The following is a 72,089-nucleotide window of genomic DNA, read 5'->3' on the forward strand; positions in this document are numbered from 1 at the left end:
GACATGAGCAGTCATTCTTCGACTCTACTCTGCGCTGGTTAGGCCTCAGTTGGAGTACTGTGGCCAGTTCTGGGCACTGCATTTCAAGAAAGATGTGGAGAAATTGGAGAAGGTCCAGAGAAGAGCAACAAGAATGATTAAAGGTCTAGAGAAGGAAGGCTGAAAGAATTGGGTTTGCTTAGTTTAGAGAAGAGAAGATTGAGGGTGGACATGATAGCAGTTTACAGATATCTAAAATCAACACAAAGGCTAAAAGGGTGTCATAATGAGGAGGGAGAAAACTTGTTCATCTTGGCCCTTGAGGATAGAACAAGAAGCAATGGGCTTAAACTGCAGCAAGGGAGGTTTCGGTTGGACATTAGGAAAAAGTTCCTATCTGTCAGAGTGGTCAAACACTGGAATAAATTGCCCAGGGAGGTTGTGGAATCTCCACCTGTGAAGATATTTAAGAGTAGGTTAGATAAATGTCCATCAGGGATTGTCTAGACAGTATTTGGTAGTACCATGAGGGCAGGGGATTGGACACGATGACCTCTCGAGGTCCCTTCCAGTCCTAGTATTCTATGATTCTGTGATTCTGCGAAAACATAATCTCTGGGCTAAGAAGTTTAATGCTGATTAAATGTAGTGTTTGTGAAAAAAGGGCAAAATTCTGATTTGTTGCGCTCCAGTATAAATCTGGAGCAACCCATTGACTTTGATGGAGTTACACCAAATGTATTTTTGAGCAGTGTCTGACACAGCATAGTGCTCAATTTATCTCTGCCCTGCACCTTACATCCAGTGAAAAGAGATTGCAAAACCATGTCCTACCCCTCTGATTTGGAATTAGGTCCAATGATGGGATAATATCAACATCAAAGACAAGGCTGGAAGGCTAAGTTGAAGAAGTACCAGATGGCTGTAATGGAAGAAAAGGAGAAAGTGACTGCTGGACAGGAATTGAGAGGCTGTAGAAAGAAGGCACAAAAACTAGAATTGGAGACAAAGGAAGAAATCTGGGTGGAACGCAGATTATAAAAGGGTGAATAGGATGGAATCAGAGCAGACATTGTGGTGCTACACACTTTTGACCACACAGGGTACCATTACACTTTTTCGTATAGATGTAGTAAGGGGATGAGAAAAGAGATGCTTAGAACTACAACTGATGACTTGCTTCAATATTTGTCCAAAGCTCAATCCGAAATCTACTTTTTTTTAAAGTTGAGTAAGTTCAGTGAATTCTCCCACCACACCCAATATGTTCATGCTTGTCACCCCCTTTATAAGGCCATTAGCAGCTACTGCGACTTTGCACTCTAATCAAATTTATGATCTTTCACTAAAAAATCCTCAGTGTTTACCCGTTGGGCTAGAAGAGCTACTCGTTATTGTGCAGCAGAGGGCATTGATCTAACCCAGGAGTGTATCTTCTTTACTATACCCAGTAAAGGGCAGTGGTTCGCATGAATCCATCCATCACAGTGTGTGTGATGATACTAACTGATATAGAAAAGGTACTTAAGAGGTAGCTGAATAAAGATGACTAATAGAACAGAATCTGTCTGTGTTCATGATGAATATTTTCTAGCAGTTCTAGTTAGATTTTTTAACCATCACCTTTTTCATCATAAAGGAAGGACTATTTTTAAAGAGTGCACAGTGTTAACAGCTGGAGAGTCAAACACTGATTAGTGTGGCTTGAACTGAAGTACAATGTAAATCCTGCTGCCAGATTTAATTTCTGACATGCAATTCTGAGCTATGTCTAGACATGGATTTAAGAAATGGCCTCTTATATTTGTCTCAGATAGGCCACTTTTGAAATTGTGACCCGCGATCCCTCCCAAATTCTAGCTCTTCTGGATACCCATATGTACCCATTACCACAGTATCTGATTTACAATCAATGTTTTTACCCTTACAACATTCCTAAGAGGTAAAGAAGTGCCATTATCCCAATTTTACAGCTGGAGAATTAAGGCAAAAGAAACTCAGGCCAAGTCTACACTGGCACTTTACAGTGCTGTAACATTCTGGGTCAGGGGTGTGAAAAAACACTGCCCTGAGTGTAGCAAATTACAGCACTGTAAAGCGCCAGCATGAACCAGGCTACAGTGCTGGAGTCGCTGGGAGCTGCTAGCAGAGGTTGCTTCCATAGCATGCTGGGAGAACTCTCTCACAACGCTCGTGCTGTGGCCATATTTTCAGTTTAATACATCGTCTTGGCTGCATTTTAAACTGTTAAGCGTAGACCAAGCCTTAGTTGCTTGCTCAAGGTAGCACAAAGTCTATGAGGGAGCAAACAATTGAACTAGGGTCATTTCCAGTTTATGACTAAAGAAGAGAACAAATGAAAATCTCTCTTATTGTCCAGATGTCTATGGAAATCTTTGCACTGAGTCTATTGAACCTTGGGTCAGGCCTTAATTTGAGAGAAATAAAGTCTATCAAATATGAAAAAGCAATAAAATGCCCCCTTTTGAAATGCAGGACTGGTATACAGATTTAATCCATTTAAAATGTACACCTTTGGGAAACGAGGTCTGGTTTGTTAGAATGTGACGTTTTAGCCACAAAAATGATAAGCAAGGTGTTTCTGTATCTGCTAGTTAACACTAACAAAAGCAATCATTTTTGTTAATTCAGTGGCTGGAATATTTCCTGGGGCAGTAGAAGAAAAGATGCCAAATGAATGAAAATTAATCCATTCAACAAATGGAAATCAAAAAATAATGTTCCACTTGAAAGAGATTGTTCCTCTCTTGCTTCTCTTTTGGTTGCTGAACTGCAGGATGGTGTATACACACTAATTTAATCAATGAAAATTACAGAAGGGCAGCTGTGCTGTATTCTTTATTGGCAGCAAAAGACTCTGCTCATATTTGTGTTATCATTAAAGAATCTTGGATTGTTATTCAAAATTGGAAATGGTAATACTTTGGTTTAATCTGCTTTCCGAGTAAATTGATTTTTTTTTTTTAAATCTCAAACCTTCAGATCTTTTGGACTAAACCCCTTTTCTTCTACTTATATATTCTTATTTCAGATACATTAACTGCGAGTCTTCAGTGAAACCCTCTGAGCTGTATAGACGTACAAGACAAGTTGGTATCCTACTGTTATTGTCTATAAATGTCAGATAAATTACTCTTACTGAAAAAATGGATTATGTAAATACCAATGACTTGTGCTGACCCATCTTTTCTTTGGCATTATAGTATTGTAGCTGCCTACATTTGCCTCAGTAAAGATAGTTGATTAGTTTGGTGTGAATCATGGAACTTTCAGTTGAGCAGCTTCATCAGATGAAAAGCCTGTTGACTTAGTTACAAGCTTTGCTCCATGGTATCAAGAGAGTTGTGCAAAATGTGATGTGGGAGAAGGGTCCACTCATGCAACCTTTGCAAATCCAAAACCCTCTTTGTCTTTTGTTTACCCCATGTACTTCCATTGCTATTCAGACAAAGCATTGTTTTAATGATTTTTAAAACTCCACAAATTTAGATATCGCTTATTAAAGGGATAATCCTGCTCCCATTGGAGTCATAGTAGTTTTTGCTATTGAAGTCCAAAGGAACAGATTAAGGTCCTAAATAAAATACGCTAACTCCTTGAATTTACTTTTGAATGATCTGGGGGAAATATGTTCATAGAACAGGAAGGGATCTCAAGAGATTATTTAGTCCAGTCCCCTGTACTCATGGCAGGACTAAATATTATATTATCTGTGATGGATAGGATTGCTGTCCTTTTCTGGGTATCCCAGCACTCAGTGACTAAAGGGTTAATCCCAGGTAGCTGGGAGCCAGGAGAGCCAATGGGAGAAAGTGATAAGACTTGAATTGAAAAGAACCCTGCTTAGTTTTTTTCTTTGTGTGAGTTTAAGCCAGGAGCTAGGGGAACAAGATGAACTGAACCATGCAGGACTACCGTGCCTACAAGGAATACTGAGCATGGAAATGGATTGGACCTTGAAGCCTGGATATCTGAGAAGATAGGTAAATGTCTGTTTAGACATGATCAGGTTATTTTCTTTGTTTTATTGTTTGGTTAAACTTCTCTGTGCTAAATCCATTTGCTTCCCCATATTCTGTAACTTTAAACTGAATCTCAGGGATGAAATTATCTGTTTTTTAATTTGTTCTTTTCTCAGTTGCTTTAAAACACCTAGCAACCAAGTATGCTTTACCAAGTATATCTTTTTGTTTTCTTAATAAAATCCCATTTTTAAGGCTATGATTTGATTCTTGTGTCCTGGAAGGTAATAGGAGGTCTGTGTATGCACACCTAAAACATTGTGTTAATGACGCTTTTTAAAACTCCATGAATTTAGATATCACTCATTAAAGGAATAATTCTGCTCCATTGGCATTACAGTAGCTTTTGCTATTGAGAAGTCAGCTCTCAGAGATTACCATTTGGATCCCTTATGGTAGAAGAGCTTGGGGTACCCCTCTGGAAGAAGTTCCCAAGTGTTTTTCTTCTGGGTTCAAGAAGAAAGGGTTTTTTTCTCAATTGGTGGTGGCAGCTATCTCCCAAGGTCAGGAAATCGGTGAGCTTTGAAGCAGAAGGCTGTAGAGACAAAATATTTTTAAGGTCTCTTGTGGGTCCCCACCTTCTGCATTCAAAGTGCCAAAGTGGGGAACAGCTTTGATACCCTCCCTGACAGACGTTTGTCTAACCTGCTCTTAAAAATCTCCACTGCAGGAGATTTCACAGCCTCCCTGGGTAATTTAGACCAGCGCTTAACCATCCTGACAGTTAAGAAGTTTTTCCTGATGTCCAATTTAAACCACCCTTGCTGCAATTTAAGCCCATTGCTTAAATTGTTCTTCAATTTGTATTGTTAAGTTATTTTAAAGGTCAGTCACAAGACAATAATGTGAAATGGGGACACATGCAGCTTAAATATTACTCTGGTAGCGTCTCTAGAGCAACCACAACTAGATAATGTTTGTTAGAGGATTGGATATCTATGAACTAACCGCAGTCTATATGTGTCTGTTTGGGCTTAATACTTTCTTATGGTAAGTTACTTATTTACTCTTAGTTTCTATCACACACTGTAGCTCAGACTTCAGAAATAGTTTTGGCATGTAACAGTGCATAGCAATCCCAGACTGGAGTAGTCAGTTATGCTTTTAGAAACATCTACGTTATGTCTAGACTGGCAAGATTTTGTGCAAAAGCAATCGCTTTTGCGCAAAATCTTGCCACCTGTCTATACTGGCTGTGAGTATTTGCGCAAGAACACTGACTTTGTACTGTACAAAATCAGCGGTTCTTGCGCAAATAGTCCGACGCTCCCACTCGGGGATAAGCCCTCTTGGCAAGAGAGTGTCTACACTGGCATGAATGCTTTTCACAAAAGCAAATTTTCTGCACAAAGGCACATGCCAGTATAGACGCTCTCTTGCGCAAATACTGTTAACAGAAAAACTTTTCTGTTAAAAGTATTTGCACAAAATCATGCCAGTTTAGACGCAGCCCTAGACTATATAGCCTTGAGAAGGTAATCATTTAGGTCCTGATTCAGGAAAACACTTAGGCATATATTTAAAACCGACTGACTTGAGTGGGACTTTCCTGAATTGGGATCATAGTCCTGCACTGTTGCCTCTGAGGTGATTTTAAAGGACTAAATGAAGAGTAAGGGACATAAGCACAAATAGTCTGCAGAGGAATAGCCCAACGTGATACTTTATGCTTTCAGATATATTATGGAAGTTCTAGTATTCTACTAGATATACTGCTTGGCATATGTTACCAAGAGGTAGATTTCACTGAGGTTCTGGAGTGATAAGTCCTCATAGCCCTTAGCGTACACATTTCTTTACAAAAATCACATACTAATAAATGGAAAATGTCTAACACAGCTGCATCTTTGTTATATTCACTTTTTTGATAGGCAAAGTTATATTCAGTGCAAATGAGAGAGATAAATCCATATTACTACTCTTTCCAAAATGATTTTGACACATCATCAGTAATGAGAGAAGTGTCTACTTAGCTTAAAGGGACATTTGAAATGTACATGGTTTGACACTTTAAAAATTCAAAGAAATACCCATAGTAACATGAAAATAACAGCTCTGGAGATTAAAAGAAAGGCATTACAATCCACCATGTAAATCTCAGTCAACCAAGATTTATTTTTAAAGGAAAATTTCAAATAAAGTGCCAGTTTAAAATACTCGATAGTACTTTTTAGAATATTAAAAAAGCCTCCAAAATAATTTGTGCTAGTCAGTATTACAATGTCTACATCCCTTGAGCATCTTGAAAATAGTTCAAGATCCAATATATGAGATACAGGGAAAGCTAACTGTACAATCTGCTATTGCTAAGAGCTTTATTATATGCTGTGTGTGTAAAGGCTATAATAATTTAATTAGCATTCAATTCCAAAGAGCCATTTCCTTTCCACTTTACAGCTCTCTTATTTAATACCTTCTCTATACATCTACTAATTTTAGTACAAGTTGAACCTTCCTGGTCTAGCACCGGGAGGACCATAGTGGAAGTGAAATTTGGACTATTTAACCCTAAGTGCTAAAACCAGTTAGCAGAGCTACCCTACATTGGCCTGGGAAAATGGCCATGTTTAAGTCAGGCTCAGATAGTTTGTACTAGCCACTCTATCTAAACTAAAGTCAAAGTCTAAACTAACTTCTCCTACTCAGATGTGGTCAGTTTAAATCAGGCTGTTTGTCAGGGTGGTGTGAGAAAGCTTGTACAGGTTGAAACTCTCTGGTCAGGCACTATCTCTAGTTCGGCATGATTTTAGTTAGCTGGATGCCTGCTTATCATGGGTATGGCCAACTTTCCCGCAGTCCCATAATGTTTTTTTACAGTCACCAGTTCTGGCTCTCAGTGTTCTGTGCAGTTAGTTAGCTCTAATGTACACCAAATGTTTTCTAAGAGCCCAGTAAGCAGTGGAAGTGTTGGTAATGGTGCTAGACAATATTGACCTCCCCTGGTATGGCAAATTCTCTGGTTTGGCACCGGTCAGGTCCTGAGGGTGCTAGACTAGAGAAGTTCGATCTGTACTGCTCCTATATATGGTATACCTGTAATGTAGATAACCAGAGCAGTGCATTTTCCAGTGCTATCCAGTGTTGGGGTGTGTCTAGACTACATGCCTCCTTCGACGGAGGCATGTAGATTAGCCAGATCGGAAGAGGGAAATGAAGCCGCGATTAAAATAATCGCGGCTTCATTTAAATTTAAATGGCTGCCCCGATCTGCCGATCAGCTGTTTGTCGGCAGATCGGGGGAGTCTGGACGCGATGCCCCGACAAAGAAGCCTTTCTTCATCGACACAGGTAAGCCTGGTTTCACGAGGCTTACCTGTGTCGATGAAGAAAGGCTTCTTTGTCGGGGCATCGCGTCCAGACTCCCCCGATCTGCCGACAAACAGCTGATCGGCAGATCGGGGCAGCCATTTAAATTTAAATGAAGCCGCGATTATTTTAATCGCGGCTTCATTTCCCTCTTCCGATCTGGCTAATCTACATGCCTCCGTCGAAGGAGGCATGTAGTCTAGACACACCCTTTGATTTAAAAATGATCTCTCTGTCTAACTACATTGTATTTTTCAGGGTTATATTCTTATCAGGAGATAGAGAAAAAGACACGTTCACATGAAATACACAATACAGACTTTAGTCACACAACTGAATTGAATTCTAGTAATACTTGTCTCTTTTAAATGAAACAGTAAAACTGAGGCTTTTGCACAGTAGCAAAATCACCTAATACTTGTAATCGCCACAGGTTTTCCAATAAGCAAGAGTTGCTTTTATTTTCATTTTCCTTCTCTGCTGTTCACAATGTTTGCTTTTTCTTTTGATACATTTTGATTCTTGAGTTAGGCTCAATTGTGGACAGTAAACAATGATTGTTAGAGGCAACTGTCTCCAATGTTCAGGGACAGCATCTCACAATCATCTATTTCTAGTTTTCTTCTATACCTTCTTTGAATTAGAAATTGCAAGTATAGAGATGAAGCAGTACAATGTTGCTTCTGTATAAAGTTTCAGTATTTTAGAAATGAACCACAGACTTTTCATAAAAACAACATGTTATATAAAGTGCAATAAATAAATGCTGCTTTGTTATTATTTTCTGAGTACTGGAACATACTTATTCCTGCAGAGAAGATGAAGGAAGGTAAGGTGCTCTGCTATAAAGAAATAAGACTCTAAGAGCCTATTCTTCATTTTCATCCTCCATCACGAAATAGCTGTATTTAGTGCCACTGATCATGCTTTTCTTCTTAAAATCTCATCTTCCCATAGCTTTTGGGATACCATCCTCTATTTTTCCATTTACTCTCTAATTGTACCCTTGGTAATCAACTTTCCTCATTCCGTTTTTAGCTCTCTCAGCATGGTCTGCTTCTACCAATTGTATGCAGATGACTCATACATTTCTATTTCCACTTTCAGCCATCTCTCTCTATTCAAACCCAAGTCTGTCTGTCATTCATAATTTGGGTGTCATGATGATTTGACCCCTACTCTAGATCTCTACATCCAGGCAGCATCTAAATCTTGCTACTTTTTACATAGTAAAAATCATAGCTATATAATTAAGCTCCAGCCAGGGCAGTCTGACAGCTTTTGCAGGCCCACTACCAGGCTGGGGGGAGACTCCGTGTGGGACTCGGGCAGAAGGGGTGGGGCCATGGGCAGCCAATGCCCTATGCTGTGGGGAGCATGGCACTGGGCACTTCCCAATGCCTTCATGGCCATGTGGAGCAGTGCTCCAGGGATCCAGCGGTGGATAGGAACTCTGGGCCCCTTTTTAATTTCTGGGCCCTGGGATAACTTCCCCCTTTAGGCCTCCCCAGCCTCCATAAATGGGCCTGGACCTTCCTTTCTGTCCTCATAATCAGAGGCCCTTCATCAATCCGCATCTTGACTCCTGCAAGCTCCTTTCTACTCTGGCCTTACCTACAAAAACCTTGACTCCCTCCTGTCCATTCAAAATGATGACAGGAAGCTCATATTCCTACCTCAGCATTCCTAGTAGAGCTTCTCTGTCTTACAAGCTCTTCAGAAGGCTCCTGCTGACTGTACGTAGGTGATGAGCTATGACTATCCCTCTTCTCTCCCCCTCATTTAACTTCTCCTTTACATACCCATCTACACCTATTACACGTCTCTCCACTGTCATTTAAACATAAAATAAAAACAAACAATAAGTATTCCAACTACAACAAAACAAACCACCAACAAAAATGTACCAATTGCCAACTTGGGCTATGTCTAGATTACAGGCTTCTTTCAGAAGAAGCTTTTCCGGAAGAGATCTTCTGAAAAACTTCTTCCGAAAGAGAGTATCCACACTGCCAAAGCACACTGAAAAAGCAATCTACTTTTTCAAAAGAGAGCGTCCACACTGAATGGTTGCTATTTTGCATTTAAGCTGTGATTACTATGGACGGAGTGGCCACCAGGGCGTCTGTGCTTTTTCTTCTTTCCTCTTCTTTCGAAAGAACTCCCTCTTCTTCCCTGTTCACACATGCCTTTTTCCAAAAGAGCTCTTTCAGAAAAAGGCTTCTTCCTCTTAGAAAGAGGTCTACCAATGTTGGTAAAAACCCCTCTATTCTTTCAATTTTTTTTCGAGAGAACGTGTTTCCAGTGTGGACGTAAGTGAGGGTTTTTTTTTGGAAAAATGGCCATTCTTCTGAAAAAACTCTGTAATGTAGACATAGCTTTGGTCACCTTTTCCATTTTATATCCATGTCGTCAGTTCTTTATGCATTGCTTTCTTTCATATTCACACTGTAAGCTCTCTGGGGCAGAGTCTATATCCACCTGGGTTTGCATTATACCTACCGAAATGGGATTCCACCGCTGAGCTTTGAGAAATTACTTGTAAGAGTAATGGAAAATAATGATTTCTGCTCACCTCTACTTCTCTGCTCTTTGTTCAAGCTTCCTACCTCTTTGTCCCCTCTGTCTCCTCACATGCTTATGTTCATGCTTTCTTCCCTGCTTAGAATGAGCTCCCAAAGTAGATAAACAGAGGAGAGGTAAACACTCACTCTCTCTTCCATACACATGAAGGCTTTATGAAATAGATCATTGTAAAATGAAGCTAGCGCAAATTATGATTATCTTTTCATTCACAGATCAAGGACTTTACAGAATATTTATTTTCAAGCACTATTATTCAGTTGTACAGATGGAGGAAACTGGTTTCACAGAAAGGAGATGAAGGCTCAAATTTTCAGAGGGGGCAAATGTTTTTGTTGTTGTTGTTTTTTTTGTTTTTGTTTTGCTTCCTAAGCTTTTGCATGCCTAAGCTGGGATACTGTGGGGCTGGTTTCCAGAGGTGCTGAACGCAGAACAGTTCAAGTTGTGGCATGAGAGAAGAAGCATTGCCTAGTGGACACAGCAATGGGCAAGACTCAGGGCATGTCACACTGTATGCTTATTTCCAAATAAGCAATTTTGGAGGAAATACTCCGAAATAGCTTATTTCAAAGTAGCGCGTCTACACAGCAAAAGCCCATCAAAGTGGTGCTGAGTTATTTTGAAATAGAGTGTCCACACTTATTGAGCACTGAATTGCATTTAATGGCACCTGGAAGCACTTCAGGTGGAGCATCAGGGCAGCATTGACTTCCTGGAGCTATTGCTTAAGGTTATCTGAGGCTTGTGCTTTAAGGGATCCCCCCTCCCGTACAGTCGTGTCTCAGGCTCTTCTCCTTTGCCTACCTCCTTGTGGGACAGTAAAGCCTTTTCTTTACCTGATGTGGTTGCCCTTGCAGACGCCTCAGCTCTCTAGCCATGGACTCCTGCCTCCGAGCAGTTGATGGCCCTTATATGTGGTGCACCTCCTGCTGCAGTTTCTGTGGGCTGCCTTCCTGGCCTGCAGGAACAGTACCCCAGCTCCTTCAGGGCAATTCCTCACCTCCCTCCAAGTGTTCCTCCTGCAGCTCGGCCCCACCTACTCTCCCCTGTACATCATGCACAGCTGCTTCTGGCTCTGACTAGTGGGACCAGATCATCCTGGACTGGTGGGACAACAAGCAGTGGCTCCAGATTTTCTGTATGTGGAAGGACACCTGCAGCTGTGTGAGTGACTCGCTCCTGCTCTCTGGACACTTTTATCCCCCACTTTCCCCCTCCAGAAGCAGGTGGGCATCCCTGTTTTTGGTCCAAGTGTCCTGCCAGTCTGACTGGATTGGCAGGGCCTTTGAGCAGCTGCACATGGCTGCTATCTGGCAAGCCCATCAGGGGGCTGGGCATATTTGTGAGGCCTTGAGGGAGACTTTCACACAAGGACCCCAGAGTTTCAAAGTGACACTCCCCCCTGGGCCTTCCCACTAGGGGCCTGTGCATTACTCCCTTTGCCTTTGCTCCCACACGCTTTCCTTTCCTTCTCTCCGCCCCTTCCCTCCCTTACAGAGACAATAAACAACACTTTTTGTTTTGGAACAAGAAACTTTGTTTTTATTGGGGTGAATGTAACTGGGGAGGGACTGAGAGAAGAACCTGGGAAGGGGGGAAAAGGGAGGTAGAAGGGGGAGGAGGAGGGAGGAGAGGCTCAGGGCTGAGATTGGGAGTGGTGCCTGCATAAGGTGGTCCCACTGGCTCTAGTGCGGGAGCCCTTCTGAATGACATTAGGCAAATAACGTCTCTGCCCTAGCCCTCAGTTTCCCCATCTATAAAATGAGGATAATGATATTGACCTCCTTTGTATAAATTGTTTAGAACTGTACTGCTGAAAAATGCTATAGAAGAGCAAGGTGTCTAGGTATTATATTATGAAAGCCAGATTCTGATAGTTTCAAGTTCATATCCTTCAAATCGTGGCCATTACTGAAAATTTGTGAGACTATGACTTGTCATAGACAAACGCACACAGGAAGTGGGGGTCAGGCCAGTCCAAAATGCAGGTCCTAGGACAACCACATCTGTGCTCTAATCCTTACTCTATATTGCCCACACTACAGCATACATACCTGTTTTAGTCTTTCTTAGACTAAGTAGTATGGAAGAATGTCATGGTTTGTTTTTTTTATTCTGACAAATTTCCAGCACTTAGAGAAAGCTCCAGGAAATGCTTTTTGCACAAAACCATGCATATTCAGTACTACGCACATTCATGAAGAGAATAGATTGAATAATGAAATGCTTGAGGAACCAGAGAGATTTTTCATATTATACATATAAAAACACACTGTTTATGTCTCAGGAATGCTGACCTGTGGTGAATGAATATGCAACAGCATCTTTTTGCAGACATGTACCTGTCAGAAGAGGAGGACAAATGCTTTCATATCTGCCAGTTAAAGAGACACTTCATGAGGCTTCATTGAAGATTCTGGATGGAGAAGGGCAAGCTATTGTGTCTTGTCTGTCATGCTCAATCAATAAAGACAGTTAGTGACATGAAGCAGAAGTTCAACCTGTACAGAAAAGTATTGGGCGCCAAGTGAGGTTGTTTGAAACAAATGCTGATAGCTGGATAATTCCAAAATGATGATGAAAAGCTTATGACACGCCTGAAGAGTGAATAAATCAGACATGAAGCCTGGAAAAGACCCACTTGTCATCTTGTCCATCCTGCTGTCAGGGGAGTATTGTTCCCTGCAGGAGCATAATCAAAGCAGATTTGAGATTTACAGCTTAAATAAGAAGAGAGGCTTCCACAGGAGCGCATTGGTGGGTCACACTTGCAAAACTGAAACCGGCCACAGCCCTTTACTTCAATGTATGGCAACATGATCACTGGAAATGAAAACTGACCTCCCTGCTCCTATGTTTTTTTTGCATGTCTTAGACAATTTTTGAAACATGACCCTACCTCTCACCTCTTTCCCCCATTTGGCTTCACGATTTCTTTAATCATTTTCTAAGACTGTCTTTGTCACAGGCTTTTTCAAAATCAAAATGTTTGTATTACTCTATTATGGTGGCACCTAGGAACTCCAGTCCAGAATCAGGTCTCTGTTTAGCTAGACATGGCACAGACAAGTAACAAGAGAAAAATCCCTGCCCTGGAGGTTTTACCATCTAGGCAGGACATACCAGGTGAATGAAAAAGACACAGTGTTAGAGGTGACACAGGGAAGTAACAATGAAAATAACTGCAGCTTAGCAGAAAAACAGAGCGCTTTGCTATAATACATATTTACTGATTCTCCTCCAGCCACAATTATGCTGACACACACAAAGAAATGCTGTAACTGGAGATGCACTATTTCCCTTACAGAAGCTATGCTGGCTAGTCTTGTTCATCCAGATGTACTATATTTCTATTTGCCCACTTAAATGAGGATGGAAGGAGCTGTCAATGTGAGCTACAGTCACTCACTAGCTTGTACACATAATCTGGATTCAGCCTTCAGGATGAAAGTTTAACAAAGGACTTTTGTGCTGGGGAAGGGAGATAATGTTCAAATGAATCAGATTTAACAGAAATCCACTTTGAAACTCCGATCCGGCAAAGCCCTTAACAGTCTCTTAACTTGGAGCATGGGAGCAGTCTTGCTGAAGTTGATGGGACTTATGGGCTTTAATCTGTATCATCCAATGCACATTTGTTTCCAGGTATCACAGCTCCAGAAAGATGCTGGAGAATTGAAAGTTCAGAGAAGATAAATGAAAATGAACAAGGACATCTGGAAGGGTTGACATATTTGGAAAGATTAAAATAACTAACTGAATAGAGCTTGCCAAGGTAATGATGAAGAGATGACAGGATAACAGTCAACGAGTGTCTAAACGGTTTTGACTCCAACTTGTGCGAGAGAGATTATTTAGTTCAGCAGACAGGGTTAAAACTAGGAGTTATGGGATGGAATTGGGAGAGTAAATTTTACATTGAACCCTGGGAAAAATTTTCCTGACTGTAAGATGTATTAGGCAGTGGAGAAATGTCCCAAGAGAAGTGATTAAAGTCTTATGGTTGGGACATTTAAAACTAGACTAGAAAAAACATTAGCAAAGAGATAGCAATTTCTTAATTTCATGTTTCTGTAATATAATACAGCGAAACCTTTGTAATCCGGCACTCTGTTTACCAGAAAACTTTGTTAATTGGCATTGCCCCCAGCCACAATACTGTCACATCTTCAGGCGCACAGGCCTGGCTTGGTTTACCATGATTGGCTTAACAATTTTTTATTTAAGAAGTACTAATCATCTTTAACTCAAAATAGAAATGTGAGACCAACTGCCTCACACTACAAATCTACCAATATTAAAAACTTGACTTTTACTATTATTGTCCATTGGTTTTTCCTAGATTGATGGGAACCTCAGATTAGCAGAATTTTTAGATAACCAGAACGCCCTAATCCTCGAGCGTGCCGGATAACACAGGTTTTACTGTATTATGAATTCACTGCACAGGAAACTGTGTTCACAGGAAGAAAGACAAATATATTCATTCGTAGCCAAAAGAAAAACAAAAAGATACCATGTGAATAAATTACATCTTAGAAGTGTTCTGATTTCCTACTCTATGTGGAACTCGAGCTTTTAAATGCCAAAATTGCAACATATAAGCATGATTGAAAGCCATGACAAGGCAGTATCAGAGCAGCAGGAGAGAAAATCTAGACATTTTAAAAACAAAAGAGATATAAAAGATTAAAGAGAAGGGAAGAATGGATTTCATAAGATAAAGGAAACAGGACATGGCTGTAAATGCAAAGGATCTGCTCCTGCTCTGGATCTGCTCCTGCCTCCTGAAATCAATAGAGCTACAGTTATTTACACCAGCGGAAGATCTGCATGAGTTTCATAGTCATAGAACCACAGATCTCTTCAATGTATTCACTGCTTGATGATCCGCAGTGCGTTGTCATTTCACTCATATATTACTGCAGACCCCTTCAATGTATTCACAGCTTGATAACTCACAGTGCCTTGTCAATTGCTCTGTTACCTCTCTGCAGATTAAAAGTCCACAAAGCAATGCAAGTTATTAACTTTTGAGATCTGCCTGCCTTGCATTTTTTTTGGGGGGGGGGAGGTCGTTTAGGGAAAGATGATCTTCATGTGATAAATTGCAGAGTCATGCAATAAAATAAATGGCCAAGTATCTGTTTCTCTCACATGCACTCTGCCAACTAACCTTGCTACCCCAGACTATATAATAACTTTCGAATACCCAGATCAGTTTTAAACAGTTGACAATTTGTATTCAACGGGAGCTTCTGGAAGTTCAGCAGTACTTTAGAAAGTCAGCTTAGATATTTGGGTCTGGATTCACTAGGGAACCTAGGCATTGTGATGCTGAGCATTATAATGTCCAACTTCTAGTGCCTAGAAAACTTCAGGAACAACACTGCAATCCACAAGGCCTGAGTTAGGTACCTAGGCTCCTTATGATTTGAATAGGAGAGAAAGATGATTTAGTACAACAATCCCCCATGCCAAGTGCCTCCCCACTTAAGCTAGTCAACAGATGATACCAAGGAGAGGGACGTGTCCTGGAATCAGGTACATTAGCACCTAAATTATTTCTTCTGAGAATTAATCCGGTGCTTGTGTCATTGTGTTAGTGCACTTTCTCTTGCCCTCTCACGGTAAGTGCCACTACATGGGACAATGAACCACACTAGGTGTTTGGGTTATATGTACACCTAGATTCTGGACTAAATTAAAAAAAAAATCTCTAAAGGACAAATGAGAGTAGGCTGTGTATTACTAAAAGCCACATTTGGAAATTAGCAAATAAATAGGTAGCCATATTGGTATGTGTTAAATAACAGCTGAAATGGTGGTTGACAATTACTTCATTCTATTATCAGAGGGGTAGCCGTGTTAGTCTGAATCTGCAAAAGTGACAAAGAGTCCGGTGGCACCTTATAGACTAATAGATGTGTTGGAGCATAAGCTTTCATGGGCAAAGACCCATTTCATCAGATGCATGTAGTGGAAATTTCCAGAGCCAGGTATAACTATTCAGGTCAGACTAAGGCTAGAGATAACGAGGTTAATTCAGTCAGGGAGGGTGAGGCCCACTTCTAGCAGCTGATGTGGAGGTGTGAACAGCAAGAGAGGAGAAGCTGCTTTTGTAGTTGGCTAGCCATTCACAGTCTTTGTTTAATCCTAAAATGATGGTGTCAAAATTTGCAGATGAACTATAGCTCAGCAGTTTCTCTTTGAAGTGTGGTCTTGAAGCTTTTTTGCTGCAGGATGGCTACCTTTAAATCTGCTACTGTGTGTCCAGGGAGATTGAAATGTTCTCTTAGTATATTGCCATTCCTAATATCTGATTTGTGTCCATTTATTCTTTTACATAGGGACTGTCCAGTTTGGCCGATGTACATAGCAGAGTGGCATTGCTGGGACATGATGGCATATATTAGATTGGTAGATGTGCAGGTGAAACATCTACCAATATAATATAATATACACCATCATCTGAATGAGTCTAACCCTACCCCTTCTCTGATTTTGTACACAAACTCTGCACCGTGTATGGCAAGAGATGTCTGCTAGATAGCACCTCAAATAGCGTTCTCACCTCTATGAGTCCCACAAGCTCCCCACCTGCATTCAGATCTTTGCTGGAAACTCCCTTTTTCTCTCTCCCATCTCTTTCTCTCCCCATTTACGTTCCGTTTTTAACTGCATTATTTTACCCTATAAAACATTTTGGGATATAACATATATGAATGACTCTAGATAAATTTGTATTATCTAGACAAAATTCTAATCTCCTCTGAATGGAATTGGGAGAGTTAGCAATGGAAAAACACCCAATCTTTTAACGGCAATACCTTCTTTTCACCTGCTGTGGTTATTTATCAGAAAAGAGGCTATCTTGGATTAGCAGCAGTAGCAACAAAAGTCATTGTAATAGAGAAAGGTAGACCTCCCCCCCCCCCCCCGCCTCTCCCTCTCTCAGTATTTCACAGAGATCATAAGCATACCAAGTGCACCATTTTGAGAAGGCAGAGTGGGGCTTTAGCTACACATATCATGATGCTGTTTGTTCTTCTTCCCCTTTCCCTCATGATCCAAGAGCAAGAAGAAAGTACACAGCATGCGTCACATACTTCTCTGCCCCCTCCCCAGCTTGGAGTGAAAGGAATGCACACAAGCTGTGAACTTTCCCCTCATGCCCTGACCATGATGGGAAGGGGAAGCAGCAGCAGCAGCAGCAGCATCCCTCCATATATGTGGCGGCAGCCTGCCCCCGCCTGCCAAAGTTGGCATATCTCAACCCCTTGTTTAGATACCAGACTCTGCAAGGCACCAAGACATACCATTTAGATCCTGAACATCTTTAATTCCCCTTGAAGATTTTCCATGTCCCTCCCTGCCCTAAGCTAACGTTAGTGGGATAAATGCTAAACACCTTACGCATGTTTATATATACCAGGAGCTGCATATTGATATTCCAGCTCTAAGCTCAGTTCTTGTGGCTATTTTGTCCAGGATTATACCTGCAAGTTGGAGTCTCAGCTGGTGAAATCAGTGGAGCTGCACCAATTTATAAGATCTGAGGATCCGATACTATATGTTTCATTCTCTGCTTACATCCTGGTACTGGATACCTTGATATAAATAAGAGTGAAAGGAGTAGGTTAAGTCTTCTATAAAAAATACTTCAGATGACTTTTCTATACTTGATGTTGTGTGACTTGGGTAAGTAATGCCACTCTATTACTTTCTGCAAGTTTTCCTCGCACTAATTTCTCTGTAAATTAACCAAGAATCGTTTAAAATGAAAGTTTTCTTCCCTTCAAGCTGTTAAAAAGCAGTGTGGGAATACAATAATGTTAGAATTTTCACACTGTCATGGACGCTTTGAGTTTTCATTAAAAAGTTGATGTTCTCGATGCCTCCAGCCAAAATTCTAAACAACATTAAAGCAGCACCATTGGTATATGAAAGGCTGCCTCTGTATTTCCCTTATATACCTTATTTCCAGGAATTCATAAGTTAGCAGTAAATATGTACTTTGAAACTTGGTATTTCATTGCAAAATTTTAGCTTGGGACCGAGCATCTAAAGCTGTGAAAAACAATAGGTTTATGCTAAATACAGCCTCTCATACAGAAATTCTCACTCACTTCCACCTGTGCCTCCCAAAGGCAAGCCACGAAATGAGACAAACATGGGCAAAAGGGCGCCTGAGCATTTACTTTATATATTTGTAAGAGGCCACAGGTTCTCCTCCCCCCACCTCCCGCCATGTCTCTTTTTCCTAGGGTGGACACTTGTTCCAGCTAAGGCAACACTAAGACTGCTGGGTGGGTGATTCCCTCAGACAGGTCTACACCACAGCAACATCTTGCAGTCAAAAAGGCAAGTCATCTTATTAATGTCTCTGGAATTTGACTGAGCCCTGGAGATCTCCAGGGAGCAAGAGGAAAAGGCTACAAATAGCCTTTAGCAGTCATCAAACTTTAGCAAACCAAGGACCGCCAATTTGATTTACAAATGTTGGGGACCCCCTATCTCCCTGCTTCACCAAGGCCTCACCTGTGCAACACCCCTCCTCTGAGGACCTACCACCCACATGCCTCATCCCCTCTTTCTCTGTGGCATGTTCTTCCCCACCCTCACTCACTTTCACCAAACTGGAGTAGGGTTTTGAGGTAAGGGAGGGGTATAAGGGCTTCAGTTAGAAGTGTGAGCTGTAGGGTAGAACCAGGAATGAGAGGATTAAGATGCATAAGGGAGCACTGGAATGGGGAAGTGGGTTGGGGTATAGGAGTGTGTGCACTGCTGGCTCCAGAACGCAGCTTGGGTGTGGAGGGGATTCTGGGATGGAGTGAAGGGAGTGAAGGATCTGTCTGGGGATGAAGGCTATAGGACTGGGCTGGGGATGAAGGACTTGTGGGTTCAGGGCTGGGAAAGAGGGTTGGGTATCAGGGAGGAGTATGGACTCTGGGAGGGAATTTGGGTGTGGGAAAGGAGTCCACATGAGGGCAAGGTGTTGGGTGGTTGGAGAAGAGTTGGGGTGCGGGATCATGGCCTTACTGTGGCTCCTGGAAGCAGCTGCCAAGTTCATGCAGTTCCTATGTGAATGGGTGAACAGGGAGGCTCTGTGCTCTGTCCTCGTGCCCACAAACGCTGTCCCCCACAGCTCCTCTTGGTCATGGTTCCTGGCCAATAGGATCTTTGAAGCCAACTTTTATGAGGAGGCAGCTCACAGAGTTTCCCTGATCAACCCTGTATCTAGAAGCCACCACAAGGACCTGTTGGCTATTGCCAGGAGCCATATGGAAGAAGGGCAGATAGGCATCCTGCCTTAGCCCTGGTCACAGGCCTTAGGAGGCCGTGGGAGGAACAGGAGGAGATGAGGGAGGGAGGAGGTGTTAATCAGTGGTGCCTATGGACAACCTGGAGTTCCCTCACTGACCTGCAGGGATCCATGGACCCCAGTTTGAGAAACCCTTCTTCATGTGATTAAGCCTCCCCTTCCCAAGGTCACTGGCACAGCTACAATACAATAATTAGATATTTCAACTTTAGTGCCTCCCACCCACCAAGGAAGAATGACCAGACAAACTGAGAAGTGATGTACCATTGAACCTTGCCTCTTCCCTGCTCCGCTAGACTCACTATTTTTGCTTATAAATGGTTATGCAGAGAGCTGCCATTATAATAATCTATACCCCACCCTTTTTACAAGGCTAAACACATTTTGTACAAAATATGCCTTGTGATGAATCACTTGAACACTTACAATCTACTAGACATTATTGTCCTGGTGAAATATGTATAGCAACATTGTATGTGGAGTTATGCAATTCTGTGTATAAGACATGTTCCAAGTCTTGGGAAACAGCTTCACACCCGTTTCCTAGAAACAAAAGACTAGTGAGAACCTCAGTGAAGTGTCAGCATAATCAAATGGTTTTTCTCCTCATTAAACAGCCATTCTTTGATAGGAAAAACGGTGTGCTTCTCATCTCCCAGACTTCTTGTCTCCTGAACCCCTGCTAGAACTTATTCCCAAAGAGATGGAAAAGATATAAAAATGAGGAATAGAGAACACAAATCCTTTCTCTTTCTTCATCTCCATTCACAACATGTGAAAGACAAAGGAAACATCGGGGATTATGGAGTGATCCTGGCTGAAAGATTCAGCTAGTAAGATTGCTAGAACATGTGGTGAGAGAGATTCTTTGCTTTGAATTTACTTTATCTTGTTAAATAAGCTATTAGTCACATTGTACCTTTTATTTTCCTGTAACCAAATTCTGTCTTTTATGTCTCATTACTTGTAATCACTTAACATCTACTGTCTGTAGTTAATAAACATGATTTATTGTTTTATTCAGGCTTGTGTGTTTTAGACAAAAATGCTTAGGGAATTCCATTTGCAATAACAAAGTTTATTCATGTCATTTTCTAATAATGACATGACAGATGTTATAGGTGCTTTTATTGTCTAGGAGGGTACTGGACAATACCAGACATGCATTTCTGTGGGAAAGTCTGGGACTGGAAATTTTCTGGTATTGCTCTACAATGTAACCCAAGGGTGGCCGGCTGGCTAATTGACATCCTGGAGTTTGGCCAGGAGATGTTGCTCTCACAGTGAAGTTGTGTAAAAGGCAACCCTGATTGGAGAACTGAGGGGACTCAGCTATCCAACAGTCCAGACTGTACGCTGGGTAATGCCAGAGCTATAAATCTGTATTCTTTGCCCCACGGGATATATACAAATTCTGGAGTGTCCTGACCATTGTCTGTATTCTGCCAAGGACAGAACTCAATACCAACATCAGTATGCATGCAGGCACATCCCTTTACAGTACTGGGGTCTGTGCCCTTTGTGAAATCTTTATGCTATGAAAAATGAATGTACTGATATAAACAAAAGTGGATAGGGCTACCAGAGCAGTTATGGTATATGTAGAGCAAATGTTGGAGAAGTGTACTCCACATGTTATTCATAAAGTGTACTCCACATGTTATTCATAAATTGTAACATTGTTTCCCAAATGGTGACCTATAAAATAGTCTTCCAGCATGTAGGAACTTAATACCAAATCTCTAGTTTTTTTAAGTAATAATCATTAACAAAACCAAACACTTTAACTTAACTCTAGCTCTATTAGAGCTATTTGAAAGCTAAAAGACATCTTATATTTAAAAATATGCCATGCTATTTTTTCTTTTACCAATGAAAACAACGGATCCAGATTTGATCTTGCCTTTGAAAAGTTACTTGCAAGTTAGTGACAGTGTTTTTTTTAAAACTGTTTGTTCGTAAGTGTCCACTCCAGATCTTTAAACAGCAAATGCTACGTTGATGGAAATGTGTATGTTTGTCATCCATTGCCGAATGAGGCCTACTGTGACTATAAAGCCAAACTTCACTGCCTTGATAAATAGTTCATCTCTCAGCTGCTTTGCAGTGGGACATTCTGAAGCTCTTAAAATATTAAGCTATAGCAAAACTACTTTACCAATGATCATTTGTCTTTCAGTTTTTTAATTTCCAAGTGAAATCACCTCTCAGCTTAAAAAAAAAAAAAAAGATCCTGAAACTGGCTACTTAATTAATATCTCACTTTTTTTGAATAGGCAAAGTTAACAGTTATACTGCTATACACTGCTTACATTTTTTAGATGTGTCCATTCTCTGATAATGTTTTTATCATACAGAGCAGATCCTGGGATTGAGGGATGTGGCATTATATAACAATGTGCACACCATGAAGAGGTGGTTAATGATAGTTTTGGTTACCTCTTCATGAGTTCTCATTAAGTCAACTGATGTCATGTTTTTAGTGCAAGGCACAGCACGGCAGTTAAATTAGAAATATTGTGGTGCAGATGTTTCTATAATTTAAGTATCAATAAAGTATTTGGAATAGTGTACTTCTTTCCAAACTATCCAGTGTGTCATTTAATAATGATGACTCAGAAAGCAGAATCTATAATACACATCAACAAGCTAGAAATAATTTATAAGTTTCATAGTAGCTACTTTATAGAATTTGGGCTAGATATTCAGCTGGCCTAAATTGACCTAGCTCCACTGCAGTAAATGGAGCTAGGTCAATTTACACCCACTGGAAATCCAGCCGTACATCACATAGTCACATATAGAGCACTGTATTAGGATGATTTTGTGCCAAAAAGCTATTCTATTCCACTTTCTCACACAGCCTTTTTTAGCTCTTGAAAGCTATAAATAATCTTTAGTTCACTTTCCAGATATCCAGCTATCTGGAAAGAAAAGTTACCTACACCCTGGATACAAATCTATAATAGACATAAAGACATTTAAACAGCCGGGGATATGTATAATAAATATGAAAGCAATATCTTTTAGGTAGAGCAGTTCTCTCTCATTTGGTCCTAATAAGCATAGAAACATGGGGGAAAACAACAACCAGTGAAACTTTCTGTTGTTCTTTTCTTGCTTTCTGCCTTTAAAGGGCTATCTATGGTATAAATTAGGGTGCCACATTGAGAATGATGATCACTAAATCAGTGGTTTGTCTCCAGTAATGAATGATGAAAGCTGCTGTGTACTAAGGGACACATTTTAACTTTCTAATGGGCTGCACCATAAATTTAAAAAGTTAGTGATTCGCTGCTGTGGAACAAGGGGTATGTCTACACTACAAAGTTAATTCAAACTAACAGCCATTAGTTCGAATTAACTTTGATAGGTGCTACACATACAAACCGCTATTTTGAATTTAATTCGAACTAGCAGAGCGCTTAGTTTGAACTAGGTAAAACTCATTCTACGAGGAGTAATGCCTAGTTCGAATTAAGTAGTTCAAATTAAGGGCTGTGTAGCCACTTAATTCAAACTAGTTGGAGGGTAGCCCTTCCCAGCTTGCCCTGGTAGCCACTCTGGGCCAAACCAGAAAAACTCTTCTGCCCCCCCCCCCCCCAGCTCCAGAGCCCTTAAAGGGGCATGGTCTGCCCGTGGTACCCGTGCCAGTTGCAAGCCTGCCAGCACCCAGCCAGCAGACTCTGCACCTGGCATGGGATGAGCCAGCCACCCGCTGCCACCCAGCCCTCCAGCTATTCCCAAAACCAGGCTGGCGGCTCCCAGGAGCCTGCCCGGGGCCGCAAAAGGTGGGTGCACACCTGGTCTACTGTGGAGATCGTGGACCTCATCAAGGTTTGGGGGGAAGCCTCCAATGTCCATGACCTCCACACTAAGCACAGGAACATGGCCGTCTACAGCCGCATGGCTGCCAGACTGGTAACCAGAGGCCACATGAGGACTCAGGAGCAGGTCTGCTGTAAAATGAAATACCTGCGGCAGGCTTACTCCAGGGCCTCCCAGCCAGAGGCCGACCTGGAGGCATGCCCTCATTATGAGGCCCTGGACCATATCCTGGGTGTTCACGCAGTCCATGCCCCCCAGGTGGTGACCGACCCCGGGAGAAAAGGCCCTGTCTCTGACATGGAGAGGAGGAGGAGGATGCCGAGAGCCTACAGGGAGCCTGCCCAGGATCCAGGACCCCTGAGGCATCGCACAGAGCACATTGGCTGTGTCATCCAAGGCCGGGAAGAGCTCCACATGTGAGTGCCATCATGGTCCCCTTATGTGTATGGGAGGGAGGGTGGAGAGGGAGCCCAGGGACCGTGCTCCTCGGACTGTCTCACCATGGAGCAGCAGCTGCGTGTCATGCAGGGGCTATGGCCCGTTCCTCACATGCCATCCTCATCTTGCAGAGGGGGCCTGGTTTCACGCACTGTGTCCCCAGGGAAAACTGACCACTGCTCTTGTTTCACCACAGCTGCAGCACCTGAGACTGCAGGGCACACCATCCCGGTTGGAACAGCCACCAGCACCTGAGCCAGCAGGCGCACCTGCAACCTGGAGCACTATCAGCAGCAGCACCTGCGGCAGCTGGAGCACCAGCTCCGCACTCAGGACCACTGGGTCCGGGAGGATCTGTGGCTGCGGCAGCAGAGCTTGAAGGCGCTGAAGGATCAGGGCCATGCCCCACTCCCGGAAGCAACCCCTGCGGGCGGCGTGTAGTACAGCCGGGACAGACTGAGTTCTCCCATGAGGGGCACTTTTCCCTCCTCCCCCTGATTTCCTTGGGGCAGCCCATCCCTTCCTTGTAGGTCCCCTCCCCTCCAGCCCAGTGGCTGGTGAGTGCCGTACCTGCATGAGCACTGCTCCGACGGTGGATCTCCCCACGCCGAACTGGTTCCCGAAGGATCGTTAGCTGTCCAGCGTGGAGAGCTTCCACAGGGCAATGGCCACATGCTTCTGGAGGGGGATGATGGGCCTCATGCGAGTGTCCCATCACCGCAGAACAGGGGTGAGCCACTCACAGATCTCTAGGAAGGTGTTCTTCATCTTGAAGTTCTGGGTCCACTGTTGGTCTCCACAGCCCTCCAGGCCAATGCGGTCCCACCAGTCACTGCTGGTGTCCAGACGCCAGATGCAGCAGGGCACGCTGGCGTCCGGGCGCTGCTGCGGCTCCTCCACAGCCCCCAGGAGGAGCGGGAGGGGGCTGACATGCACCAGACAGTGCCAGGCAGCCTCCACCCATTGTTGGCAGGCTTGCAGCAGCACATCCAAAAACTGGAGCAGAATGCCCAGGGTGAGCTCTGGCTCCATAGTGCCAACTGTGGCTGCATCCCTAATGGGAACCACTGACAGAAGCAGGCAGAGAAGAAAATGCTTTGCTGTCCCTCGGCGAGGCAAGCAAGCAAGCAAGCAAAAAAGCTGGGAACCAGCTGTCCGGGGGGAGTCCCTTTAAGCACGAGCCTCAGATAGCAGCCACACAAAGCAACTACTGACCTGATGCCCTGCTGAAACCGGTTTCAGCTGGCCTTAAATGCGACCCAGCATCCAATCAGTGTGGATGCGCTATTTTGAATTAGCAAAATGCTAATTCCAATTAGTTTTTGGGTCTAGATGTGTTATTTCAAATTAGCTTATTTCGAATTAACTAATTTGAAATAAGTTAGTTCAAATTTGTGCTATAGTGTAGACATACCCAAGTAGTTCTGTGGGTTTAGGCCTGTCTGGGTCTGAAATTTCCAGTTTGGCATTTCTGACAATCCCGTACAATGTGCTCTTTAGCTACACCCCAAGCATGTTCTTATATGATGTCTGTGTTCCTGTTTGTTTGTTTGCTTTAGTCTGCCATGGACCTAATTTTGGCTACTCTGTTCAGAACATGCATTGCAACCACTTATTACAGAGACATAATACAGACAAATATCAATGTTGTAAATGGAATAAGCAATGTTTAGGTGAAATAGTAAAAATCAAACAGCTTAACAATATCTGAGCATGTACATAAGAGAAAGAAAATATCCAGCACCAGTACTATTAATATACCTGAGCCATCCATACTGCAAAATTTTTTGCAGCAAGAAATTTAATGTTTTCTTGTCTGTACTGTGTGAAAGCTAGTGAAATGAAAGTCAGTCTCATCAGCTGGCCTGTCACATTGACTTCTAGCCCCAATCCTTTTCTAATACAATTTATCCACTCTATCTTCCCATGAGTAGTAGAAGATGGCACTGTTCCTCAGCCCTGGTCTGTACCAGGGCTTTTATTTTGAAACACCCCCTTCTGAGGTCGAATTAATAAGTAGAGCATCCACACTACCAAGCTTGTTATTTCAAAATAACAGGCCACTTACTTTGAAATCAGTACACCTGCTTTCCCAGGCAATAATGCTAATTTAGAAAGCGTGGATGCTCAGGTGCTGCTATTTCAAAGTAACTACTCCCCAGAGTAATGCAGACTACTACTCCCCAGTGCTTCCTGGGGCTCTAAGTCGAGGTAGCACATCTGCATTAACAGAATCTGCCTTTGACTAATTTCAGGGTTTCCCCATAGTGAGGACACACTATTTTGATTTTGTTATTTCGGGAGTTATCTGATCGATTTTAGTTATTTTGAAATAGTTTCCTAGTATAGACATGCCCCCTGAGATAAGCCTCTGAGGCACAGTTTCTGCCCTTATTCTGAGGCAGGGAGGAGTAAATTGCTGTTGACCAGTACTAGCAATGGTAAATTACAGCATCCCCATGTTGTCTCTGCTGAGCTTGTTGATGTTTTGGGAGACCCAGACAAGATTCCACCCACTGCCTTCTCTGCCTGCTTATTCCTCAAACACCTGCTCTGGGTTAGAATAGCTTATAAGCAATGCCTGCCTCCCCCTGCGAGCCTGAACCCACTCATATCCCAGGATGGGTGTATAGTGTTGGCCCAGTCCCCATCCAGCTCTATATAAAGACATGCTGTTCTGACATTCAGGTATGGACAGGTGTGAAAATTAGGAATTCCATCACCAGAAGGGTAATCTCTGTTCTGTCACCAATTCCCTGCATGAACTGGTGCAAGGTACTTTACCTATCTTTGCCTTAGCTTAGCTCATTTGTGGAATGAGTATTTACCTACTCAGCCAATGTGGGATCTGTGCAGATGAATTAGTTGAGGTTTGAACAGCACTGATGTAAAGAAGTATACACGTATTATAGCATGAGTGAAAATGTAATTGGCTGGTACCTTCATACTTAGTGATCCCCAAACGTTCTTATATATGCCCTGTGATCTCTGACTAACACTTAGACCAAAAAGGTTGGTGTACTATGTACCCTGTAATGTTTAGCAGTGGAAAATTGACTTGAAGCCAAGTGACTGGCCAAGGTGCTGTTGTTTCAGTTTGGCTCCAACTTGGAAACAGTAGGAAACAATTTAATAGTTTTGCAATTCATAGGGGCTCAAAAAGCCCAAACAAACAACAACAAAAACCCAAACAGGATCAAACAGTCACTATTAAGATGCAGAGCAGCAGTTGTATTCAAAGAAGTGGATAAAAGCTACTGAACTATAGACATATATTTTGGTAAAATCTGCCACTGCCAGCTTTATGAAATGTAATGTGTCAAGCCCAGGTATATGCTACATCTAATCAAAAGTAATAAAAAGGGCACAAGTGCTCTTTCTGTCTGTAAACTTGTAAGCTTCCTTCCCTCACTCTAAATTAGCTCGCTTCCTAAATTGGTCACAAACACAATGGATTTTGCACAGAAGGCAGAGAACCGTTTTGCTTAAAAATCAGCAGCTGTAACAAACATTGAAGTACTTTTTTATTCCTTGTATGGAAACATTAAAATAATTGGCTGTGTTGGAACAAGTATAACATTAAAAAATGTATCTGCGCTTCATACTGCAACAAACCTATTTTTGTAGGGGTCAGCACAATTTGAATGCCAATCAGGCACTAGAGCAGTGAAATATAACTGCCAAGCTTGATTCAGGGTTTAGGATTTACTCAACTTACTACAAAATCAATAATGGGATAGTTTGTAACACAATCTATTTGCCGAGAAGGAATGTCAGAGTAGGTATTCATCACAGGAATGGGATGCATACACCACACTGCCAAAACCAAGGATACAAATGAAGGTCTTTTGACAGTACACTGGCTAATAGCTTAACAGTTTCAACCACACAAGAGGAAGAGGGATTTTAATGGGAATGAGCAGATGGACCAAGATTGTAGCGGGTGAGTGTTCACAAAGCTAATGAATTATCTCTCTGAGTTTACAAGTTTCTCAAAACTAGTTGAGTCACAATCTTTTTATTTTTTGTAACTTTCTGTGGTTTCTCTCAAGAGTAAACTATTATTTTTTGGCTTAAGAGAAATCTGTGATCTTAAGAAGAACCATATTTCTATCTCTCAAAAACTAGACTGGCCCAAGAGGAACTAATGTACCTTGTATGTGTCCTGGGGGAAGTAGAAGGATACAAAGTCTGGCAGATTAGAGTAGGACAAAATAACACTAGAGGGAGGTTATATTGGCTTTGCAGGGGAAACTGATACTAGTACTTTGAATGCTGCATAATTTGGATGGATGCTGCTGGAGGAACAATAAAGTAAGGTACACAAGGATGTACCTTAGGCCAATCAACTGATAGACGGCACTGGGAGGAAATCTAGGGAGCATTAAAGCTTAATTGGGTGAAGAAGTCCAGATAGGGGTGGAGCTGGGCCAGGTTTACAAGGCCAGGAAACTAGCAACAAAAAGAATCTGCAGTCACTCCCTGGAACAAGGGAGCTGTCTGTGGGTCTGGATGCAAGTAGCCTACATTTAATCCCTAGGTGGATGAGCTGGCAAACCTAGAGAAGCGGGAAAGCCAGAGAGTAAGTAAGGCTCAGGAGAAAATCAGAAATGTATGAGGTAGGTCAGACCTTGGCTGCTTGTAGAGGGTGGCTCTGGAGCTCCCTACCAGCCACTAGAAAAGTAGCATGGTCAGAGCAGTAAAGGAGAATGCCCCTTTGAATGGAGAGACTTTGATACCTGTTGTTGCCTCTTGGAATTAGAAGCACACTGACAGGAAGAAACAAGCACACCAAAAACATTCTAGAGTGTACTACAAATCATGAATGCAAAGAAGAAATTTAGAACTTTGATAGTTTGAAAATAAATAAAAATCTAACCGATATGTGCATTATTCCAAGGAAGAGGCTTTTCCTATTCACTGATACTTTTTGACTTAATTTGTACTCTGTGAGCCAAATAACCCAGGGCAGAATCAAATGTTAGAACATGCAGCTTCCACAACAAACAAATTACCTGGATTAGACTAGGTGTGCACATTTGGTTGTGTTTATGCTCCAAAAATATTAAAGGCTGTATGGGTTCATATTGCAAAATAACTGTTCATTTTTTAAAGCAAACTATAAAAATGAAACCAACTTGAATTTTCAAATATATAAAAGGAAACAAAAACCTAGTATAAGCAATCGAGGAAATTAGAATGGGAACAGGGAAATCAAGCAAGGAACAGATAATTTGATAACAAGTAAGATTTGCTACATTTGTGTGAATAGGATCAGCCATCAGTATGTGTAACACCGCAGTAAGTTGTAGATTTATTTAATGAACAGTGATATGACTGACTATATCTGTCTAGTTAAGTGAAGTGGAAAAATCTCTGATCTGTGCAGTTATTGTTGATAAATCCCCATTTACATGCTAAGTTTGTCTCATGGAAAAACAGTTGAACAGGAAATGGATTATGGAGAAAAATTTTCAAATGCTCCTCTTTGCTAACTTGATTTAAAGCCCACAGAACAAGACATTGGGCAGGCAGGCATAAGGACAGGGAAAGGTACCGGGAAAATGTATTTGTATGAATGTGGTTAACTCTCAAATTAGCAGACATGGATTTACTAGACTCTTTTCAACCCCTTTACGCTGCTCCACATGCATCTGCCCTAATTTAGGGAGCAGAGGATTACTTTGGCTTTGTGACATCCCTAGCTGGTGAAAACATCCATGTACATGACTTTATGGCACCCATCCTACTCTCCACAGCGTAAGAGAAGTGTTGAGTATGTGTGAGAGAATATACTAGGGAGACGAGCACTGCTGTAGTCCATCATGAGTTAGAGCAGTCCTGAGGCTGCTCTAACTTGTGCTGAGATTTGAACTAGCTACAGTAACCCTGTGGACTGGGAACTAAAACAATGGTGTTAAATTCAGTTATTTCTACAGTCTCTAGACCTGTTTTTTGTGTCACTTATAACTACCTAGCACTGTTACCTTCAGTGGGGTTACTCCTATTTTCAGTGTAATTGACAGGAGAATCCAGCCCTGTGATTTCTCTGTAGCAACCTGACTCTTGCCTGGTCTCTCCCAGATATAGCATCTCATAACTTGAATAGTGAAGGGGGAAGGAGCAGACAAATAGTTTAACATAACAGTGGATGAATCATTAATACTTCTGGTTCAAAATATTTGAATTAGAATTTTAAACAGGTTGGAGGTTTAAAACCAGCATCAAACTGAACTTAAAAGGAATATTTCTGACACCAGGCAGAGGTATGACAGATGTATACCAAGGCACCTTCTCCAGGTCTCACTGATTTTATTTATGGAGATTATTCCTTGTCTCTAGCTCTCTTGAATATCTTGTCTAGCCTATCTATCATCAGAGATGTCTTGGCATACCTGGTTTAGGGGATAAATCAAGCATAATTGAGCTGTCACTGCTGGTGAGTGGTTCAGGAGAGCTCTCCTCCCAGTTTTGTTCATTTGGATAGACTTGTATTCTTATCTGAAAGTTGAGTTAAAAGTGAAAAGTTTCTGATAACTTAAAAACAGAAATGTGATTCTTTCCCAGGAAGTTCATCCATGCACTCTCTGAATTCCCTCAAGCAGGTAGAATTGAATATCCCTGGCACTTATAAAGCAAGCAAGGAAGGAGGAATGAATGACCCCAAGACTGATAAGATGTGTTCTTGTGGATTCTTTGCTGAGAATGTGACAAGAGGTGTACAAGGTGGTTCATCAGTTACAAGTGCTATAATGTTAACTTTTGGATAAAATCTCGGAGGAGTGAAGCATTTTTAAAAGCACTGAAATTACTGTGGAAAGATGGCATCATGGTTCCATGCCAGAGACTCAGTTACTTTCAGGGACAATTTTCTCAGTTTATAATACAAAGGTTTTTGTATTTATAAACTGATAAGCTCTCCCAGTAGGAAATTTCGTTCTGGTTCCATAGAAGGAACCAGTGTGATCATCTAGTTTGATCTCCTGCATAACACCAGCCATAGACCTTTCCTGAGCTACTTTTTGCTTCATATCCAGTAGTTGTGGTTGAACTACTCCATATCTGTTAGAAAAATATTTAACCTTGAATTTAAAATTTTCCAGTGATAGAAAATCCCTCACAAGCTCTTACAAAGGTTATTTCCACTCATAGTTAAAAAATGTGAGAATCACATTCAGCAGGAAGTACAAAGGTATAGTTGTGAGATGTGGCTGAGATTGCACCTGTCAAGAGGGATACAGTGGAGGGAATTCCTCGTATGACACTTAGCCCCTGGCATGTAGAGGCCAAAATATCTGACCTAAGATTGCAACTATAAGTGCTAGTATGAGAGCCCCAATTCTGTGAAGTGCTGCATGCCTGGAGAACAACTACCAGGTGGTGGTCTTAGTAAGCGGGCATCTGTTCCCAGGATGTGTCCTTCCCATCTCAGTTCTCCTGCACTTTCCCTCACAGCTTTTCTGCTCCAAATATCCACATGCAGAAGCTGTTTTGCCATTCCAAGCACTGATCCCTTTTCTCCCTGCAGCTGATGCACCATTAATCATTCCCTAGACCCTGCACAAATCCACTCCCACTCATCGTGGTACTGCCAAAGAGTGCTTTGAAGTACAGCTACAACACTGGCTCCAGGCCCCACTGTTGTGTTTAGTTACTATTCCCTTATTTAGCTTGCCATTGCAGAGTGCAGGGGACACACACATACCCACAAATCAAACATTTTTGTTAATGCAAGTAGCTAGATCTAGGAATCTGTTTCATTGGTTTTATGCTGTTTATAATCCGAGCTTCATTCAGTGCACTTATGACAGCCCTCCTCCTCTGTCATTGAAACACCATGACTGTGCTCAGGACATTCCAACGTAAAACCATGAGCTACTGTAGTTTGACCTAATTAGTCAGTTCTCTACAGCTGGTGGCTGAAACAATTTATATTCTCTGGAGATTGCCACAGAAAGGGGACTTAACACATACTCACCACAGTGTTTACGAATCATTCCAAGTCTAGGAATCTGACACAGACCTGATTTGTTCAGTGTTTCAGTTCTGACTGGTTGTGAGTAATAATCTCCCCTTTGAGACACACTACATCATATCATGGGTTACGCATTTTCACAGTGAGGTGTCCCTCCTATAGAGTCTCGCCTGTTCATTGCTAAATGCAGTTTAAATTGTGAATGCTCGTTCCTTTCAGAATGAGGGCTTCCCCCACGCCCTTGCCTTGGCCAGGTGTATACCCCACATTATTCCTTAGCAAAGCTTAAGAAACCTGGGCCTTCTCTCCACCCTTAAACCAATGCTGTTAGTTCAGTGCTTTATAGAAGTCAAACAAGTAATCTCCCTGCTCATGTGCTGGACTATTTTATCAGACATCCATCAAAATAGAATGTCATAATTACCAAGCTAAAATTCCCTGGAAAAAACATAGAGGGCATCCTCAAGGAATCCATTTTGAAAGCACCTGGAAGCAAGGAAAGTGATCAGGAATAGTCATCATAGATTCATCAAAGGCAAGTCATGCCTGACTAATCTAATTGCCTTCTATGACAAGGTAACTGTTTCTGTGGACATGGGCAGAGCAGTAGATGTGATATGCCTTGACTTTAGCAAAGCTTGTTATGATCTCCCACAGTATTCTTGCCAGCATGTTAAGGAAGTATGGATTGGTTAATGGACTGTAAGGTGGATAGAAAGCTGGCTAGATTGTTGGGCCCAATGGATAGTGGTCAATGGCTTGATGTCCGGTTGGTGGCTGATACCAACCGGAGTGCCCCAAAGCCAGTTTTGTTCAACATCTTTAATGACCTGGATGAGGGGATGGATTGCACCTTCAGCAAGTTCGCAGATGACACTAAGCTAGAGGGAGAGGTAGATATGTTGGAGGGTAGGGATAAAATCCCTATGTGACCTAGACAAATTGGAAGATTGGGCCAAAAGAAATCTGATGCGGTTCAACAAGGAAAAGTGCAGAGTCCTGCACTTTGGATGAAAGAATCCCAAGCACTGTTACAGGCTGAGGACCAACTGGCTAAGCAGCAGGATTACAGTGGATGAGAAGCTAGATATGAGTTAATAGCATGCCCTTGTAGTCAAGAAGGTGAATGGAATATTAGGTTGCATTAGTAGGAGCATTGCCAAAAGTGATTATTCCCCTTTATTCGGCACTGATGAGGCCACATCTGGAGTATTACCTCCAATTCTGCCCCTCCCCCACCCCCCATTACAGAAAGGATGTGGATGCATTGGAGAAGGTCCAACAGAGGGCAATGAAAAGGATTAGGTGGCTGGAGCACATGATTTGAGGAAAGACTGAGGGATTTGGACTTATTTAGTCTACAGAAGAGTGAGGGGGGATTTGATAGCAGCCTCTACCTTTGTGAAGGCAGGGGGTCCAAAGAGACTGGATGGAGGATGTTCTCAGAGGGACAGATAACAGAATGAGGAGCAATGGTTTCAAGTTGCAGTGGGGGAAGTCAAGGTTGGCTACTAGGAAAAAATATTTTACCAGGAGGGTGGTGAAGCGCTGGAATGGGTTACTTAGGGAGATGGTAAAATCTCCATTCCTAGAGATTTTTAAGTCCTGGCTTGACAAAGCCCTATCTGAGATGATTTAGTTAGGGTTGGTGGTGCTTTGGGCAGGGGGTTGGACTTGGTGACTTCCTGTGGTCTCTTCCATCCCTATGATTCTATGAATTGTCCTAGTGGCTACATTTGCTATGTCATGATTATATTGCAGCAACCAGGCAGCCAATGATATATTGACATTTTGCTCCTCTTCACAAGGAGCAGATAAATATTTTTCTTTTTAAACTTTCACTGGTAAATTGCTTCCATTTACCATTCCATTGAGATTTTTAAATTGAGAATATGTAAGTACATGCAAGTACATTGCTCGCTTGCTTTTTACTGTTAGACTGATGCTAGGTATTCAGATACCATGTTGGTGCACAGTCAGATGGCACTCTGAATAGAAACAGAAGACATTAGATTAAACCAGGGGTGGGCAATAATTTTTGATAGAGGCCAATCCAAGAATTTGGTAAGTGATCAAATACCTCACTTTTCCATTATATTAATGGAGGTGCAGGATCTGGGATGGAGGCCAGTGTGGAGTTTCGAGAGAGTGGGATAGGGCAGCAGCTGTGTACACTGGGACATGGCTAACTTTCCTTCCTGTTCCCCTGATGGTAAGGGAACAAGGAGAAAGTACTTGGATTCTGTGCATGCCTCTCACTCCTGGCTGGTGAAGGGAGGGGGCAGAGGTGTGACTCACAGAATCCAAGTACTTTTCCTTCCTCCCTTATCAGGGGAACGTGAAGAAAAGCAAGCTGCGTTCTGTCCATGTTCTGCGTTCTGCCATCTACCAAACCACCTCTCCCCCCACTCTCTTGAAACTCTGCTCTTGGATAGAGAGGAGGGATTGGAGTACAGGAGGAGGTGCAAGGTTCAAAAGGGGTTATGGATGCAGGAGAGGATTCTGACTTGGAGGGGTGTAGGAGGTAGTGCAGAATCTGAGAGGGGATTGTGACCTGCCACAGGGGTATAGGGACTTGGGTTGTGACCTCTGGCAAGGAATTTGAGCATCTAGGAAAGGGTATGGGTTCAAGAGAGGATTCGGACCTGGAGGAGGGATGCAGGAGGTACTTTAGGGTCTGGGAGGGGGTTGTGACCTGGAGCAGGAGACCAGGAGGGGCTTCAGGAATTTGGGAAGTGACCTAAGGCAGGAGATTGGTGTTTAGTGTCTGGGAGTGGATGTGGGAGGCAGAGGGATGGGGTGAGGAAGGGGAGCTTGGGTGCCAGAACCAGGCTCTGGCCAGGAGACACTTAGTTGGGTGGCTCCTGGCCAGCAGCCCAGCAAGGTTCCCCAGATAGGTACCTTGCTTTCCATGGCCACTCAAAGCAGCAGGCTGCAGGGGGCATGTGTGCTGTTCTGAACATTGAAAACCTGGAGGGACGGGTGGGGGGAGGCACTTCACAATCTATTTGTTCTTCAAACAGGCATCTTCCGTTGGTTGGTTTCCAGCCAGTGGGAGCTGCCAGACTATGCTCGGGGCTGCAGCAGCATGCGGAGCGTCTTCCACCATGCACTCAGGCTTGCAGCATTCACATCTTCTTCTATAAAAGCTGTGTGGGAATGGGGCAGGCAGGGAGTGTGCTGGGGGCCAGATCTGGTGGCTTGGTGGACTGGATCCTGCCCAGCAACCATATTTTGCCCAGCCCTGAAATAGAGGTTACAAGTCTACGCATGAGCCATAAATTTGTATCCTTAAATTTAACATAAAGAATCACAGACACATAGAATGAGGAGTGTTCAGAAGCCATCAAATGCAGCCTCCAGCATGGTGGTAAAATGAAGAAATACTCCAGCAGTGCCACTGTAATGCTTGAGTGTAGACACTCACTACTGCAATAATATTTCCATCGCTGCTGTTAATCCACCTCTCTGAGAGGCAAGAGCTAAGATGATGGAAGAATTCACTGATTGATCTAATTTGCTTATACAGGGCAGGAGAGGTGTGTGTGTCAGATTGTTTTATCTATCTCATTCATGGGTGGTGTTACCCCAAAAATATTCTCACTGGAGACCACCCAGGGTTACACTAGTATGGGTTTATTTCTACTAGGTAAAATTAAAGAGGAGAAAGCAGCCACCAAAAGTTTAAACTAGAGAAGATAGAACTCTCTCACTCACACACAGACACAAACAAGCAAGCACACACCCCTCCATTCATTCATTCATTCTCTCCCTCCCTCCCTCCCATCCATTCATTCTTGCCCTCAGGCACTCACACAGACATATGGGTTGCAGAAGGAGCCAAGGCATGTGGATCCTGGTGGGTCTGTCTGCTCATCATGGCTGGGGAAGCTGGTCAGAAGGAGAGACACTGGAGGGGAGCTTCTCAGGATCAGGGGAAGGAAAAAGACTCTCACATGTGCTTCCTCTCTTTATATAGTGTCTGAATGGCTCCTGTGACTCATTCACCTTGTCATCAGAGAGCATGCCCAGACTTCCCTTTATCCAGCAGGGAGCATGCCTATACGGTGATGACTCATTGAAATATGCTCCATTGTTCCAAGCCTTCTTCAAACAAACTCTCAAGCTCACACTCTCTCTCCATTCACTCAGGGGAGAATGCAGTTTAGGGAAAGTTACAAACAAGGTGGCTGAGAGTTACCAAGATTACAAAGTTGCAGTTTACAGTAAATTTCTGAGTTACACAGATTACAAAGTTTGACAAAGATCACAATAAGTTACAGTTTAAAACCTTAGGCCTTGCAGTTTGGTGTAGTTTCAGAAAATACGTGTATATACATCTAGTGAGCTCAGATGGAGGCTTTTTTATGCAACAGGCGTGGCTTTCATACCTTTGAGTGACATAGCTGGGATGACTAATGTTTTAGTGTAGACCTGGTCCAAGTAAACCTAGACCGTCTCTGACACATGTTTGTCCAACTTTTTTTAGAAAAGAAGATGGAGATTTTATCACTTCTTTTGGAAAGCTACTCCAGAGATTAACTACCCTAACTGAATTTTTTTCTTAATATCTAACCTCAGTCTGGCTTGAGACCATTATTTCTTGTCTTACTTTCTGTGGACAGGGAGAAAAATTGATTACAGTCCTCTTTCTATCATCTCTTAACATGTTGCAGACTGTTATCAGATCCCCCTTAACCTTATTTTCTCAAAACGAAACAAGCCATTTTTAAACCTTACCTCCTAGGTCAGGTTTTCTAAACGTTTTATCATTTGTGTGGCCCTGCTTTGTCCTCTGTACAACTTCCCTTGACCTGTGGGTCCCAGAATGCAGGCTCGCATGGCTACACTTTGTAGTAGAGGTGCAGACTCTGCCATTGCTGGTGTGTGTTCTGTGGAAACCAGGGTTGTGTACCTAGTCAGCACAGCTTTCTGAGAAGGGGGGGGGGGGGTCATGTGCTATGCTGGTCCATGTATTGCACTTATTGCTCTGTGCTATATTGATCTCCACATACGCAGGCCATGGAGATCTCATTAAAGTACAAAGTCAATGGGCTTGAATCCCTTCTTACTTACAAAGGTGTGAAAACGATGTAACATCATTGACTTGAGACTAGTTACTCCCAACTTATCCTGCTGTGAGTGGAGAATCGGGCCAGGCATGACTAATTCATTACCAGTTTCCATGGCTAATACACTAGCCTCTTAGCTGTGAAATTTAAAAGTTACAAATGTGTGCATATATGAACAGTGAGTGTGGTAGCATTCATTTTAATGTGATGACATACACCATTTCCAAAAAACAAGGCTAGCACTTATTTGTTTCAGATTCCAAAAGACAAAAAAAACTCTGCCTCGGGCCTTGCAGAGCTAGGAAAGTCCAGCTGGAGCTGTTGCAGCACTCCAGTGGGTTTTGTAAAGTCTGATGGAGGATGAGAGAGCAGTTCCTGAAAGGCAACAGCCAACTTTAAAATGTGAAAACATGAGGTTTCCTTTGAGTGCAAAGCCGCTGGCACTCACTGACTGAATCGATCTGACATCATTCCCCCATCCACAGGAATTCAATCTGCTTTTCAGACTTTCTCCCAAACGTTGACAGAAATTCAGATCAGCCACTGATCACTGAAACGGTAGCATTTCCCCTAAGAACTAGATCATTTCATGTACATTTTTTCCCCAGGATAAATATGCATCTAACTAGATTCATTTTGAAGGCCTTGTCTTTCTAGACAAAGTGTACCCATGTAACTAAAGCAATTGAGTTATGCAGTGCAAAGCTTTCATGCAGAAATGCTTAAACCAGTTTAAACCAAGTTTATATTGATTTACCTTAAATTGATAAATTACAAACTTGAGCTAAATGGGTGTTAGTGAGGTTTAAAATCATCTACATTCGAGGTTTGCCTGGGTGTAAGTAGGTCAACCTTAAATTCTTTTAGTTACCTGCTGCAATATTTCTAAACTAGACAAGACCTTAATGATCCTAAGGAAAAGATTGCTGTGGGTGTTGTATCAAGCCCTATTACACTACTTAATGCCAACTCTGAATTAAGAACATACAGGATATCTCCCTTTGTAGTGGTGGTTTCTTCCAGCTGCACAAGTCTATTGCTGAATGAATAATTGTTTATATCCCTCTCCCAACACCAGATAGATGTGAGGGATTCACAAGCCTCAAACCTAGACTCCCAGGCAGTGCTCAAGACATGAATAATCACAGAAGGGAACTAGCCATGTGGTAACTTGGAGAGGGCTTTGCCCCCAAATCTTTTGACTAGTGTAAACGTCCCACATCCACAATTGGCTGAGATGCCTTCGCCTTACACCTGACTCTGTCTGGAGCTCTGAGCCCTGGCTTGGCATCTTACATTGTGACCTCTGACTTGGTAAGTTTAATAATTGACTGTTATTTGCAAAAGCGGCGAGGAGTCCTCTGGCACCTTATAGACTAACTGCGGTGTAGGAGCATAAGCTTTCCTGGGCAAAGACCCACTTCATCAGATGCATGTGACGAAGTGGGTCTTTGCCCACGAAAGCTTATGCTCCTACACCGCAGAAAGTCTATAAGGGTATGTCTACACTACAGAGTTAGTTCAAACTAACGGACGTTAGTTCGAACTAACTTTAATGGGCACTACACTAGTGCTCCGCTAGTTCAAATTTAATTCGAACTAGCGGAGCGCTTAGTTCGAGCTAGGTAAACCTCATTTTATGAGGATTAAGCCTAGTTCGAACTAGCTAGTTCGAATTAAGGGCTGTGTAGACCCTTAATTCGAACTAGTGGGAGGCTAAGGCTTCCCAGGTTTCCCTGGTGGCCACTCTGGCCAACACCAGGGAAACTCTATGCCCCCCTCCCGACCCCAGACCCCTTAAAGGGACACGGGCTGGCTACGGTGCCCGTGCCAGGTGCAAGCCTGCCAGCACCCAGCCAGCAGATCCTGCACCTGGCACGGCTCGAGCCAGCCACCCGATGCCCCCCAGCCCTCCCCCCTCTTCCCAGGACCAGGCTGGCGGCTCCCGGGAGCTTGCCCGGGACCGTAAGAGGCGGGCACCTGCCTGGGTTAGTGCGGACATCGTGGACCTCGTCCACGATATCCACACTAGGCACAGGAAGGTGGCCGTCCAGGGCAGGAGAGCTGCCAGCCTGGCCACCTAGGAGCAGGAGTGTATGAAAATCAAGGTGGTCCACTGAGACCCCCCGACCCTGAACCCGGAGCTTACAATGGCCGTACTGGGTCAGACCAAAGGTCCATCTAGCCCAGTAGCCTGTCTGCCGACAGCGGCCAACCCTAGGGACCCTGGAGGGGATGGACCGGAGACAGTGACCAAGCCATTTGTCTCGTGCCATCCCTCTCCAGCCTTCCACAAACTTTGGGCAGGGACACCACTCCTACCCCCTGGCTAATACCACTCCATGGACCCAACCTCCATGACTTGATCTCACTTCCCTTTCAACTCTGTTCTAGTTCTAGCCTTCACAGCCTCCTGCAGCAAGGAGTTCCACAGGTTGACTCTTTGCTTTGTGAAGAAGAACTTTCTGTTACTAGTTTGATGCCTGCTACCCATTCCTTTCCTTTGCTGTCCTCTAGTCCTTCTTTATGGGAACTAATGAAGAACTTTTCTGTATGCACCCTCTCCACCCAACTCCTGCTTTTAATGACCTCTATCCTGTCCCCCCTCCATCTCCTCTTTTCTAAGCTGAGAAGTCCCAGTCTCTTTAGCCTCTCTTCATATGGGACCTGTTCCCAACCCCTGATCATTTTAGTTGCCCTCCCCTCTCCTACCTCTTTTTCCCAGTCTCCCCCAGTTTTGTTCAATAAAGACAGATTCCATTTTTGAACACAATTGTCCTTTATTTTGTACATCAAGAAAAGGGGCTAGGGAAGGGTAAGTGGAAGGAGATGAGGGAGGAATGGGGCACGAGCCCCCGATGGGGAGGACTGGGCTGGCTCTGCGGGCTTCTGGGGGTTGAAGCTCTCCTGCAGCCCCCCCAATTACCCCCTCTCCCCAGATGGCAGCCTGCGGCAAGTGCTGCCGGGCTGATGGCTGAGTGGTGTGATGTGCCCAGTGCGGCACTCCAAGCCAGGACTGGTTTTCAAGCGGGCACCCCTGAGAACTGTCTGTCTGGGGTGGGGGTTGGGTCCCTTTAAGCACAGCCGTCGGCTAGCCTGAGACAGCATCTCCACGCTCTAAGTCCTCCTCTGATGCCCTGCCGGCACTGCTTCCGGCCATCCTTAAGCTCTGTTCAGGGTCCACTTAATGTGGACATGCTAGTTCGAATTAGCAAAACGCTAATTCGAACTAGTTTTTAGTTCTAGACGCGTTAGTTCGAATTAGCGCTGTAGTGTAAACATACCCTAAGGTGCCACAGGACTCTTCGCCGCTTTTGCAGATTCAGACTAACACGGCTACCCCTCTGATACTTGATTGTTATTTGCTGCTGATCTTCTGCCCTGATTGCTGGTCTGCACTGCACATGTTCTAGCCAGTCTATCATACAGAGCATTCAACTATTGAAGTATTGCAAGGTCAGGTAGAAGGAATTCCTCCTTTGTCATTCTCCCCACCTGCTGCAGTCCCCACTGGTCACAGTCGTTAGATCTCCCTCTTCTTCCTTTAATGCAGTGTTTCCCAAATGGTGTTCCGTGGAACCCCAGGGTTCTGCAAAGTGAAAATAAGGGTTCTGTGAGAATTCCATTACAATAACATTTTATGATTCAAAATAATATTTAAGCATTTATGAATTTTACTGAAAACCATTTTCACTTGAGTTTGCCATAAGTATCCCTGTGTAATGCCAGCTTAGCCAGTGAGTGGGGACAGTGATGCCACTATTCAGTGCTGCAGGCACAGTCAGTCAGTGATGCAATCACCTGTTTTATACCACTGTAAATCCCCATACTCACTCTCAGGGAGTGTGGATCACATGGGTGACTAAATGCAAATATACTAGCGCTGCATCGGACAAAGTCGAAGCTTCAGCTGTCAAACTAGTTGCTTGTATGAGAGTGCGCAGGCAGTGCTCTCATGAATACTTTACTTCAGTATAGTCGTGTGATTTCTAATATTTAAAAATTTAACTGACAAATATAAATTGACTGATAGATTAATCTATGTGCAATTAAACTAAATGTTGATCTCATGACCTTGTTTAGCATTTGTCTATTAGAGTATGTCTACACTACCACCCTACTTCAAACTAGGGTGGTAATGTAGTCAACCGGAGTTGCAAATGAAGCCTGGGATTTGAATTTCCTGGGCTTCCATTTGCATGTTGCCGGGTGCTGCCATTTTTAAATATCCGCTAGTTCGGACTCCGTGCCCCGCGGCTACACGCGGCACGAACTAGGTAGTTCGGACTAGGCTTCCTATTCCAAACTACCGTTACTCCATGAGTATCCTTAACTATTTGTGGTCTACTTTTTCAGCTCCATATATAAGATGTTTATTATGGATTCTGCAATATTCTTTCGAGTTTAAAAGGGTTCAGTGGCCAAATAAAATGGGGGAAACACTGCTTTCATGTATTCAGTCTCAAGGGTTCAGCTCACAGAGCTACACTCATTATATACTGGATCTCCCATTTTACACAGAGATCTCCCTTCTTACTTCACAGCTTTCACCTTCTGTCCAGTTTTGCTTTCAGTCTCCTCACTCAGCATCTCTAAAACTGGGCTCATTACTGTAGAGAAGTGTGCCCCTCTTCTCCATTCCCATTCCCGTAGGTAATTTCATCCACTTCCCTGCCCCCAATATTCTTATTTGAAACTCCTGGTATCTGAGAGTCAAGCTAAGTTTTAGTTATTTACGTAACAAAGAATTAGCTAAATGAGGCCTTCAGTCACCCTGATACAACTCTGTTATCTTCAAATACTCCTTCAGTCACCTGTTCAGTCTTATGGATTTTAATAAATTGGCAAATTTAGAACTGGTCAACATTTGGGCACAAAATAGTGTTTTTATTAATTGTTTGTCAACCAGCTCCAAGCGTCACTAACTGGGATTTAATTAACAATTCTCTTGATAATGCATAAGAAGAAACAGCACCCAACTCTCAATCTTAGTTATGTTGATTCTGCAACACCGTCATGAGTAGAAATATAACCCACACACCATGGCTGTGTCTACACTGCACCCCTTTTTCGGAAAAGGGATGCAGATGAGACAAGTCGGAATTGCAAATGAAGCGGGGATTTAAATTTTCCCCGCTTCATTTGTATAAACATGGCTGCTGCTTTTTTCCGGCTCGGGGCTTTGCCAGAAAAAAGCGCCAGTCTAGATGGGGATCTTTCGGAAAATAAAGCCTTTTCTGAAAGGTCCCTTATTCCTCTTAAAATCAGGAACTTTAAGCTCCCACGAGCTCCCATGTTCAAATCTGTATGGTGGTGGTTTCATAAGCATGAATTAGTTGGGGATAAAGGTACTAGATTTAGTAGTCATGTTGCAGAATAAAAAGCCACACTTTAAGCTCCTTATTCCCCTCTTTAATGTTTGCGTAGTCTGCTCTATTTCTTCATTGTAAATTTGAGTGCTAGCATTATTTCTTCATTGATTTCACCACATATCTCCTCTTCGTCTTTATCTTTCCTCCTACTGGTTGTTTTTGTTTATCCCGCCCCATTCTAAACTTTGGAACCTTGTCATATGTCACTGATAGGATTGCCAACTCCATTAGAATGAATGGACCAGATACCATTGCTGCAACTGGTGTCTGGTCCATCTGATTTGACCAATTTAGTAACTCTAGTCACTGGAAAAACCTCCTCCTTTCTCCTTTAAGAACCAATTTATTTCATGATGCCTTCTGATAAGCTACTTAATCCTATTTACATTGTATTTCCCTGGGTTTGTAAATGTTACAAGGAGACTTGATTGTGGTCCCTGCATGGGGAACAAAAATCTGATAATAGGCTCTTCCATTTAGCAGAAAAAGATGAGAGCAAGGAAGTTGAAGCTAGACAAATTTAACAGTGAGGGTAATTAACAATTAACTATGAGCACATGTAAGACTCTATAATGCGGAAATGTGAGCACCTTCATGTTAAGGGAAATTTAATTGGCATATGGAACAAAATACAGGTTAATGTAAGGCCAAATGGGAGGCAAATATCACGTTACCCTAATTATCGTTTATTATAATATCTGTATAATTGATGATGTATTTAAAAGAGCATACAGTGACCTTCACAAAAGTGATTGCAAAGAGGTCCTAACTAGGTATCCAATGTAATTCATATAACAAATCTCCAGATGTGGGTTGATGCCCAGATTTTTGACAGCTATATCCATCATGTAAAGGTTGAAGGGTAGGAAAGAGCTTTAAGAAATAAGAACCCAGAAATAAGATATTCATCTTACCACAATTTAGTTAAAATAAATTGGGCGGGAGCCAGCATTTGAAATTGGACAAGAAGAAATTAATGGCAGAGAGTGATAAGGGTTTTAAATCACTTACATTTACATGCCACCTCTCGTGTCAAGCCAGAGGACTGAACTATGATTGACAGGTGAGAAGGTATTAATTCGGCAGGAGCAAGATTTTGAAGATAATAGAATTTGATTAGCTGGCATACCAAAGGCATGGAACTAAAATATTCAAATGGCTGCAGAGTGAAACACAAAATAGTCACATAGAAAATCGGGAAGCCTGACTTATGTGCTTTCTTGGCAGTGCTGCTATATGTCCATCAGTAGGATGAGGGTTGGAGACAATGACCGCTTTGACCTGTCCTCTTTGACCTTTCCATTGCTTTTGCCACAATCAGTCATAACCACCTTTATAATAGCCTGTCCTCTATTGGGTTTTATAATCCTCTTTGGACCACCTCTTACCTCATTGGGCCATCTTCCTACCACTCAACATTGTTTTGTCCCTTCCCACAGGCTCAGTACTTAGCCCCATCCTTAGGTAGTCTCATCCAAACACATGGACTGAACCCTTACTACCCTGCTCTCCTTCCATCCAATCATACGTTTCAGTCTGTCTTGCCTATATCTCCAATGTGTCTACTCATCAGCTTTAATGTGGCCCAAACTGAACAGTTTGCATCATATTCTTGTGCCGGGGTGGGCCTCAGGCATATACTGGGACACCAAAGGAGCTGCTCTTACATGTATCCACTGCCAGTGAAACCCCAGGGTCATCTGTGAGCTGGTAGCTGCAGGAATACATTGTGCTTTGGCTATACCTCTCCTCCTCCTGTACAGGGAGCAGCAGATCCAAAGGTTTTGGCTGGATGTTCGCAGCCAATTTTTGTAATTTGAGATCACCAGAGTGGTTCAAAGGGATCAGAGCAGGGCAGCCCCCTAGAAGGCCCTTCCAACTTCCCCTTCTCTATCAACACCCCACTGTTGCTGCCATTCAGGCCTGTAACCACTGACTTTTCTGCATAAATCCAAGCTACATTCAAATGGGTTAAGCAGCGTTTTGACCTTGTGCTTGCTTTCTCTACAGGGATGAATTTCACCTCCACATATTATGACAAACCTGCACTTAATGAAACAATAGATCATGACATCACCACTGGGGGCAAAGAGTTGGCCTACCATCAAAAATGTATTGCATCTCCTGCCCAAATGCTGGTGGTTTCTCATTTTATTGCCCACCTTTCCATTGCTCTCATTGACCTATTCCTAGGTCAAATAACTAATAATGAATCAATTACTCACTGAACCATGAACTGTGACTCTTAACTGAGAGGAGGAATGGTCCGGTGTGTAGAGCACTGGCTATGACTTGGGAGGTGAAGTTTCCACAACCTGCCTTCTTATATAAGCTTTCTATACCTCACTTCCCCATCTGTGAAATAAAAAAAAAGTGCTATTGTCTCTATCTCTTAAGGGAGCTGAGAAGGTAAAATACACAAAGGGTTTTTTGGGGGGAGTGCACAGATGTTTTATATAAGTACAGTAGACAGATAAATAAATCAGCTTTTGGAGGACTGAGATAAATAGGAAAGATAAAGAGCAGGCCAAAGGGATATACTGTGAAATCAGTTGACATATTTTTTCCTCCGCCTGGGATAGAATGCTTAGAAGATTGAGACTCTCGGACTATGGTAATGGGAACAATAAAAATACCACCCATAGATTCAGCACCTGTTCTGTGGGTGCAGAAGAACGGGTTGGAATAAAGTTTTTAAAATAAAGTTTTAAAAGTAACAGCAGTTCACAGATTTAAACCAGTGACTCAGTGAACTGCATCTTAAAATTTCCCAGCTTTGACACATCACGGGGTGATTTTTATGTCCTACTGTTTTCACATCCTTGTTGATATCTTGAATTAGCTGAGCATCTGTTACTCCGGAGAAATCAGATATCTATTTTAATACATTAGTTTTCAGCCTTGTGCTTTTGTTCAGATTAGTCCTTGTATTAAAAGAAAAATATTCCTTTATTCCCATTTCTTTTTTCCTCTTCTTTCACTTTCATCATTAGAAAAGGAAATTACTTGTTCCATTCACTACTTTTTCCTATAGTTCGATCAGATTTGCCAACCAGTAGCTTTTCTCAAAGTTTCTGTTTATCGTCTTCGGTATCATTTATATGAAAGAAAGAATAATTATATTCAAAAAGAAAATAAATTCTGAAATACAGCTGATCTCTACTCACTGACTTGCTTTCTGTAGAGCTCACTGTGCCTTCTGGTGGGACATTAATAACATCAACCCACTTCAAAGAGAGAGGATGGGAAACACTGGCCTGGAACTCTGGAGATGTGGATTCAATTTCTGGCTCTATCATGGATTTCTTGTGTGTCCTTGGGCAAACCCTTTAATCCCTCTGCACCTAAATTTCCCATCACTGCAATACGAATCATGATCTTTCCTGTTCCCTGTAAAGAGGCTTGCTTTCCATTAAGACTGTCCATTTGGGGGCAGGAATGGACTCTTATAATTGGATGAACACCCTGAAGTCTCCCACCCCAAGAGAGCAGTAGCACATAGCTGCCTTGATGCAGGAGCAGAGCAGGGACTGCTCTGTGTCCCTTTTTCCCCTTTATGTCACAGGGAAAGAAATCTGGGACAACCTTCCTCCTGGCACAGCTACATTCCTCCTATGTGTTGTTTAACACAGTGGCCTGCTTACCAGGGAGCAAAACCCAGGCATTACTTATTTCCTAGCCCCCAGCCACCCACTCCCCACCTACCTGGCTACTGCTCTACTTCCCACATGGCAATGCCTTCCCATAATGCTGCTTGTGATATGGGCGACAGGCAGGGAGCTAGAAGGGAGTTCCTTACACCCTATTGACCCCTGTACCTAGCCCATGTCTATGCCCAATACTTTGTACTATCAAGTCCCAAGATCTCAGTGAGACAAATCTAAACAGCACATAGGACTAATGATGAACCTTGAAGTTCATACTTCTTATTTGCTCAAGAAAACATCCATTAGCTTCAGCAGGGCAGTGCCTCTAGGAATCTGATCCATTATGGGCCTGCTCCTCCTGCCACTGACTCAATGCGAGTCTTGCTATTGTTTTCAATGGGAAGAGGTTTCAGTTCTGGGAATTATTTCAGATGTACGCTACTGTTCCTGAATGGCACTTTCTAGGAATGCATCAAGATCTTGTGTCATACGGCCACTCATTTGTGGTGCTCCGCAGGCAGGGCCTGACTGAGGCATGGGCGAACTGGGCAGGTGCCTGGGGCACCAACCAATGGGGGGGCGCCTGATGGCAGCTATAAGGGACGCGCAGCATCCCTTACAGTTGCCATCAGGCGCCATGCGCTCGGCTCCCACAGCGCCGGCTCTGCGGCACCGGCCACCAGTGCCCTTCTCCCCACGGCCACGGGGCCCTGCTTGCCTGGCGCACGCACCAGCAGCACTGGCTGGGCCAGGCTGGGCAGCGCATGAGACGTGCACCCGGGGGAGGGGGAGCGCGCAGGCTGCACGCCAGTGGCTGTGGCTGGCAAACGCATGTGTTGTACACCCTGGGGGAGTGGGCCCATGCCCCACAGGCAGGGTCGCGCATGCACCGTGCGCCTGGGGGCGGTGCCGCACGCCCGGGCCCAGGGCACCAAAAGGGCTCAGGCCGGCCCTGTCTGCAGGGTTGGCCAGAGGTTTTGGAACTTGCTTTCGTTCTGATGCTGCCCACATAAGTCACACTCTGGCTTCCAGCAGCCTTGGTTACCACTTGCAGGGTGATCCCAGCACAGACCCAGTCCTGAATTTTCCCTCAAAAATGTGTTCTGCGTGCTCCAACTGACTCCTGGACAGCTCAGATCTTTTAGGTCTGTTACCCCGTAAGGGAATAATATACAAGAGTTTGTTACTTTAGATGGAGCAACCCAAGCAATTCACAAATCAGGATTTGTTTTGATTAAAAACTAAAACAAATTTGAGTGAAAAGTGCTAGATTTTACGTGGTTACAAATATAAGGCCTTAAAGTCAGAAATGTTTACATGGGAAATTAACATAATTTCTAGTACTAAAGTTCTAGTTCTAAAACGTAACAATCCAGACTTGGCTCAAGATGAAATCCTTACCATCTGTCCCCAGTAACACTGCAGACCAAATTATCTGAGCAGAACCTCCTCCCAAAGTCCAAAGGCTATTTCTTTTGTTATCTTAGGTGACAGAAAGAGAGATAGTGAGATGGTTTGGGAGAGATACCTCGGGATGTTTTTACCCCTCACTTTAGTAGTGCAGTCCCCCGATTAAATGATTTTTCCTAAGGGTTACCCCTAGACGTATCCCTCTTTTCCCAACCAAGGGAGGGAGAAACTTCCCTGGGTCCCAGCAATTTACAAAGGCTCAGGATTCCTAGCTGCCACTGCCACATTAGCACTGAGGGCTGGAGGGGCGGGGGGTGGGGAGAGGGGGTTGTGCTGCGGTTCAGATGGTGCACTGGGCCGGCTGCCCCAAACCCACCTCTTGCACCTGAAGTCCTGCCCCTTCCGGTAGCATGGACCCACCCACCCCTTGCCTAGAGGCCTGGCAAGGCTGTCGGCTCCCCTACCCCTAGTTCATCCCTGCTGTGGAGTCTTGTGGTTAAACAGGTTCAGCAGTGTGGTTTGCTAAAATACAGATCAGTTTGTTCTTGCCCCCTTCCTTCCCAAAGAATGGCCACTGGATAGGTAATGACTAAGACTGCATGTCTCTGTGACTTCTGTAGCATCTAGTGAAGCTGACTCCATGGCTGCTCACACACCTCAGGCAGTCCCTGGGCCAGCTGCACTGGCTACTGCTGGGGAGGTGTTGGGCCACTGTGCTCCCCCACCATAGGCAGCCTCTGCAATAGTTGGGTGGAGGGGAGCTCAGAGTGGGGGCAAAAGGTTGGGGCGGTTTTCCTCAAGGAGCTCCCTGTAAGCAGCTGGCATGTCCCTGCAGCTCTTAGGTAGAAGGGTTAGGGGGCTCTGCATACTTCCCCTGGCTCTCAGGCCTTCCCCCACATCTCCCCTTGGCTGTGATTCCCAGGAAATGGGAGCTGTGGAGGCAGAGCTTGTGGCATGGGCAGCTCATGGAGCCTCCAGCCTTCCTGGCCTAATGAGCTGCAAGGACATGTTGCTGCTCCTAGGGAGCTGCACATATCCAGGTAGGCAGCCTGTCACCCTGCCAACTCTCCCCCATTCAGCACTAACAGGGCTTCCAAGCTGCTCTCTGCCTGCCCACCCCCATTACCAGTGGGGGTCCTGGGCCACACACACAATTGTTGCCCCCCAGCACCAGCAGGGCTCCCAGGCCAGCATCTGTGTCATTCCTGGGTCACCCTTGAAGAGCTCCAGTGGCATCTCAGCCCAAGTGTTAATTATGGGTATACAGTAAAAGTCAGGGACAAGTCACTGGCCAGGATGTTTTGTTTACTGTCCTGACCTGTCCATGATGATTACTAAAAATACCCATGACTAAAACATAGCCTTAGTGATGGACCATCAACTTTGATGACACCTGGCTTGAGGCATCCACTTTTTTGTCTTAGAGAAACTGGTTTATCCAGATTAGACTGGTAAATGTATTTCAGACCAGAGCATTATAAATGTTGCTCTGCATGGTTCTTCATGGTACTATAGGCTAGTGAGTTATTAGCTTTCAGATGATACCTCACAGGCATATTTTTTACAAACATTACTACAATTGCGTGTAGAGTTGAGAATACAGTGGTGCGTTGAGTTACAAACCCGAATGATTTCCAAAGGTTACTGCTATGCATGAGATCAGAATTAGGCCTTCAAACTTAAAGTACTTTCATTTAATTTATTTCTTGCTTCATCAGGATTTTTAATAGCTTCCCATAGAAGAATGATCAAGTTTTAAAATGCAATTATAGGCAGTCCCCGAGTTACGCGGATCCGACTTACATTGGATCCGCAGTTACGAACGGGGTTTGCTGCCTGTCTCCCTGGTCTGCTGAAGACAAGCAGACCAGGGAGATGGGGAGCAAAGCCTCTGAGGACGCTGGCAGCGGGACAGCCACGGCGCGTCTGGGCTGTCCGCTGCCCGTGTGCTCCACGGCTTTGCTCCACGTCTCCCCAGACCAGGGAAATGGGGAGCAAAGCCGGGGAGCACGCGGGCAGTGGACAGCCCAGACGCACCGTGGCTGTCCCATTGCCGGCGTGTTCCGCAGCTTTGCTCCCCGTTTCCCTGGTCTGCTGGAGATCAACAGACCAGGGAGACGGGGAGCAAAGCAGAGCAAAGCAGCGGAGCACGCGGGCAGCGGACAGCCCAGATGCGCCGCGGCTGTCCCGCTGCTGGCGTGCTCCGCGGCTTTGCTCCGCTTTGCTCCCCGTCTCCCTGGTCTGCTGGAGGACAGCTGTGGCTTTGCTCTGGACGCCTGTGGTACAGCAGCTGGGGTGCTGCCGGTTGGTCCAGTAGCACCGCTCTGGGCGCTACTGGACCAACCCGGCAGCACCCCAGCTGCTCTGCCCCAGGCATCCTGATTCAGCCACTGCTGGTCAGTTTCAGCAGTGGCTGAATCAGGACGCCTGGGGCAGAGCAGCTTGGGTGCTGCTGGGTTGGTCCAGTAGCGCCGAGGAGTGGCGCTACTGGAGCAACCCAGCAGCACCCAAGCTGCTCTGCCCCAGGCGTCCCCAAGTCAGCCGCTGCTGAAACTGACCAGTGCTGACTACAGGAAGCCCGAGGCAGAGTTGCTCTGCCCCGGGCTTCCTGGAATCAGCCACTGATCAGTTTCAGCAGCAGCTGACTTGGGGACGCCTGGGGTTCTTAAGTTGAATCTGTATGTAAGAACTGACGTCCAGATTCAGCCTGTTGAAACTGATCAGCAGCTGATTCCAGGAAGCCCAGGGCAGAGCAACTCTGCCTCGGGCTTCCTGTAGTCAGCCGCTGGTCAGTTTCAGCAGCGGCTGAATCTGGATGCCAGTTCCATCTTACATACAGATTCAACTTAAGAACAAACCTACAGTCCCTATCTTGTACGTAACCCGGGGACTGCCTGTACATTAATATAAACCAGAAGTGAGTTAATTTTGGTTTTGTTTTAAAACACTGTGGATATCACTGAAGTGTCTTTCAAAAGTGTTCCTCTAAAACAGATGTGTGCACCAAACAGGTTTGTCATTTTGCAATGTATCACTGCTGTATATCAACTTGCAACTTTCTGCTAAAACTTGTAACCCGGATTTAATACCTCTAGAAGAAGGGAAAGGTTCTGACTTGTTTGGCACAGGGGAGGAAGCAGAAAGAAAAAAGTTACCTCCTTTAAGGCCAGATCATGTGAGTGTGATGCAGGATGATGCCTCTAAACACTGTGGAGATGTTGTGTTTTTAATCGATCTATGTCCTGCTGTGTTGTTGTCACAATATTCATGCTGAAAAAAACTTCAGAATAATTAGTACAAAGCTGTAGAACATGTTGCTAATTGAAGCATACCATAGACCAAATGGACCCTTTTTAATCCATTGACTTCAGATTAGAAATATATTTATTTCCTGTTAGGATTTTTTTCCCTTGACAGAAGAAATTCCTGGGACCTGATTTGGGAGGAATTACTTAAACTGAGCATTACTTATTTGAGGTGATAGTTGATTTCTAACACATTACAAGGATATCTTTTTAAAATTCCTAACTAATGTTGAACAACACTCTTTCTTCTGAAGGAATACAGAAAGTGAGTTTATTGGGAGTTTAGCTATGGCTTTCTGTGCTGACACTATCTGCACTAACCATATTACTTACATACTTGCTGGGAACATAGGGAATATATACACAGCAGTGCTATTTCAGAATAACTGGAATTATTCTGAAATAACATCGTCCACGTCTACACAACAAGCAGTTAATTTTGACATAATGTCAAAATAATGTTGAGCTGGAGGACTTCTTACTCCAACTTCTGTAACCCTCATTTTATGAGGAGTAAAGGAAGTCTGAGGAAGAGTGATCTTTCTCAGACTTCCTGCTATGTAGTCAGTGCCAAAAGCCAAAATAAGCTATTTCAACTTAAGCTATGCTATTGACGTAGGTCAAGTCGCACAGCTCATTTCGGCTTCAGCCCTGCTGTATAGATATGCCCATAGTTAACACTCAAGATTACAGTTCTTCATTGTGCCAAGCCTTGCTTTCTTTAGTTAATCCTTCCAGTGGGGTCTTCTGCTTGATTAAATACTGCAACACAGGATGCACTTAAAGTGATGTAAAGTACATTAATCTACATCCAATACAGGGTGAAATCACTTTAGATCATGGATTCCCAAAATGGGGGTCATGACTCAAGTGGAAAGAATTCCCAGAGGAATTGGGGACCATCAGAAATCCCACCACCTTCTACTTCTGTTTTAAGACAGGGTACATTTCTTAGACCTTGCCTTCTCCAACATGTAAGCATATGTTTAACAAAATTCAAAACAAAACACTCCACGGTGTGTTAGGTATGAGAGAAGAAACACTGTCTGAAAGATGTGAGACACATTGCTTAAAGCACTGTCAGAAAGTGCTCAGATACTGTGGTGATAAGCACAGAAAAAGAACCTATGCACAATATAATACAGGTCAGAAGGCCATATCCAGCCTGCCCCTTTAATATTGCTGAATGGCGAGAAGGTCCTCGCTAGTTGATCTTAATATGGAAAAATATTAAGGTATGGAACTGAGAATCATTGTTTTAGATCAAGTTGTGTATGTTACAAGGCCCTCCCAATCTAATAAGAAACCAAAATATTGATTCCTGAAATGTGCTCTTCTGACAGAGACTACATTAAAAATGTAGCTTTCTTCTCATAATGCATCAGCACAAGCTGCTCATCCTGCATTTTATGAAGTGGGAATAATTAACTCCAACTGGCTCAATACAAATATCTAGCATGACATAAAGTCACAACCTTTGATCCAAATTTAGATGTAAATAGTCTCATGAAAGAACTAGAGGTCCAAGAAAACTTGCTGTGGGCTCTAACAAATTGGAAATTATTTCATGCTCTTCTTCTGACCTCCCTCCATCCTTTCCCCAGCAGTTGTATTCTCAGAGCCATGCTACAACATACAAAAATATCTCCCAGCTAAACAGTACTCTCCAAAAACCGAACCTGATGGAAAAAAAATAAAGCTTGACCTTGATTTAGGACTTTGGATATGTAGTGTGCATTGCAGTGTGTCTAGGACCATCATGTGCTACACTTGTGATTTAAGGAATTGAGAGAGATACTGCAACAAGCAGAAATGAGGGATTCAGGTATTCCTGAAGATTATGAGATGGTCTTACTTGGTTCTTAGGATTTATTTTGTTTTATATGCTCTGAGTTTGTGCTCTTCCAAAAAAGACTTCATGGGGAGGAGGAGTTAACCTTACTTTGGCTGGACATCATTTATGGAGGCTTCTTTATGTTGATGAGGTGCTGTCTCTTCCAGTACTTCTGCATCCACATTCTCCACTTTTACCACCTAACCTATTCTCTTTCCCTTTTCTCCTTCATCTTATAATACCTTGGAGGAAGAGGGAATGAAAGGAGGAAAATTCTACTGCTTGTACATGATGGATGAGGAACCAGAAGCCCTGCGCCACCAGGATCCCTTTTCCTGAAACACTAGTCCTTATCCTGGAGACAGGAGCCGGAATCCATTGTTTATAAACCTTATTTCCGTAGGTTTGTGTCACTGCAAATACTCACTTAGAACATTGTGCACCAAAGGTGTTTGAACAAACCTTTTGCAAGAGCCTGTCTTGGATGGATTCACTGCAGGGAAACATGAAGTGGGACAGGAATTGCTGGTGTCAAAGACCCACCCTTAAAGGCCATGGGCCTGCCCCTTTGAAATCGTGTCTGCCCTTGAAGCCCAGTCCATTAAAGGAGTCACTCCCAAGAGACTGATTGCAGGCTGAGCATAGACCAGTCCCTGTGGATTCATGATATCCTTGATTGCTCATGGTCCACATGCCCTAATTAAGCCCATGGGGAGTTCCAGGAAGTGTCTGTGCAATGAAATAACTTTCTTGCCAGCTGTAGTGATGGACCCGCCACTTGGCTTGCTCCTCAGACTCATGACCCCAGATGGAAACCTAGCTTCTGCCTCTGAACACAGTGTGTGATCCCAGATTATGGCTTTGGCATTTTGACTCTGATTCTATCCACAGACCTGTCTCATTCAACTTGAATGAAAATCTAAACCAAACATCAATGATACAACTTGTTTATTTTCCACAAAGGAAAGGAAAACTCATCTCTAGAAGAGAGCAGACCAGTCACCTCATATATGATCACGGAGTGCACTCAGCCATTTCCTGCTCTGCTGGAAGCCAAAAGGATATTCACCTGTCAAGTCTTTTCTTCATCTTGGTGGTGAAAACATTCAACAGTGTATGGGTGCCTTTACTCAGTTCAAGGAACAAATTTAGCCCCATGCTGCTAGTTCTGTGGGTCCACTGTTCATGCCTATATCATGTCAGCTTGTCAAAAACAGCAACACAGAGAGCCTTCACTCCAGTGGTCCAAATGGATTTCCTTAGAGTGAAACATAACTGCATACTTTAAACAATTAATTTTTCACATTAAATGACACTTTCTCCATCCCTTTTTATAAATTGTCTCCTCTTTGGTCCTTATCTGATTTTTTTTTCTCACAAATTCCAATTTATTACATTTGTTTGTTTTTCTTTCTTAACATGGACTTTTTTTTATAGTTCCCCCATTCACCCCCATTCACATTTCTTTTCTATTTATTCTCCCAATCATTTCCTTGCAGCTTCCCTCCAGCTTTCTGGTTTCATCCCTCTCTCGCAATTATTGTTCTGCATTTGCCATCTGGAGTGCTGCGGCTGCTTAACTTTTTTATATCATTCCTCTTTTTTATCCTGTTTTAGCCTTTTAGTGAGCTGTGGTTTCCAACTGTGTGATGCTCACTGAGTTCATTGGCTGGTATCATTTTGGGTGGCAAAAGGAATGAAAACATTGTCATTTGTTTCAACAGCTCCAAGTTTTTATTGGGGGGGGGGGATGGAGGGATCAAACTGAGTAAATGCTAAAGAGAAAAGCCCCACACCCTATGTCTGCTGTCCCTGATAGAGCAAAGCTAACATTTTGTGGTAGGTCTGATTTTCCTACTTTAGGGCTGCTTTGTGCTGCATTACCATCTTAAGAAGAGCTATCAGCCACAGAAGGTTCCCTAGATTTGGAAAGCTCATTCAGTGGTGCAGGTTTACTGTAGCAGCTCCAGTATCATCAACCACCACTCCCCCTGGTCGTTGGCATAAGCTGAAGTGCCATGAAACCCAGCAAACCCTGTCTGTCATTACAACTCCTTGGGGCTGATGGCTTGAATAAGAACAACCATCAGATGCAGAGTTGCAGGTCTGAGGCAGATTGTTATCGCGGGACCTGAGGGTACGTCTACACTAACCCCCTAGTTCAAACTAGGGAGGCTAATGAGGGCGACTGAAATTGCAAATGAAGCACGGGATTTAAATATCCCGCACTTCGTTAGCATGTTCGGTAGTTGTCATTTTGGAAATTGACTAGCCTGGAATAACTGCCCAGGTCTACACACGGCAGTGAAACGGGAGTTCGAAGTAAAGCCCTAACTCGAATTAGCTGTTACTCCTCCTGGAATGAGGTTTAAATCCCGCACTTCATTTGCAATTTCTGTCGCCCTCATTAGCCTCCCTAGTTAGAACTAGGGGGCTAGTGCAAACATACCCTGATTCTCCAGATACTCTGCCCCTGTGTAGTCATTTATGCCTATGTTAAGTGTACATAAAACAATACTTTTTGGAACTGGTAGAATTTTATAACCATTTTGTGTGGATGTAAATGACAGTGGAAGGTACAAAGCATTAATATTAGGCTATAGGGGCTCACAATCTCACTACCAACCTTCTAGTTTTCTGGTCCTGAAGGAAGTTCTGACTTGGCCAGTTGCAGTGTAATAGCTCGTTGACATTAGTATGGTATGTTGAAAACTGTGTTGAAATAGTAATCTGGCATTTGAAATTCTCAGGCCTTTTCCTGCTTCTGCTTTTTTCTTCCTGGAAAAAAAAAAAGTGGAAGAATGGCTCTTGCGCAACAGGAGGTTTTTGCACAAAAAGGAGCAGTGTAGACAGAGCAAAAGCTTCTTGAGCAAAAATGGAGCCTAAATAATTATGCAAATGAGACACGGCAATATTCCACGCTTCACCTCATTTGCATATTTTTGCCAAGAGGGGCAGTGTACACATAATCTTGGAGTGTCTGGAGAATCCCAACTTTAGGGTCTTCTCCTGCAGCCCTCTCTCAATCATCAATGAGAGAATTTACCTGAGTAAATGTTGCAGGATCAGGCCCCTAATTTGGAAGCATATAAGGCTAAATAAATTCAAGAACAACATCTCCTGATGTTAATTTTTGCTGTTTAACTGTAGATAAATTAAGAATAATAACGGTAGCATCTGGTAACGCATGCATAGTATATGCTAGAGTGCTCTATGTTCACTAACATAGTCATCAATGTATTGAAATGTCCCCTTTTATGTTTCATTGTCTATCGGAGTAAAATATTTATCATTATGGTAGTATTCTGTTTCCTGGATAAACTATCATACAGTTGGCAATTATGCTGCTCTGAGGCGTAGAGAAGACTAAGGGAATAAGGATGTAGGTCAGTTGGAGGGTTGCCATATTTTAAAATGAAATGTGGTTCACCAAACTAAAAGCTTCCTTTTCTGGCCCTCAGATACAGTCATCTATATTAACAAATGTTCTCAATTTACTCTTTCTCCTCGTTTTAACTGGATATTATGCACTCTGAAGCTGGATCACTCTACCACATGTATATTTATTCACATGAAATAAAAATTAAGGTAATTATATCACATTTCCCCTGTCCAGAAGAGTAGTTACTAACATAACACATGGCGCAGCATGCATAGCAATAAGTGAAAAATTTATTTAAGCTGAAGGGAAACAAGCATTGGCAGAGGGTTATGCTAATCTCTGCAATACACTGTTTTAATGGAAAAATAATTAGCAGTTTTCATATTGTTCTGATGGCAAAAGAACGAACTCTTAAGTGTCTTTACAAAAATGGCTAGTGTAGAAGAGTTTTTTTTAACTCCTAGTCTTCAGACTAGTGGGTATGAAAGTTATTTCTAAGGGTATGAGCTAAACTTTGCAACAAATAGCCATAGTTGATTTTTAGCTAAAGTAGTTTGACAAAATGGTCTTGTGATTAAAGTGTTTGAGTGGCATTTAGAAGATCTGGATTCAATTCACAGCTCGCAAGTTGCCTTTGGCTATGGACAAGTCACTTGATCTCTGTGTCTTATGGTATGTTTAGACTGCGGTGATTTTCCAGGATACCTCCAGTATCCTGGAAAAAATCCGCCTATCCAGGGAATGCGTTTGCTCTTCCACTTTTTTTTGAGGAAGAGCAACCACTCTCTTTCAAGGGGCTCTATGAGGAATAAGGGCTCCTCCAAAAGAGAAGGCTTTTCTGCCATTTAGTCCCTTATAGGCAGGGCCAAATGATAGTAAAGCCTATTCTGGAAAAGCAATTGGAAAAAGTTATGAAAATTGCAGAGCGCAATTTGCTTAGCTTTTTCCAAAAAAAGGCTATAGTGTAGACCTAGCCTTAGTTTCCCATAGGCAAGACGAGACTAGCAATGCTTTCTTTGTCTGTCTTGTGTCAAGAGGTATGGTCTCTTACTATGTGTGTACAGAACTTACTACAATGGGGACTCTAGACACTACAGGTATGTCTACACTTGGACGCTCTTTTGAGAGAGGGATGCAAATGAAGACATTCAAGATTGCAGATGAAGCTGGGATTTAAATATCCCTCGCTTCATTTGCATATTCCCATTATGGCGCTATTTCGAAATAGCACTATTTCGAAATAACAGATGCTGTTAAGATGCGGTTATTTTGAGAGAAGGGTTTTCTCTCGAAATAACCGCATCTTAACAGCGTCTATTATTTTGAAATAGCGCTATTTTGAAATAGTACCATAACACAAATATGCAAATGAAGTGAGGGATATTTAAATCCCGGCTTCATTTGTAATTTCAAATGTCTTCATTTGCACCCTTCTCTTGAAAGAGGGTGCAAGTGTAGACATACCCTACTCAATTCAAATAAACCATAAGTAACTATTAGGAAAGTTAGTAGAAAAAGCATATTTTGAGGGGTATTTTTCCCCAGAAGCTAAGTATTTTGCTTTCTCACCTCTGTTTTTTTGTTCACAGAGAAGGAAGACAGCATAGTGATTCTGTGACAAAAATCTGTTTTCTCTGTGAAAATGTCAAACCTGAATCTGGATCAAATTCAGCAAAATTCAATATTTTTGTGTACAATTTTGTTCATTTAGAACTGGAGACAATCTTTCTAGTCATCCATTTCATTCTTTTGCCAACAGACAGTGCTTCCTATCTTTTCAACACTATGACTGATTCACAGATAGGATGCTGGCTGGATTTACACACACATATGAAATAAAAATTGATATTTTCATGCCACTGTCTCTTCACCATAACCATAGCATTGCCCAGATTATCCTGGCAAGTGACTTACATTCACACACTGCAGAAGAAGATAGCTCCCCTAACTGCCTGAAGATACTGCCAATGTGACCTGGGATGGGAAATGACTTCTCAAGCCCACATATGGCAATCAATTAGACCCGACTTATATGAGAAAGCAATACTCAGCCCAATCTCTGGCCCACTCAGCCCACTGTCTCATCTCCAGTTGTGGCCATGGATGCTTCAGAGGAAGGAGATAAAAATCCTTCCACAATACGTTATGGGAAGAGGGTGGAGGGGGGAGGAATTAATTCGTTATACCCAATGTTTCTTCTAATCTTTTCCATCTACTTGTGGAGTTTTTCCATTGTGACAGGGTGTAGTCACAGAAGATCCCTTGGAACTGTTCCCCAGAGTGCTGATCATGCCACTGTCATCCACTTTCCTGCTCTTTGGGGTTCCCCACCCCCTATCCTGTGGGTCAGATTCTCTGGTCTCCCCCAGACAACGCATAGAGTTGGGGTTACCACCCCTCTGAAGGGCAATGCAGACATTGAACCACTTCAGCTCTGGAAGGATGCAGTTCTAGGACATGGCACCTAGGAAACCAACGCCCAAGAGGGATCAAAACCCCAAATAAGTCCATCTTTCTCTGGGTAAAAGTTTTACACACTGAAAGCTCATTCAGGTAAGCCTCCCCCCTTATCAATGAAAGGGGAATATGAGCACTGATTGACCTCCCTCCCCCCCACATGTAACAATTATTTACACTGGGCTTGATAGTAAACAAAAGTGTTTTATTAAGAACAAACAGTAGAATTTAAAAGGTTGCAAGTGAAATAAGTTACAGAATTAAAATGAAAAGAAAATGCATAGCTAGTCCTAATACACTAAATTTTATTGTAACAGTTGCTTACCCTAAAAGCTGTCCTTATTTCAGGCAAACCTTCAAGTCAAAGATGATGTTTTACTCTGACTTGGGTCTCCAGTTGTCTTTTTCCCCAGCCAGCTGAAGACAAAGTGATTGGTAGGTTCCCATTGCTTAAACAGACATTTTTCTGGACAGGAATCCTTTATTCTACATCACCCTTTTCATGGAAAATTACCTGGTCAAACTGGAATTCGATTACCAGATGATATAGTCACATGTTCTACCAGTCCAATCACCATTTACAGGACAATCAGGGCTGTTTACAAGTCATTAAGTTGATTGCCCATTTGTTAAGGATTCTGGAGCACCATTGATAGTTCTCCTTAGCACATTTAAAAGTATAAGCAGTCTCATACTTCATATTTCTAACTTTACATACAAGAATGATACATACATCAAAATAAGATATACAGATCCAGCCAATTGTAACATTAAGGCTACGTCTGGCATGATTTTCCGGAAATGCTTTTAACGGAAAAGTTTTTCTGTTAAAAGCATTTTCGGAAAAGAGCGTCTAGATTGGCATGGACGCTTTTCCGCAAAAGCACTTTTTGCTGAAAAGCGTCCGTTGCCATTCTAGACGTGCTTTTCCGCAAAAAGCCCCAATTGTGAAAATGGCAATTGGGGCTTTTTTGCGGAAAACAAATCTCAGCTGTCTGCACTGGCCCTTTTGTGCAAAACTTTTGTGCAAAAGAGACTTTTGCCTGAACGGGAGCAGCATAGTATTTCCACAAAAAGCACTGATTTCTTACAGTAGGAAGTCAGTGCTTTTGCGGAAATTCAAGCGGCCAGTGTAGACAAGTTTTTCCGGAAAAGCAGCTGATTTTCCAGCTGGCAAGTTTTTCCGGAAAAGCAGCTGATTTTCCAGAAAAACTGACCAGTCTAGACACAGCCTAAAAGTATTAGGTTAGATGAAGTATCTTGTTCAAAGCATCTCCAAATTGTGAATATTGATATTTATAAGCCAATTTAATAAAGCTTATTAACCACCACACCTACCCATATGCAGAATAATTTTCATGTGCACCAATACGTGTGCATGTTCACCATCAGTAAAAACAATAACCTAGCTATAGATGGCACAACTAATCTGCTGGGTGGCATTTGAATCTCTCCTGAGTAGTCCCACAAGTGCCCATCTTACAAGGAACATTGCTCACCACTAGCAATGGGCAGCTGAAAACCAGAAACATGAGTTTTGGAATCATAAGTTATAAACTAGAAATGAGTCCCAGAGTTCTTGAGTCCTGCCTTTCCACCATCACACCCAGCCCCGACTGCATTCATAAATTTGTCCAGCTTTTTCTTAAAACTAAGTTGTTTGCCATCACACCTCCTCTTGGGAGGCTGTTACAGAACCTCATGCCTCTAATGGTTAGAAACCTTCTAGTGGCCAGACTAAATTGGCTCATGGCCAGTTTATATCCATTGTTCCTGTGCCAAAATTGTTGTATAGCTAAATAGCTTTTCACTCTCCCTGGTATTTATTCCCTTAGGCTTTATATACACTGTCGGCTTTACCAGCAGTGCCTATGCAAATGAAGCATGGATTAGCATTTTGCCACGCTTCATGTACATAATTTATTCAAGCCATTTTTGCGCAAAAACAAGCAGTATGGACGTGGGGTTTTTGCACAAAAAACCCAGAGAGGCATAAGGATCTTGCGCAAAATAAGGATTTTGCCCCCCCTAAAAAGTACACACTGCTTGTTTTTGTGCAAAAACTACTTGCGCAAAACCAGCTTGAATGAATTATGCAAATGAAGTGTGGCAAAATACTAATCTGTGCTTTATTTGCATAGGCACTGCTCGCAAAGCTGGCAGTGTAGACATAGCCCTGATGTGCTTCTAGAGAACAACTGTATCATTTCCTCCTGCTTTTTGTGAGACTAATCAAAGACAAGATCTTTCAGTCACCTCTCTTAAAATAGACTCTTCATTTCCCTGAACATTCCAGTAGGTCTTTTCTCCACCTGTTCCAACTTAAATTTATCTTTTTTGAACATGAATGACCAAAATTTTATATAAAATTCTCAATCAGATTTTACCAATTGTCACGATATTGGATTTTGAGGGGAGCAGCTGGGTCACTGCTGCACCCATGGGGAGAGTGTTTGCCCCAAAGGGTTCAAAGGGAGCCATGTGAGGTGTCAAACAAAAGCTTACTTTCTACTGGTTCTGCATATGCTCTTCATATATCTGTATAATGTCTGTGTGTGGAGTTATGAATATGTACTCTGTATGGAGACTGGAAGTTTCCCTGTATGTGGTTGAGTAATGGGCCAGGAATGTTTGCCTATGGACATGCTAATGAGCAAGTCTCCAGGGAACAATGGATCTCTGGAGGCCAGACACACCTGACCACTGCCCATGTGACTCTAGCCAGCTTGGAAGAAACCAGGAAGGAGGTATAAATATGCCATGTGGCCGACTCCGTAAGGGTCTCCAGATCTGCTCCTGACCCCAGATACGGCCTCGCAGGGATTCACGAGCCGGGAATAACTGTGGACCCATCCTGGCATACGATGTGCATCAAGGACTTTAAGCCAGCAGCTATAACATCTCTGCTGCTAGTCTGCATCGAACTGGGAGAGTCGATGCATGTAATGTATGATACTTTGACAACTTTACTCTCATGCTTTTCTTTCTTGTAGTAATAAACCTTTAGATGTTACATTCTAAAGGATTGGCTCAGCTTGATTTGTGGGTAAGATCCAGAGGGTAAATTGATCTGGGATCTGTGCCTGGTTTCTTGGAACCGGACAGAACTTGTTCGGGGAAGGTGAGATTGGGCTCTAAAACCCCTCACCTGTGTATGAGGCCTGGGGCCATCTGGGGCACAGATATTGCTGAGGTGTTGGAGGGGTTTGGCTCGTGAGGCTTCGGGCAGGCAGCTGAAGCGCTCTGTGGGACTGGTTCGTGCCCTGTTTCGGAAGGTCTCTAGTCTGGGGGCTGTAAGGAGCCCCGAATTTGAGCAATTCGCCCTGAGCAGACTCCCTCAGCTGTGCCCAGACCCGGCCCGGTCCGTCACACCAATACCTTGTACAATGGCATTGTTATTCTAAAGTTTCAGGGGGTAGTCAAGTTAGTCTGTACAGGATAAACTTTAAAAAACCACAGTCTGGTAGCACTTTAAAGATTAACAAAACGTGTCGATGGTGGTATGAGCTTTCATGGGCATAGCCCTCTCCATCTGAAGAAGTGAGCTGTGCCCACAAAAGCTCATGATACCATCTACATGTGGTGTTAGTCTGTAAAGTGCTATGAGACTATTTGTTGTTTTTTAATTTTTATTCTAGTGTGCTCTGGTAAGGCCTCCAATGGAGTGCTGTGGTCAGTTCTGGGTGTCACATATCAGCCAAAAATGTGAGCAAACTGGAGAAAGTCCAAAGGAGATTAAAAATGATTAAAGTGTAGAAAATATGATCTACGAGGAAAGATTGAAAAAACTGGGTTTGTTTAATGTGGAGAAGAGAAGACAGAGAGGGAACATGATAGTTCTGAAGTATATGAAAGGCTGTTACAAGGAGGAGAGTGAAAAATTGTTCTTGTTAACCTCTGAGGCTAGGAGAAGAAACATTGGACTTAAATTGCAGCAAGGGAGGTTTAGGTTGGACATTAGTACAAATGTCTGAACTGTCCGGGTGATTAGGAACTGGAACAAATTGCTTAGGGCGGCTCTGGAATCTCCATCATTGTAGGTTTTCGGGAAAAGGTTAGACAAACACCTGTCAGGGATGGTCTAATTATTACTCAGTCCTGCCTTAAATGGAGGGGACTGGACTAGTTGACCTATAGAGCTTCCAGTCCTACATTTCTATTATTTTCTTTTCTCTCTCTACTGAAAATGCATCACCAAATGCATTTTAGGATTGAATTTGTCCTTTTCACAGCCACATCCTACTGAGGGCTCTTGGCTGTGCTGTGATTAATCCACACACCCAGGTCTCTCTCCTCTGTTGCTTCCAACTGAAAAGCCCCTCAGCTGGTAGCAGAAATTCTTATTATTAGACCATAAGTTCATGATCTTTTACTTTGCACTATTGAATTTCATCCCATTTCTATCACTCCAGTCATCAAGGTCATCCAGATCTTCCTGTATAATATTCTGATCCCCTTCTGTATTGGCAGCACTACCCAGCTTCGTGACATCAGCAGATTTAATTAGCACACACCTACTTTTTGTGCCAAGGTAACTAATACAAATCTTAAATAAGATTGGTCCCAAGACCTGCTAATTTATTAATAACCTCTCTCTAATTCAATAATTCACCTTTCAGCACTACCTGTTGCTGTCCTCCTTGTATCCAAATTTCTTGCCCACCTTGTAATGCTTGTTGTGATTCCCATCTTCCCTAATTTACCTAATAATTTCCCATGTGGTACTAGAGTCAAAATAAATTACGTCTACTGCACTTCTCTTATTTAAAAAAAATCAGGTGTTTTCTCAAAGAATAAAGTCAAATCAATCTGGCAGGATGTAGCTTAGATGAACCCAAGTTACATTACGACTCCTTTATTATTTATCTCTATGAATTTAATTATTCTTTCTATCACTATTTATTCTCATAGACTCATAGACTTTAAGGTCAGAAGGGACCATTATGATCATCTAGTCTGACCCCCTGCACAGTGCAGGCCACAGAATCTCACCCACCCCCTTAGAATAATCCTCTCACCTATATCTCAGATATTGAAGCCTTCAAATACTTTGAAGGCCCCAAGATGCAGAGAATCCTTCAGCTGTGATCTGTGCCCCATGCTACAGAGGAAGGCGAAAAACCTGCAGGGTCTCTGCCAATCTACCCTGGAGGAAAATTCCTTCCCGACCCCAAATATGGTGATCAGCTAAACCTTGAGCATGTGGGCAAGACTCACCAGTCAGTCACCCCGAAAGTTCTCTATAGTACTTCTAAACCCTGGCTTACTGCTGTGGTCAGATAAGAGGTCTGTAAGGGTATGTCTGCATTGTTGCGCTATTTCGGGATGCTACCAGTATCCCTCAATAGCGTATTCTGCATCTTGACAACGCGCCCATTATTTCAAAATATCTTTCAAAATAACAGGCAAGTTATTCCGATGTCCCTGTAAATGCTATCCCTCTGAGACTTTTGTTCTGCTTTGTAAGTCAAAGGGTTCAGGACTCCAAATGACTCATCAACCACACTAAAAAGGTATAAATAATTGGAATTGCCTTGAAATTATTCGTAGACACCAGAAAAGTGTGAGTAAGGGGGTGGTAATGGCTGCACCGTGTCCAGGATAGACATGCGTCTTGGATCCATGAATGATGCTGGGCATGCCAGCCAGTCCTTTAATCTTGAGGAGGACTAACAACAGCATGAATATGAATACTAAACAGGTAGAAATGGCTTCTTGCACCCTCCATCTACTCTCCTTGTCAAACGCCATTTTATGGCCTGTCAGAATGATGCCCTAAAATGGAAACATGAAGTCACTATGTCTAGTTGCAGTCGTTGAAAGAAGCAGCATTTCATAGACAGCTCCTTTAATTATATAACATAGGTCAATAAACTGTTTAGCCAGGATGTGCTGAATTGTCATAAAATGACTCAGATAGCTGGCAGAAAGAGCTGTTTCTGCTACCAGTTTTATTAACAGCGTGGGTGTTTGTTTTCTCACCTTTTCCTTCCAGGTTAGTAAATTCTCATAAAGGGCCATTTACACCTTCTATGAGCTGTGTTATCCACAGCTATAAACTTTACAAATGAATGGGACAAACTTTGATTGCTTAGCTTTTCACTGGCTTGCTGTTACATTTATCTTATTTATTTGCTAGCTTTCAAAAAGGCAATGAAGCATTGTGGATTCTTGAGCAATATTAAAATTTTCAAATCATTCCCTGTGACTAAAACTGACATGATTTTGGGTGGATTTTGGGCCTGATTTTCTACGTCCCGCATCCCATGGGAGTTATTTACACCAGTGAAAAGTCACTGTGACACACTATTAATTCAAAGCAGTAAGTTTTTTTACACCCCTCTGCACACATGTAATGACTTCACAAGCACAGTGCAATGGAGAAACAATCTCATTATGTTTTTACCACCCTAGGACTTCTGCTTACGATTAGAGCTGGGCAAAATTTTTCACACACAACTGTTTTTTGTCTAAAACTTCAGACTTGGCAATGCCAAACCATTTAATGAACTCACATTGATTTCACCATAGTTGGTTCACCAAAACAAAAAACAAAACAATCCCCTCTCCCTAAAAATAAAAAAGTGCTGCTTTAGCATTTTTTGAAATACAATGTTTTCTTTTGGTAGTTCAATATTCTTTTAGTTTCAAAATATTCATTAATATTATTAAAAATGGTCACAACTAAAACATTTCAGCTATGGAAATAATAATTTTGTCCAACTCAATTATTTTTTTCAATTTCCCCAAAATTTTATTTTTTATTTGACTTTTTATGATTTTTCCTCCAGATATTCTGTAATTGCCAGTAACCAGAAAAATCCTAATACACCCATTCTACTTGTGATGTCTTCATCTGGCACCTGTAATCTCTGTATGAGAGAGATCATATACTTATGATGAGTTTGTTCTGTCATCTTTAGGTTTTCAAAAGCCCTGAGGCAAACAAACAAACAAACAAAAACAAAGATTTCAAGAATAAATTTCTAGACCAGCAATTTTATATGCAAATGAGATGACTGCAAGATGTTCCATCTCTCTCGCCTGGAAGTTTGCAACAGAGCAATGGAAAACTTTATTGAAATAACTGCAGATTGACTAGAACAAGAGCAGTCTGCAGTGTGTTAAGTTATTTAACATTTAATATTTCAGAATTAGCTTGTGGCTTTACTGGAAACTTAACTCAAAATTCTCAGGGACTCTAACATTTTATGTCTGTAGGATGCCTATGTCTATGTCCTCAGTGTCTGTCATTAACTTCTGCTATATCTTGTCTTGCACATCACATTTTGGTAAATATACATTGATATGTCATGTCAAAAGGTGCTAGCCCTGTTCCACAGAGGGTTCTTCAAGGTACTAAGATCCTGATTCAGCAAGGTACTTGTGCCCAGACATCAAAAGCTTGCTTGGGGTGCTTGCTTTAGAAAGACAGGGCAAAATTTGGCTTAAAAACATGGCCCAAATAGATGACAATAAGACCATAGCAAAACAAACAAAGAGCAGAGATGAAAAGTGCTCACTCAATCTTTTAGTTTTGCCCATGATCTGGGGATTAATTCTGAAGCTTCAGGCTGCTCTGTAGTCCCATTATCCTATGTCAATCCCAGGGCCATCCATTGAAAGGGCCCCAATCCAAGTGGCATTGGGGCCTAGCTCACTCAAATTTAGCTCAGTGGGCCATTCAGCATAAATGAGGGGTGGCCCTGCACCCCAAATCACCACACCTTGCATAGGGAGCCAGCTTTAGCCTCATGGGACAGGACTCAAGACATTGTGGGGTTAGTACAGTGTAGGTTCATTCTTCAGGTCTCCTCTTCCCCTTATCACATCCCCTTAGTGGTATTTTTTCCTGGAAGGTAAGAGAGTTTAAGTTTCAGATTTTGCCTTGATCAGTCCCAGGCCATTCAGTCTCCATCGTCCTTCTAACATCAAGCTGTCACCGGTACTTACTGCCACTATTCAGAAAGCATTCCTCTTCAGGAAAGCTCTTAAGCATGTGCTTAAAATTGAGCTTGTGCTTAAACTTCTTTCCTGAGTTGCAGACTGACACTATCTTTTCTGACACTATGAATGATGGGTCTGATCCAATGGCCATTGCAATTAGTGGGTGTCTTTCCAGTGATATTTTCTGTGGATCCGTTTTTGCGCTGGGATTTTTGCGCAAAAACAAGAAGTGTGGACATTTTCTTTTTGCGCAAAACCCTCTTTTTCCTCAAGATCCTTATGCCCCCAAAATGGAGGTTTACCAATCTTGTGGAAAAAGGGGTTTTTGCGCAAAAAACCCCATCCACGCTGCTTGTTTTTGCGCAAAAACCCCAGTGCAAAAACGGATCAGCAGAAAATATGCAAATGAGATCACAACTAGTGTAGATGTAGCCTCAGTGTATATGAAAGTCCTGCAGTGCACCATCTGTAGGGGGCTGGAATAAGAAGGAGTATGATGACATGCACATAGCTGTCTCCCCTCCACTTTACGTAGGATGGGTGAATAATCATACATGGAGAGTAAAAAACGTGCTCTAATGTGTCTAAGGGTTGACTGCAACAGTGCAAGGCTATGTGTGAGTTTGGAAGATGACACAGTTTAAGCAAAACATATTATTCTTACTCCTACTACTTAAAACATCTCATACCCAGTTTGGTAGCCAGCCATTTGAAAAGTTCATGAAGAAAGCACTGTGAATGTTCATGACAGGTTGTTTAAATTTCATATTTCATATCTACAGCTGAATCAAACTTTCTTCTAGAAAAGCTAAAATGGGAAGCTACTTCTGCTTTTTATAGATGACAACATCAATCAAATGTTTTTCAGAGAACCTTCAATGATTGCTGGAAAAAATTACATAACTAGGTCCTGGTCCATGACTAGGGCTCCCAGGAACTATGGTTACTAACAACAACAACAATGATTAATAATACCTGTAAAGAGAATGTAAAAGACTCTAGACTGAGACAGTGGTTTTAGGAGGAAGTCATTCCTTTGCACTTATCCTCCCTCTTCCGTTGCAGAGATGGAGACTGGAACTGCAAACAGTTGAGAAAGAAAATTGAATTATCAGAGTAAATTGTATTTCTGATTGTTTATGTATAAACAATAATTAATATCTGAAAAAGGCTGACTATCAAAAAGGGGATGCAATTTGAATGCACTGGGAACTTTCCCAGTAAATCTGTTTTCATCAGAACATGTTGATTAGTGAAATCAGAAATTTTTGTGGAAGGCTGTGTCTACATTGGCAAGATTTTGCAAAATCTTGCCACCTGTCTACACTGGCCGTGAGCATTTGCGCAAGAACACTGACGTTCTAATGTACGAAATCAGTGCTTCTTGCCCAAATACTCTGACGCTCCCGCTCAAGGATAAGCCCTCTTGCACAAGTATTCTTGTGCAAGAGGCCAGTGTAGACAGGCAACATTAATTTCTTGTGCAAAAAGGCCCGATAGCTAAAATGGCCATCGGAGCTTTCTTGCACAAGAGAGCGTCTACACTGGCACAGATGCTTTTGCACAAAAGCACATACTAGTGTAGACGCTCTCTTGAGCAAATACTTTTAATGGGAAAACTCTTCCATTAAAAGTATTTGTGCAAAATTTGCGTGGCATCAGCACTGGGGAAGGCTTCGGTGCCGATGGTAACTTAGGCACCGGAAGAGTCGCGGGCTGCGGAGCCAAAGTGCCGTGGTTGTGCTTCGCCTTAGATGGGCCATGCATAAGTGGCGAGCTGGAGGTGCCCGGTTTGTCCCCCATGCTAACACACGTCGGGGAAGGGAGCGAGAAGGTGATGGTCTTTTCTTTGCCTCTTTGGGGACAGTTTGATCGAGGGATCCAGTGACGATTCAGTAGCTGCCGTATCTTGCGGCTGTAATGCCCTATCAAAGAGGAGCATTTTAAGCCTCATGTCCCTGTCCCTCCTCACTCTCGCAGTGAGTTTGGAGCAGTGAGGACACTTCTGGGGTATGTGTCCCTCACCGAGGCACCTGATGCAAAAAGCGTGGCAGTCGGAGGCAGGCATTGCTTCCTGGCATGAGCTGCACTTTTTAAATCCAGGTGAACCCGGCATGATTACCTCTTTCTTCCTCTGATGACAGTTAGAGAAACTATTTACAGATAGCTTTGAGAAGAAATTTTTTTTCATATAAACTAGAATGACTACGACTAATAACTAACTTATAATAAACTGGTAAGAACTAACTAAGAACTAATCTAATTAAATTCTGTGAGTTCTTCCTTTCTCTCTGAGGGTATGTCTACACTACAGCGCTAATTCGAACTAACGGATCCAGACTAAAAAACTAGTTTGAATTAGCGTTTTGCTAATTCGAACTAGCATGTCCACATTAAGTGGACCCTGAACAGGGCTTAAGGATGGCCAGAAGCAGTGCCGGCAGGGCATCAGATGAGGACTTAGAGCGTGGAGCTGCTGCCTCAGGCTAGCCGAGGGCTGTGCTTAAAGGGTCCCGATCCCCACCCCAGACAGACAGTTCTCAGGGGTTCCTCACTTGCAAAGAAGTCCTGGCTTGGAGTGCCCTGAGTGCCCACACTGGGCACATCACAGCACTCGGCCATCAGACCGGCTGCACTTGCCGCAGGCTGCCATCTGGAGAGAGGGGACAATTGGGGGACTGCAGGAGAGCTTCCACCCCCAGAAGCCCGCAGAGCCAGCCCAGTCCTCCCCATCGGGGGCTCGTACCCAGTTCTTCCCTCACCTCCTTCCACTTACCCTTCCCTAGCCCCCCTTCCTGATGTACAAAATAAAGAAAATGTGTGGTCAAAAATAGAATCTCTCTTTATTGAACAAAACTCGGTGAGACTGGGAAAAGGAGGTGGGAGAGGGGAGGGCAACTAAAATGATCAGAGGTTTGGAACAGGTCCCATATGAAGAGAGACTAAAGAGACTGGAACTTTTCAGTTTAGAAAAGAGGAGACTGAGGGGGGATAGGATAGAGGTCACTAAAAGCATGAGTGGGGTGGAGAGGGTGCATACAGAAAAGTTCTTCATTAGTGCCCATAAAGAAGGACTAGAGGACACCAAAGGAAAGGAATGGGTAGCAGGCTTCAAACTAGTAATAGAAAGTTCTTCTTCACAAAGCAAAGAGTCAACCTGTGGAACTCCTTGCTGTAGGAGGCTGTGAAGGCTAGAACTAGAACAGAGTTTAAAGAGAAGTTAGATCAAGTCATGGAGGTTGGGTCCATGGAGTGGTATTAGCCAGGGGGTAGGAGTGGTGTCCCTGCCCAAAGTTTGTGGAAGGCTGGAGAGGGATGGCAGAGACAAATGGCTTGGTCACTGTCTTCGGTCCATCCCCTCCAGGGTCCCTAGGGTTGGCCGCTGTCAGCAGACAGGCTACTGGGCTAGATGGACCTTTGGTCTGACCCAGTACAGCCATTGTAAGCTCAGGGCTCAGGGTCGGGGGTCTCAGTGGACCACCTTCATTTTCATGCACACCTGCTCCTGGGTGGCCAGGCTGGCAGCTCTCCTGCCCTAGACGGCCACTTTCCTGTGCCTGGCTAGCCTCCCACTAGTTCGAATTAAGGGGCTACACACCACTGAATTCGAACTAGTAAGTTCGAACTAGGCTTAGTCCTCGTAGAATGAGGTTTACCTAGTTCGAACTAAGCGCTCCACTAGTTTGAATTAAGTTCGAACTAGCGGAGCGCTAGTGTAGCGCCTATCAAAGTTAATTCGAACTAACGTCCGTTAATTCGAATTAACTTTGTAGTGTAGACGTACCCTGACAGAGTCTTAGGAGAAAGTGTTCTTCCGTCCGTTGCTGAGGACGGTCAGAAGGAACTGGTGGGAGCCGGACCGAATGCACACAAACGGCATGAAACGGCACAAGCTGCGCTTCGCGCATGCGTGATCCAGCAGACTACGGCTGGAAAAGTTCTTCGATCTGCGGTGCCAGGACAAGCCTGACACCTACAGTGGAGCACCCACGGGACACTGCTCGAAGAAGAAGTTTTTTTTCTAGCCAAACCAAAGCTAAAGCTAAAATGGGACAGAAAACACATGCATCTAATGTAAAACTAATGTAAAACTACTATATCAAGGAAAAGGACAGAGCGAGCGAGCGAGACAGATTTTTGTCTAATTCTGGGCTGCAATAAATGCAACTGAGGGAAAGGCTTTGCATGGTTGTCATTGTTTTCTTAACAATGAATTGCTTGAAGATGGTATAGCCAATGATGAGTTTAAATGATGGAAGGAGTTTGGCATATAGGCTGTGGAGGTCATCCCATGCATCCTGTACACACTTTAAAAAGAAAGGGAAGTGGGAATAAGAAATGGAGCTTCAAGGAGCTGACTTTTGCAGAGATGAATTTAGTAAGAGACAAGGGAGCATCTAATGAGTTTGACTCAAGACTGGATTGGAAGTGGAGGGTACTTTTACACTTCCCTGAGCCTGGATTGGCTGAGGGATGAATCAATAATCAACATAAAGTATACTAGCCTAAGACCTGCTGTAATGTGTGTTTAGATGCCTCGGTTTCTGGCACTGCTGGAATGGAAGTCTGAAGAGATTTACGGAGTCGAAATTCTTCCAGTGTTTTGAGGATACACATTAAGTTAAGTGAAATTATGTGAAAATTCCTATTTCTATTAGTTTCTTTCAAAACTGGTTCAACCTCAATTAGGAATGCCAAGTCTCCTCAGAAGACAGAATCTTTGAGTAATAGCAGATAAAATCTTAATCATGTGATCTGGCAAGCCATGCTTTCCCTGTAGTGCTGATCACAGCAGCCTACATTTGAAATAAATATAGATGAGCCTCACCTCCTTGCTCCATAGGCATGCAGAGCTGAATCCATCTCTGATGTAATCCCAAGAAATTCACTGGGTTTGCAATAGAGATGAATTTGGCCCACACACTCATTCTGCTGAGGCACAAGCAGAAATCCAGACCTTTTCTAGGATTCATAGGTTGGGATGGAGAGAAGGTGTTTTCTGTTTTTTAACTTGTGCTGCATGCCAGAGTACTTTGTGAGTCTTGTAGTCCTGCTGTGATCTGTTAATTACTTGTGTACGTTATTTATTCTGTTATTTATGCAATATATAGTCACTGCATGATCAATTTTAATGGAGCCTGGAACAGAGAATTAGCAAGAAGTCCCCATCCTCCTCCACTGATGTCATATGACTCCCTGATGTATTGGCTAACTTCATGTAGAAAATCCAGGAGTGGGGGTAGGGATGAGGAGAAAGTGTATTTTTTTAAACAAAGAGCTAAATTTTAGTAGATAGAAGCAGATGCCTCAGAAAATCAAAGTAAATTTGCTAAATGCAAACCAGTGACAAAATAGTTTGATTGTCTAGTTTGAAATCTCTTGTTTCATATCTTCACATTTTCTTTGGTAGATTACAGGACTGCAAAGAGAACCTACCACAGAAGGTTATACAAAGGAAGTTACAGTTATTCGGGCATATCTGCAGAATGAACAACAAGCAAAAAGTTAAGACCCTGATATTCAGAGTCTGGAAAATACATGCAATAAACAAATAGACACACATGGAAGTGTGGGTGTGCATCTGAACATTTTGATGGATCTTATGCCCTCCATGTATACTATTTCAAAGCAATTTCAAAAACCAACTGGAGAGAGAAGCTGCAGAACTTGCCTTCATTTGCAAATTTGATACCTTTAATCAAGGTTTGAACAAAGACCTGAACTGGATAGGCCACTACATTCAACACACTAATGACATAAAAAGCTACTTTTTATGTCATTAGGGTACTTTTTAAAGTACAGGTACTTACAGACCACTCTATTAGCCTCGTTTAGCACAGATACTTCCCAACCTTTTCCAGATGGAGACCCATTTTGACAATTCAGGAAGACTTGGTGACCCAAGGCAATTCAAAAACGGGGGGAGGAGGGAGGGAAAAGCCACCTGGGGAGACATTTGGTGACCCTTTTGAAATGTAATGGTGACCCATATTTGGGTCCCGACCCATAGGTTCTAAGGCTATTGCTACACTAAGGCTGCACTAATTGCTATGCTGCTCTAAGGCTGTTGCTACACTGCAGAGCATTTACAGGATACAATAGGTATCCCGGAAAAGCCCTGCCGTGTCCAAAGAATGCACCTCCTTTTTGAAAAAAAAAATTCGGAAACGCAGACATGTGTTTTTG

General features: G+C 43.0%; 1 long non-coding RNA gene across 1 annotated transcript; it reads left to right on the forward strand.

Annotated features, from left to right (window-relative positions):
* The first annotated feature begins 2,987 nt into the window (after positions 1-2,987).
* On the forward strand, positions 2,988-27,093 carry LOC149525958 (uncharacterized). The gene is made up of 3 exons (XR_016348919.1): positions 2,988-3,983; positions 23,323-23,480; positions 23,699-27,093. It is a non-coding gene; the product is annotated as an uncharacterized LOC149525958 (long non-coding RNA).
* The last annotated feature ends 44,996 nt before the right edge of the window (positions 27,094-72,089 follow it).

The sequence above is a fragment of the Pelodiscus sinensis genome, chromosome 1 (assembly GCF_052426305.1).
Source record: "Pelodiscus sinensis isolate ZL-2025 chromosome 1, ASM5242630v1, whole genome shotgun sequence".
Classification (NCBI taxonomy): domain Eukaryota; kingdom Metazoa; phylum Chordata; order Testudines; family Trionychidae; genus Pelodiscus; species Pelodiscus sinensis.